The sequence below is a fragment of the Gopherus evgoodei genome, chromosome 8, assembly GCF_007399415.2.
Source record: "Gopherus evgoodei ecotype Sinaloan lineage chromosome 8, rGopEvg1_v1.p, whole genome shotgun sequence".
Classification (NCBI taxonomy): domain Eukaryota; kingdom Metazoa; phylum Chordata; order Testudines; family Testudinidae; genus Gopherus; species Gopherus evgoodei.
This window is the reverse complement of record NC_044329.1, coordinates 57226781-57298719: the sequence shown is the minus strand read 5'-3', so window position 1 is coordinate 57298719 and position 71939 is coordinate 57226781. Positions and strand designations below refer to the sequence as shown.

Below are 71939 nucleotides of genomic sequence, written 5' to 3'. Positions count from 1 at the left end.
GCCAAGAACCAAATACAAGACTTGTGAGTCCCAACCCTGTACTGTAGACTTCCTTCCCTGGTATCTCTGGGGCTGAGCTCTGGGTTCCCCCATACATTAGTAGCTGCAATTGTTGCCACTCACGTAACTTGTGACATTCCTAGCGTGTGAAGGGGAAGCCAGCCTTGAAGGTCTGGACTGAGACAAAGATGTTGTAACATAGTGTTAGTGTTCATCACAGAAAAAATAGCAAGAGAGGAGAGATGGGGAAAAGTTATATTGTCCTCAGGCTTTAGAGAATCCCAGGGAAAAGTCAGAGTGGGTTTCCCTAACTTTTCCCCTACAAGCATTTGTTTTCACCCTCATTAATTATAGCACTGCCTGTTTTTAATACGAACAGCTCCCTAGGATGGTAGTCTAGATTTTTTTGTTAATACTAACAGCCACCATATCCATCTCTGAAGAGGGACATTTGGTATGTGGTAAATCTCTGCCCCATCAGATTATTCATTTGGGATTTTCATCCCAAACTATGTTCCTAGGTTTTGCCCTGTAAGACGCTGCCTTATATTTACTGCCACCTGTCCCCTATCCTCCTCCAGCTCCACTTCCTTTGTCCTCTTGGTTCACTCTGCTAGCTGCTGACTCCAGCTCCCCTGAAGTATCCACCAGGCTCTTGGTGGTGAAGGTGGGGTGTCTTGTAGAAGCAGCATGTCTTTGGCAATGTACCAGACTGACAACTGGCCTCCCTTGATTTCAACAATTTCCATCCCACCATCAACCTCAGCCTAGACCAATCCACACAAGTGGTCCATTTCCTTGACACTACTGTGCTAATAAGCAATGGTCACATAAACATCACCCTATACTGGAAACCTACTGACGGCTATACTTACCTACATGCCTCCAGCTTCCATCCGGGACACACCACACGATCCATTTTCTACAGCCAAGCTCTAAGATACAACTGCATTTGCTCCAGTCCCTCAGACAGAGACAAACACCTACAAGATCTCTATCAAGCATTCTTAAAACTACAATACCCATCTGCTGAAGTGAAAAAACAGATTGACAGAACCAGAAGAGTACTCAGAAGTCACCTACTACAAGACAGGCCCAACAAAGAAAATAACAGAACGCCACTAGCTGTTACCTTCAGCCCCCAGCTAAAACCTCTCCAGCACATCATCAAAGATCTACAACCTGTCCTGAAAGATGATCCCCCACTCTCACTCTTGGGAGACAAGCCTGTCCTTGCTTACAGACAGCCCCCCAACCTGAAGAAAATACTCACCAGCAACCACACACCGCAGAACAAAAACACTAACACAGGAACCTATGCTTGCAACAAAGCCCGATGTCAACTCTGTCCACATATCTATTCAAGTGACACCATAATAGGACGTAATCACATCAGCCACACCATCAGCGGCTCGTTCACCTGCACATCTACCAAAGTAATATATGCCATCATGTGCCAGCACTGCCCCTCTGCCATGTACATTGGCCAAACCGGACAGTCTCTATACAAAAGAATAAATGGACACAAATCTGACATTAGGAATCATAACATTCAAAAACCAGTAGGAGAACACTTCAACCTCTCTGGCGATTCAGGCCTTGGCTACACTGGAGAGTTGCAGCACTGATGGGGTTACAGCACTGCAACTCACTCTGTGTCCACACTTGCAAAGCATAGCCAGCGCTGCAACTCCCTGGTTGCAGCGCTGGCTGTACACCTGGTCTGCCTGGGGTGTAGCGATTCCAGCGCTGGTGATGCAGTGCTGGTCATCAAGTGTGGACACCAACAGCGCTTTTATTGGCCTCCAGGGTATTAGGAAGTATCCCAGCATACCTTTTCAGCCACTCTGCTCATCATTTCACACTCCACTGCCCTGGGCTCAGGTGACCCGCACTTTAAATGCCCCGGGAATTTTAAAAATCCCCTTTCTGTTTGCTCAGCCAGGTGTGGAGTGCAATCAATCAATCAATCAATCAATCAATCAATCAGTGACCATGCCTCCATGCCCCAAACGAGCCCCAGCATGGAACACTTCCGAGCTGCAGGACCTCATCAGTGTTTGGGGTGAGGAAGCTGTGCAATCACAGCTGCGCTCCAGCCATAGAAACTATGATACCTATGGGCAGATATCAAAGTCCTTGCTGCTAAGGGGCCATGAACGGGACACGTTGCAGTGCAGGGTAAAAGTAAAGGAGCTGCGCAGTGCCTATTGCAAAGCCCGTGAGGGAAACCGCCGCTCAGGAGCTGCCCCCACAACCTGCCGTTTTTACAAGGAGCTGGATGCCATACTTGGGTGTGACCCCTCTGCCAATCCGAGGAGCACGATGGAGAATTCAGAGCAGGAAGAAGTGGGGGAGGGTGTAGAGGAAGCGGAGAGTGAGGCTACTGGGGTGGAGGGAGACACCCCGGAGTCCCAGGAGGCATGCAGCCAGGAGCTCTTCTCAAGCCAGGAGGAGGCTAGCCAGTCGCAGCAGCTGGAACTTGTTGGTGAAGAGGAAGCAGAGGAGCGTGTTCCTGGTAAGCAGATTTTATTTTTAGGATGGCAATGTTTTGTGAGAGGAGGGTGGGGGTTAAGGCTGCCTGCATGCATGCCTAAATGTGGAATAGTCCATTGATTTGCTCTATCACGTCTCTGTAATCGGCCTCGGTAATCTCTTCAAAAGTTGCAGCCAGAGCGTGGGCAATGTGCTTGCGCAAGTTTATAGGGAGAGCCACCGTGGTCCTTGTCCCGGTCAGGCTAACTCGTCCGCGCCACTGTGCCGCGAGGGGTGGGGGGACCATTGCTGCACACAGGCAAGCTGCATAGGGTCCAGGGCGGAATCCACATTGCTGTAGAAGACCCTCCCTCTCTTGCCAGGTAACACGCAGCAGTGATATATCTGGCAGTAGAAAATCCTGTTGAAAATGTAGTGATGATTGTTCAGTGCAGGTCCCAACTATCTGCAATCTGCTTTCCCCACTGCTGCTCCCCAACTGTCTACCCTCTGCTTTCCCCACTGCTGTTCCCCAACTGTCTGCCCTCTGCTTTCTGCACTGCTGCTCCCCAGCTGTCTGCCCTCTGCTTTCCCCAATGCACAGAAACCCCAGCCCTCTGGCAGTTCCCCTTCCCAGGTGAAGTCGCGGCAGAAACACTCACCCCATTGCTAGACATGCCTATGCCTTTGCTGCTGTGGCCTCTCTGTGATATGTTAGGTATGTGGGAATGATGCTACAAAAAGTCTACAAACTCCTTCACTGTGATAATAAACAATGTAGCCTCTGTATTAAATGTTTCTATTTATGTTTTTTTAAGTGACCTTGAATAATCCAGCCCTATCACCACCTGCCCGAAGGTTACAGAATTGGAGAAAAAATCCTAGAAAATCAAAAGAAGATTTGATCAAAGCAGTTATGAATCAGTACGCCAGAGACAGTAAAAGGCTGCAGGACTGGAGAGAGAAAATGCATGAGTGGAGACAAACACAGAGCAGGAGAAAGGAATTGGCTACCAAGAAAAGCATAAAGCAGCTGATAAGCCTCCTGGCTCGCCAAACTGACTGTATGCAGTCTCTCGTAGCCATGCAGGCAGATCAGTACCGTGGTAACCCCCACCCCTCCCAAAGCTCTCTCCCTTGTTCCCCAGTATTTGCACAAAACACCTATCTCCAGCAGCCTGGTTCTTACCAATACCAGCTGCCCCCAACACCTGTATGATCACCTACCAGCCCTGATAACTACAACCCTTACCATATGCACTCGACCCCCATCACGATGCAGCATATTAATCCTGAAGTGCAGCAGGCATTGAACAGCAATCCAAGCAGGACATATTCAAACCTCTGAATGTACAGTCCACCACCCTGCCCTTTTATGTACTGTATTTTGAATAAATGATTTCATGGCTTTTAAAACATTTTTTATTATTGCAGAAAGTGAGAAATACTGTACCCCAACCAGCCCTGATAACTGCAACCCTTACCCTATGCACTCAACCCCCATCACGATGCAGCATATTAATCCTGAAGTGCAGCAGGCATTGAACAGCAATCCAAGCAGGACATTTTCATACCTCTGAATGTACAGTCCACCACCCTACCCCCCTGCCCTTTTATGTACTGTATTTTGAATAAATGATTTCTTGTCTTATAAAACATTTTTTATTATTGAAGAAAGTGATAAATACTGTACCCCAAGGGAAAAACGGGCACAGCAAAGGCACCAAATATTACTGTTGGCTTTCAGCCTCAAATTGCTCCCTTAAGGCTTCCCTAATCCTTGAAGCTCTTTGCTGGGCCTCTCTAGTAGCCCTGCTCTCTGGCTGTGCAAATTCAGCCTCTAGGTGTCGAACCTCGGAGGTCCATTCCTCTCTGAATCTTTCACCCTTCCCTTCACAAATGTTATGGAGGGTACAGCACGCGGATATAACAGCGGAGATGCTGCTTTCCCCCAAATCTAGCTTCCCGTAGAGACACCTCCAGCGCGCCTTTAAACGGCCAAAAGCGCACTCCACAGTCATTCTGCACCGGCTCAGCCTTTAGTTGAACTGGTCCTTGCTCCTGTTAAGCTTCCCTGTATACGGTTTCATGAGCCATGGCATTAAGGGGTAAGCGGGGTCTCCAAGGATCACAATGGGCATTTCGACATCCCCTACTGTGATCTTGCAGTCTGGGAAAAAACTCCCGGCCATCAGCTTCCTGAACAGGGCACTGTTCCAAAAGATGCGTGCATCATGCACCTTTCCAGGCCATCCTGAGTTAATGTCAGTGAAATGCCCACAGTGATCCACAAGCGCTTGGAGAACCACAGAGAAATACCCCTTGCGATTAATGTACTCTGATGCCAGGTGGGGTGGTGCCAGAATAGGAATATGCGTCCCATCTATTGCCCCTCCACAGTTAGGGAAACCCATTTGTGCAAAGCCATCCAGAATGTCCTGCACGTTCCCCAGAGTCACGGTTCTTCTTAGCAGGGTGCGATTAATGGCGTGCAAACTTGCATCAACACTATTCCAACGACTGACTTTCCCACTCCAAACTGGTTCGCCACCAATCGGTAGCTGTCTGGAGTTGCCAGCTTCCAGATTGCAATAGCCACCCGCTTCTCCGCTGGCAGGGCAGCTCTCAATCTCGTGTCCCTGCGCCGCAGGGTAGGGGCGAGCTCAGCACACAGTCCCATGAAAGTGGCTTTTCTCATCCAAAAGTTCTGCAGCCACTGCTCGTCATCCCAGGCTTGCAGGACGATGTGATCCCACCACTCAGTGCTCGTTTCCCGAGCCCAAAGGCAGCGTTCCACGGTGCTGAGCACGTCCGTTACTGCCACAAGCAATTTATTGTCTTGCGCGTCAGGTGAATCAATATCATCGTCTGACTCCTCACTGTCACTTTGGAGCTGAAGGAATAGCTCCACTGCCATGCGTGATGTGCTGGCAACATTCATCAGCAAGGTCCTCAGCAGCTCGGCTCCATTTGTAACAGAAATCGCGCTGCAGACTCACAATGGCGCCAAACTGCTTGGAATATGTAGCAAAGCACCACGGGGTGTTGGAACAAGAAGCGGAAAGACCCGCACCCTTCCGTCCCCTTCCCACAAGCCACAGCGCCAAAATGGGAATAGGTGCTCTGTGGGATAGCTGCCCACAATGCACCACTCCCAACAGCGCTGCAAATGCTGCAAATGTGGCCACACTGCAGCGCTGGTAGCTGTCAGTGTGGCCACACTGCAGCGGTGGCCCTACACAGCTGTACGAACACAGCTGTAACTCCCAGCGCTGCACAAATGTAAGTGTAGCCATACCCTCAGTAACAGATTTAAAGGTGGCAATTTTGCAACAGAAAAGAAAAATAGACTCCAGCGAGAAACTGCTGAACTTGAATTGATATGCAAACTAGATACCATCAATTTAGGCTTAAATAGAGACTGGGAATGGCTGAGCCATTACGCACATTGAATCTATTTCCCCCACATTGAGTATCTTGTCAAACTGTCTTAAATGGGCTATCTTGATTATCAGTACAAAAGGTTTTTTTCTCCTGCTGACAATAGCACATCTTAATTAATTAGCCTCTTAGAGTTGGTTGGGCAACTCTCACCCTTTCATGTTCTCTGTATGTATATATATCTCCTCACTATATGTTTCATTCTATGCGTTTGATGAAGTGGGCTAAAGCCCACAAAAGCTTATGCGCAAATACATTTGTTAGTCTCTAAGGTGCCACAAGTACTCCTGTTCTTCTTACCTTCTGGTACGCTTGCCTCAGCTCCTTGATCTTGGCACGACACTGCTGCATGTCCCGCTTTTACCCCTTCAGCTCCATGCCATGAGCAATCTGCCCATAGTATCAAAGTTCCTACAGCTGGAGCAGAGCTGCGACTGCACAGTCTCCTGTCCCCACAGACTCAGCATATCCAACAACTCCGGTGTACTCCAGCCGGGAGTGTGTTTGCTGTGGTGAGCCGCCATGGTCAGCTGGGAATATCCTATGTGAGCTTTGTCCATGCTGAGCAAACAGGAAGAATTCTCCGTGCTTTAAAGGGGGAGGGGCACATGCCTGTGTACCTGACTGAAAGACAAGAGAGTTCAAAGTGGTGATCAGAGTGGTCACAATGGGCACTGTGGGACACCTCCTGGAGACCAGTTAGGGTGATATAAGCAACACAGTGTCTACACTGAGACTGTGTCATTCTAACTTTGTTCCAGAAAGCTCTATGCCCCTCCTCCAGGTGGTTTTATTATGTCGGCGTAGCAGGAGAGTTAAATCAGTGGGAGAAACATTGCAGTGTGTATACCTCCACTGTTTTGTCGTGGAAAGCTGACCTATGTTGACAAAAATGTGTCATGTAGGCAAGGCCTTAGTTACAGATATATACAATATAAATGTAATGTAACAGCAAACAACAATCTTTCATTAGTTTTCGTGAAGTCCACATATCAAACATCTTCTCATCGTAACACTAACACACACTTCATGTAGGGTTATCTAATTACAGGGACATACATAATGTAATGGGATAGCAACCAACAGGTTATAGATAAGTGAAAACAATACCATTAACATTTCCTTTGAACTATACTAACACACAAATAAATTGGCCTGATTACACTAAATTACCTTTTGATACTTCTTTGGTTTCTATTAGCATACAAGTAAATTAGTCTAAATGCACACCAATACACGTAACACTTCTTTGATATTAACATACAAATGAATTGATCTATGACCCTGGCCTGAGCTGGTCTGTCAGCATCACAGTCAGTTATTCTATTGTGCTAAAGTCTGGGCTCTTAAGATATAAATAGATGCACAATAAAAAGTGCTAATGAGTGCACTTGGAGCACTGTGCTGAAACAGGGCATGATGATATTTGAGACAGACTGAACCGAAATATGTTGTTTCTTTAGACCTTTGATTGTCTCTGTAGGATCCAGTGCTCATGGACATTAAGTTCCTCTCACCTTGGTTACCAAAACACAGGGGCAACACAAACAGGTTATTTCCTGGTGCACAGCATATGTAAAATCACAATGGCTTGTCTCCCAAACTGAACTGGTAGATGAGAAAACACCACATATGCTTTACACTCTACTCCATCAGATCCAAAGCCATTAATGAGCTAGGGCTCATTTAACTACCTAAAGGTCCTCTTCCTCCTTCCTCACCTCCCCAAGAATATTGTGATCAACAGAGACAACGTAGCTACTACACACAACTGTTTCAGCCCTCTGACCTGACCAAGCTGCACCCAGTGAAGGCTGCAAGGAAAAGGGACAGAATGTTGTTATCAGAGTGTATAAAAACCAAGATTTAAAAAAGAAAAAGAAAATCTGTTTTTTAATTTAATCAAATTTTAAAAATGTAAATTGGATTTTTTATTTAAATTAAATACATTTTTTATTTTAAATATAAACCTATTTAAAATTAAAATTGAAACTATGACAACCTATATCAAGGCCTAAATTATATGACTGGTGATGACCAGCACACAAGGCAGTCTATATCTCCTCCCACCCTTTATATGACCCAGCAAGCCAATCCTATGTCATTTAAGGTTTCCTCTCACTCCTAGAAGAATCTCCAGCAGGCTATTTAAGCCAGGTCCCCAAACCCTTCACAGCTGCTGGAACTGGGGTCAGAATCTGGCCCAAGTGCTCTTAATGAAGAGTGAGCAGCTATGGAATGTTCTGCCATAGGAGATCAGGTGATCTCATGATTTCCCTCCCATAGAGTACAATGTAAAATGCACCTGTTTATGCAAGTCTTTCCTCAACAGAAGCAGCGACATTCTGGTCTGGTGAACCCCCTCTCCCTCTTAAATACCTCCAGAACAAAACATATATACCTGTACCAAGATGTCACTACAGCTTATCGTTTCTAGTATTTGTCACCATGGCAGTTGGTACAGGAAAAGAAATTAGATAGACTGGTACAATGCCAATACATTCCTGGCCCAGAGTCAGGGCCATCCCTAGCTATTCTGGGGCCCTGTCCAGCCCCCACTCCCCACAAGAGGTGTGTGTGGGGCTCCAGGCCTCCATGGAGGCCTGGGGTTGGCTTGAGAGGCAGGGGTGAACCTCTCCCCAGCACTCACCGGTGGCATGGCTGGAGCTGGGCCACTGCACTTCCTGCTGCTGGTGAGTGCAGGCCTGGCCCTGCTGCAGTCCTCAGGGGTGGAGCAGGGGTGGGAAGGGGCAGGGCGGGGCCAGAGCAGAATGGAGGCTTTGGGGAAGGGGTGAAGTGGGGGCAGGGCTGGGATGGAGCAGGGTCAGGAAGAGGCAGTGTGGGGCGGAGCAGGGCCCTGGGGAAGAGGTGGGGGAGGGGCTGAAGCAGCATGCAGCTGTGCAGGGCACTAGAAAATTTGGTGCCCCAAATTTCCTGGTGCCCTACACAGCTTGTACTTTGAATATGGGTAGGGACAGGTCTGCCCAGAGTGCATGGGCAGGGCCAGCAGGCTCCTGGCACAGAATGCCGCTGAAATGCTGACAGGTTCCTGACACACCACAGGTGCTAGCAGTTCTTGACATGTAGCATGGATGCAATGCTGACAGCCTCCTGATGCCCAGTGCAGATTCCCCAACAATTTTCTGATGCACGCTACAGGTGCAACGCTAAGTGGTTCCTTATGCCCATTATTGTTACTTGTTTCCTGTTAAACAGCAGTAATGGTTGATTTAGGTCCTTTCTATGGGACAGTGCCGAGTTGTCTTTCTGAATGATTACACAGCATTGGCAGACAAAGGTGCTTCCTTGAACGCAAACTAGTTTGTGTTCTTGCTCATCTTTCAATCAGGGACACTAAGAGTCACTGCACAGAGCTCAGTACTGGGCCTTTCAGGTTCTGGGTTTGTTTTTTTTTAAATTCCTTCTATTGTGCCACCCACACAATCTTTCATCATGTCCTTTGAAGAAGTATTTGTTTTTCCTGTTCCTAGTTGCTTAGCGTTCTTCTGTCGTTACTTACATTGTACCGCAGGCGGATGTGTAATAATTAAGCATCATCTGAGCAAAATCCAGAGAGGGATCATTTCCTTTTAAAGGGAAGAGAGTTTACAGCTCATTTCTGCATCAGAGAACAGGCTGAGCATGGATGTTCTGCATCCCTTGTTTCCTGCTTTCACCCTGGCTTTGATTGCAACAATAGAAGTAAAGCTTGATGATCTTGTGGCAACCCAAGTTGCTGCCATAGGGTTAATAGAAAATTTATCTTGCCTTTCTCCCTCCATCCCAACTTTGGGCCAGGATCTGAACCCACAGACTGTAGATTTTGTAAAAACAAAACTTAGCCAAGAGTTTGCAAAATTCAAAACCACGCTTGGTTTTCCCTATCAACCTACATAACCTGCACAAACTGAAGGTGGACAGATCCAGGACTCAGCAGAGAACAGGCAGAACCCACAAGTTACCTTACAAACTGGGAGGGATTATGGGGGGTGAGATCAGAGTTTGACTGCCTGGCAGGGAATACTTTGTTCCTTGGTCAGTAGGGGTTGAAAGCGAACTCTAGAAAGATTTCCAGCCCATTTAGGAGGAGGAGAACCACCATCACCACCACCAGAGGGAGCTGGAGCCCTCTGTTGGAAGGACAGTCACTAGGACATGGGGTCTTTAAGTTGGGAGGAAAGAGAGGAAAAGGTGAGGAGGATTTTCCCTGGGAGCAGAGAGACATGTATTTTACAAACCAGACAATGGTTGTGGCCTGAAAGGTTTATATACAATGGAAAGTAGAAACAGACTGTCTTGTCCTCCTAAATCCACTCTGCTAACTAGCCAAACACTCTGCTCAAATCCTGAACTGACTTCTGCTGTCCCAGGATAGCATTTTCCCCTCAAAAATGCACCCAGGGAGTTTCCATTCAGTGAATGGAGTGGCAATCTCCCTTTTGCATACAGGTGCTAGCTAACCTCTCTCATACGCACATACACAAGGTTGGTTACATCTGTGCGATAGCCCTCTTCTTCCCACTGCCAGCTTTCTCCAGCTCAGCTGTAGCACGACACACATCCCCACTGAGATGACCTTCTTCGGAGAGTTGTCTTTGAGTTGCTTCACGCAGAACTATGTTGTTCAACAGCTACCAGTGATGGGATTTCTGTTGGGTGCATCCCTAGTGAAAAATACACACTGCTTCTGTCTTGACGTGAGTCAGCCCAGCAGCAGTACAGAGTGGCTGCATGAGTGACTGGATAAAATTAACCTGGGCTTATTTCATGAATACAGCGAGAAAGACAAACAAAAGCCTTGGGGTTTTATTCTCAGACTCCAGTGACTGTTTCAGCTTTGAATGTAAGCCATTATCTAACAGCAGAGGATTGACAGGGGCTGTTTTGCTGAAAACAGTGCTTACTCACAGCTATTGTGAGCTTGTGTGTCTCACACCTTTGTAACCCCCTCCTCCTACTTTATGTCCTTCTGGATGCTGTCAGGAGTGAGGGGAGACAAGGACATCTCTCCCAGGTGTTTAGCAGTGAGGAGACAGGGAAGCCTCCTGAAAAGAACATGGGCAGAACATAAGAATGGCCATACTGGGTCAGATCAAAGGTCCATCTAGATCAGTAATCACCAAGTGATCCATCCCCTGTTGCCCATTCCCAACTTCTGGCAAACAGAGGCTAGAGACACCATCCCTGTCCATCTTGATTAATAGCCATTGATGGACCTATCCTCCATGAACTTATCTAGTTCTTTTTTGAACCCTGTTATAGACTTGGCCTTCACAACATCCTCTGGCAAGGAGTTCCACAGGTTGACTGTGCATTGTGTGAAAAAAATACTTTCTTTTGTTTGTCTTAAACCTGCTGCCCATTAATTTCATTTCATTAATTTCATTCTTGTGTTATGAGGAATATATAACACTTCCTTATTTTTACTTTCTCTACACCAGTCATGATTTTATAGACTTCTATCATATCCCCCCTCAGTCGTTTATTTTCCAAGCTGAAAAGTCCCAGTCTTATTAATCTCTCCTCATACGGAAGCTGCTCCATACCTCTAATCACTTTTGTTGTCCTTTTCTGGACCTTTTCCAATTCCAATATAGTTTTTTGAGATAGGACTGCCACATCTGCATGTGGTATTCAAGATGTGGGCGTACCATGTATTTATATAGAAGCAACATGATATTTTCTGTCTTATTATCAATCCTTTTCTAAATGATGCCCAGCATTCTGTTCACTTTTTTGACTGCCGCTGCACATTGAGTGGATGGTTTCAGAGAACTATCCACAATGACGCCAAGATCTCTTTCCTGAATGGTAATAGACAATTTAGACCCCAGAGCATGAGGTCACTGGGATGTTCTCACGGTGGGGAGAGACAGGAGGTTGTCACAATTGATCATTATAATGAGGGATCCTCCCAGCACACTTTGCACCCTCTTTCTCCATTGAGAAAGTGTCATTTGATGATTAGAGTAGGGGCCCTGGGATGTGAGCCAGGTTTCCCAGTTTTGATTCCTGTCGCTGGCTGTATGAAGAAAGGCAGCTGAGCTGCACTGGTGAAATTAGCCAGTTGGGGCAGGCAGTATCTGCGAATGCTAGCACACTAAATAAAAGAGTCAGTGAGAGGTGAGTGATGGGCTTAGTTGGGCTGAGCAAGAGCAGGGAGAATGAATTAGTGACACTCTGAAGGGTCCTGGCCGCTCCCTCCACAGCTCTTGCTGACCATTTTGGAGGCTGCACTGGCCTATTCTGTGTACCTTGCTTGTACCTTGTGTCCCCATTGGGTGGATTTTCTACCAGCATGGGCCCACTCTCTGGATTTTGCTGGCTTCTGTTGACAGAAGCAGGGTGCAGCAAGCCCGAGATCTCTCAGTCAAACCCAGAACATGGTTTTCTAAGCATGCTAAATACAAGCCGGTTCTCAGGAGCTTATATCTATGGAAGAGGAGGAGACTGTCTCAGCCAATATTATAAAAGATATTCATTCTGCTTCTAAATCCAGTAGTTTGGACATTGGGACCAAACCGCTTGGCCTAGTGAGCCTCTTACTTATTGCTTGAACAGTTCCCAAATCACACTGTCTTTTAAATGCAGCAGAGACACACAAGTGCCAATGTTGAGTGCTGTACGCTTTTATTACAGAGTATAAGACATTCTGCCAGATGCTACTCAGTAACACAAGGCCTAAATACAGAAAACAACAACAGAGGGGGCTGTCCCATGTTCAGAACCATATGCTGCAAAACCAGCTCTTAAAAAAAGAGACCCCCAAAATAGATTTTTGAATCATAGCAGGAGGAGCAGGGAGAATGGCTAGGGAAGAGCGACCAGCTAAAAGAAAATAATAGTGCAACAAGATTTAGATTTATAAGGCTCTTATTAGCCCTAATTAAGGTGGAGTAATAGGTGGCTGTAGTTCACCTGTGGGCTCTGCTTGTCATGATAAAAGCCTTACTAGCTGAACTCAGGGAAGGTAAAGTCGACAGTGGTTTTCTCAAGAGAGGTATTCCCCAGAAGTGTTTTCCCCTGGGCATTTTACCTAAAGGTATTTTAGGGCTTGGATACACTTGCAAGTTAGAGCACATTAAATCTGCCTGGGGCACCCTAACTCCTGAGGTGTCCACATTGGAAAGGCCCTAGAGTGCCTGGACTCTGAGGCTGGAGCGCCCCTGGTAATCCACCTCCACAAGAAGCATAAAGTTTGCTGCACCCCAGCTGGAGCGCCGCAGTGCCAGTGTGGACGTCCTGGTCTATTAATGCGCTCTGATCAGCCTCCAGGAAGTGTCCCACAATGCCTGTTCCAGCCACTTTGGTCATCACTTTGAACTCTACTGCCCTGCCCTCAGGTGACCAACTGTCAGACCCACTCTTTAAATTCGCTGGGAATTCTGAAAGTCCCCTTCCTGTTTGCTCAGCAAGGCATGTAGTGCTCTCAGTGAATCTTTCCAGGTAACTATGTCTCCACATGCCAGGCAATCCCCAGCATGGAGTAATGGTGAGGTGCTGGACCTCATCATTGTTTGCGGGGAGGAAGCTGTCCAGTCCCAGCTGTGCTCCAGGCATTGGAATTATCAGGGCTGCGCAGAGGATTCAGGGGGCCTGAGGCAAAGCAATTTTGGGGGCTCCTTTCATACAAAAAGTTGCAATACTATAGAATATTATATTCTTGTGGAGGCCCCTGCTGGGCCTGGTGCCCCACCTCTGGGCGGCCCTGGGAATTATGATACCTATGGGCAGATATCAAGGACCATGATAGAAAGGGGCAGTGCAGGGTTAAATTGAAGGAGCTGTGGAATGCCTACCACAAAGTGTGGGAGGCAAACTGCCACTCCAGTGCTGCCCCTGCGACCTGCTATTTCTACACAGAGCTGGACGCGATACTTGGGGGTGACCCCACCTCCACTCTGAAGACCACTATGGACACTTCAGAGGCCGTGGCAGCCCCAGAGTGCAACAAGGCAGGAGGAGGAAAGCAGGAGCGAGGGTGCTGAGGGGGGCCCAGGGCCAGAGGACGGCACGGCATCCCTAGATACATGCAGCCAGGAGCTGTTTTCAAGCCAGGAGGAAAGTAGCCAGTTGCAGCAGACGGTGCTTGGGGAAGAACAAACAGCAGATGAGGTGCCCGGTAAGTGGCTTTTATTTTGGGGAGGTAGTTGTTCGGTGCAGGCTCTTGGGGCGAGGAGGGTTGCAGAAAGAAGGGTTAGGGCTGCATGCATGCCTAGATGTGGAAAAAGGCGTTGATGTGCTCTCTCACATCGTGGTAATCAGCCTCAGTGATCTCATCAAAGGTCTCATGCAGAAGGTGGACAATCTGCTTGCGCAGGTTCCTTGGCAGAGCTACTGTGCTCCTTGTCCCAGTAAAGCTAACATATCCAAGCCACTGTGCTGTGAGCGGCAGGGGGGACCATTGCTGCAAGCTTTATAAGGGCTAGGTCAGAAGTCGCATTGTTGCAGAAGACCCTCCCTTGCTTCCCAGGTCACCCTCAGCAGTGGTCCATCCTGTGGAAAATGTGGGGACAATGATGAGTATAGGGACCCTCTGCAGCTGTTGGTTCTCCCCAAGGCACAGAATTCCAGAGGACAGTACGGCCCTGGAACAATTAGACCCCACTGTCCCTGTGGTTACTCACCATTTCAGGGATCTTGTGGGTTACATGTGACAGGCATTTTCTGCTATTGTGTGCACTGTGCTTGTCTATAAATTTGGCCAAATCATTGCTCTATCTAATGTTAACAATGCTGCCTCTGTTAAATGTTGCATTTTGCCTTTACAGATGCAACCTTGAGATGCCTGTCGTCCTTGTTATCAATGGCCAAAAGGCTGAAAAGTATCAGAAAGTGTCTGCGAAGAAGCAAGGAGGACCTTCTGCATGAAGTCATACAACAGTCCCTTATGGAAAATAAAAAAGCACATAGGTGATGGGAGACCGAAGGGAGGGTCCGCCAGGAGAATGCGGATTGCTGGCAAGAAAACGTGGAGCGGCACCTAAGCATTATGGAGCACCAACTGAACTCGATGCAGGCTCTCATAGCACTCCAGACAGAGCAGATCTGCCCTCACCCCACCCTGCAGCCCTTGTCCCAAAACTCTTTCCCTTGCTCCCCCATGTCACCGCCAACCCACTTTCCCCAACATCTGGTTTCTTATAGCCACCAGCTGCCTCCAACACCTTTAGCTTCACCGCCTAGCCCTGCAAACTATGACACTTACCCACTGCACTCAGCCCCCATCACCATGCATTTTAGCCAGCCTGAAGTGCAGCATTCATTGGACAGCACTCCAAACAGGAAGTCTGAGTATGATAACAGGACATATGCAAATCTGTGACTGTTCTATTCCCTACCCCGCTCCCCTTCCTCCTTTCACACAGCACAGATGTGTCATGCCATGTATGTTTCTCCAGCAGTTGTGTTTCTTTTCAATAAATGATTTTTTTGGTTTTGGAAACATTCTTTACTGCATTAAGTAAAAGATAGCATAGCCCAGGAAATCAACAGGACCTGCAAACACAGATGCCTACTAGCATTGGAACCACCACACTTCACTCCCGTGCAGGGCACCAAACATTACTGGTGGCTTTCAGCATTGAATTGCTCCCTCAAGGCATCCCTAATCCTTACGGTCCCACGCTGGACCCCTCTAATAGCCCTGGTCTCTGGCTGTTCAAATTCAACCTCCAGGCATTCAAACTCAAAGGCCCATGCCTGAGTGAAGCTTTTACCCTTCCCTTCCCAAATGTTATGGAGGGTATAGCATGCAGCTATAACTGTAGGGATGTTGTCATCAGCCAGGTACAGCTTCCTATACAGACAGCACCAGCCAGTGGTTTCGCCAGGAATTGAAATTGGGGGAGGGGGGTGTTCGAATTTATAGGGGAGGGTGTCAGGACCGATGAGAAATAGAAAGTAAATGTTTTGTTAGGATAATGCAAATTTAACATAAGGATAATGCAAGTCACACCAAAACATATAACAGGTCTAGATTTCTAAAAACATATAATTTTTTTTAAATGTATTTAATTTAAATTGACTTTTGAAAAGTAAGCCATCATGGGATAAGAGGGAAGTCCTCTCATGGATCAGTAACTGGTTAAAAGATGGGAAACAAAGGGTAGGAATAAATTATCAGTTTTCAGAATGGAGAGAAATAAATAGTAGTATCCCTGAGGGGTACCCGGTACTGGGACCATTACTGTTCAATATACTCATAAATGATCTGGAAAAATGGGTAAACAGTGAGGTGGCAAAATCTGCAGATGGTACAAAACTATTCAAGATAGTTAAGTCCCAGGCAGACTGTGAAATGTTACAAAGGGATCTCACAAAACTGGGTGACTGGGCAACAAAAATGGCAGATGAAATTCAATGTTGATCAATGCAAAATAATGCATATTGGAAAACAATCTCAACTATACATACAAAAGGAAGGAGTCTGAGGCCATGTCTACATCTAAAATTTTGCAGCGCTGGTTGTTACAGCTGTATTAGTACAGCTGTATAGGGCCAGCGCTGCAGAGTGGCCACACTTACAGCAACCAGCGCTGCAAGTGGTGTTAGATGTGGCCACACTGCAGCGCTGTTGGGCGGCTTCAAGGGGGATTCCGGGACCGAGAGAGCAAACCGGGAAAGGAAACCAGCTTCGCCGCGGTTTGCTCTCTCGGTTCCGGAGCCAGCCAGCAAACCGCGGGGAAGGAGACCTGCTTGCTCGGGGTTCCGGGACCGAGAGAGCAAACCGCGGCGAAGCTGGTTTCCTTTCCCGGTTTGCTCTCTCGGTCCCGGAACCCCGAGCAAGCAGGTCTCCTTCCCCGCGGTTTGCTGGCTGGCTCCGGGACCGAGAGAGCAAACCGCGGCGTTCCCGGTTTGCTCTCTCGGTCCCGGAACCCCGAGCAAGCAGGTCTCCTTCCCCGCGGTTTGCTGGCTGGCTCCGGGACCGAGAGAGCAAACCGCGGCGTTCCCGGTTTGCTCTCTCGGTCCCGGAACCCCGAGCAAGCAGGTCTCCTTCCCTGCGGTTTGCTGGCTGGCTCCGGGACCGAGAGAGCAAACCGGGAAAGGAAACCAGCTTGATTACCAGAGGCTTCCTCCTTCCACGGAGGTCAAGAAAAGCGCTGGTGAGTGTCTACATTGCATTACCAGCGCTGGATCACCAGCGCTGGATCCTCTACACCCGAGACAAAACGGGAGTACGGCCAGCGCTGCAAACAAGGAGTTGCAGCGCTGGTGATGCCCTGCAGATGTGGACACTCTCAAAGTTGCAGCGCTGTAACTCCCTCACCAGCGCTGCAACTTTCTGATGTAGACAAGCCCTAAGTTAGCTGTTAACACTCAAGAAAGAGATCTTGGAGTCATTGTGGATAGTTCTCTGAAAACATCCACTCAATGTGCAGCGGCAGTCAATAATTCCCAACATTCTGTTTGCTTTTTTAAAAAGAACAGGGGTACTTGTGGCACCTTAGAGACTAACAAATTTATATGAGCATAAGCTTTTGTGGGATCCAGCCCACTTCATCGGATGTAACCCACAAAAACTTATGCTCAAATAAATTTGTTAGTCTCTAAGGTGCTGCAAGTACTCCTGTTCTTTTTGCAGATACAGACTAACACTAACACTGCTACTATGAAACCTTTGCTTTTTAAAGAAAGGGATAGATAATAAGACAGAAAATATCATATTGCCTCTATATAAATCCATGGTATGTATACACCTTGAATACTGTGTGCAGATCTGGTCACCCCATCCCCAAAAAGATATATTGGAAATGGAAAAGGTACAGAGATGGGCAACTAAAATGATTAGGGGTATGAAACAGGAGGAGAAATTAAAATGACTGGGAATTTTCAGCTTAGAAAAGAGACAACTAAAGGGGGATATGATAGAGGTCTATAAAATCTTGACTGATGTGAAGAAAGTGAATAAGGAAATGTTATTAAATCCTTCACATAACACAAGAACTAGCAGTCACCCAATGAAATTAATAGGCAGCAGGTTTTAAAAAAACAAAAGGAAGTACTTCTTCACACAACATACAGTCAACCCGTGGAACTCTTTGCCAGGGGATGCTGTGAAGACCAAAACTATAACAGGATTAAAAAAAGAACTAGATAAATTCCTGGAGAAGAGGTCCATCAGTGGCTATTAGCCAGGATGAGGAGGGATGCCACACCACGCTCTGAGTGTCCCTAGCCTGTTTGCCAGAAGCTGGGAATGGGCAACAGGGGATGGATCACTTGATGGTTACCTGTTCTGTTCATTCCCTCTGAAGCACCTGGCCTTGACCACTGTCAGAAGACAGGATACTGGGCTATAATGACCATTGGTCTGACCCAGTATGACCATTCTTATGTAAAATTTAATTATAATAATAAAAATATTTAGTACAAAAACTCCCCAACATAATAACCTCTCAAGATAGCAACGATGTGAGATAATAACCTTGGCAAATAATGCACTTTAAAAATCATGGCCTACTAGGACACATATTTATATACGTTTCTATTCCCAGTCACAAATCTAGCATTCTGGAGCAAAGTCACTAAAATACAGTCCAACAAACAAATGTTTATTTAATGTGCCCCTTATTTAAGCTGTCAGAGGTGCTTTCACGTGAGTACACCTCCCAGGTGGGGGACCTTACTCGTTCCTCCAGCTGCTCACTCTTCGCTCTGCCCACGGCTGTTCATTGTGCCACTGTTTACTCCACTACTCTGTTGTCAATGGCCCTGCGCAGTCACCTTCTGCTGCCACCTGCCACTGTGACCTCTGCGAGTTGGTCTCTTGAGGTTCCACCAGCTCTCAGTGATTTCAGCTGAGCTCTCGGTGCGGGAACCTCGCTTGCTGCTGGTGCAGTCTGGGCTGTCTCTTACACAAAAACACTGTATCCACAGGAACACTGTCTCCACAACAGGACTAAGTACTTAGACCTGATTGTCAGTGATTTCAGCTGCAGTGGTCACTTAACAGAACAAAAGACTATCTATGGAGCCTAATCAGCTCTGTCTTTAAACAGTGGAGAAGGACAGGTCCCCACCCTCTCTTTTGATGCTCTCAATCAGCACAGGCTAAGTACGGTTCTACTGCCCTTTACTCATACAATAAGAACAACAACACTTCATTCCCAACTCCCACCACACATTCAAGTGATTCGTAACCCAACCCCAGCCAAAATCTATCACTTGGGCAACACAGCTCTGTTTGCTGGATACCTAGGTAGATTAGGTGTGAATGTAAATATAATCTGGTCCTGATTATATGAAGCCTTTCCCTCCAGCCCTCAGCTCATCATTAGCTGTCAGGGAGAGCTCATTTAGACTTTGCTTCAGATCATTTGAAATTATTAGGTTGGCCAACATCACTGAAATGAATGCACTGACATAGTCATAAAAAACAACAGGTGTATCAGGAAGCTAGTCTTTGTTCATACTTTTCAAATCTATTATACTTTCAGATACACGTATTTGATCACACACTGTATATGCTTTTAAAGTATGTATTAATGTTTCAATTTCAATTCAAATTTCCAAACAGTCACTAAATTGGCATGTTTCAGAGTAGCAGCTGTGTTAGTCTGTATCCGAAAAAAGAAAAGGAGTACTTGTGGCACCTTAGAGACTAACAAATTTATTTGAGCATAGGCTTTTGTGGGCCCACTTCATCGGATGCATAGAATGGAACTTATAGTGAGGATATATATATACATACAGAGAACATGAAAAGGTGGGAGTTGCCCAACCAACTCTAAGAGGCTAATTAATTAAGATGCGCTATTGTCAGCAGGAGAAAAAATAACTTTTATAGTGATAATCAAGATAGCCCATTTAAGACAGTTTGACAAGGAGGTGTGAGGATACTTAACATGGGGAAATAGATTCAATGTGTGTAATGGTTCAGCCATTCCCAGTCTCTATTTAAGCCTAAGTTGATTGTATCTAGTTTGCATATCAATTCAAGTTCAGCAGTTTCTCATTGGAGTCTGTTTTTGAAGCTTTTCTGTTGCAAAATTGCCACCTTTAAATCTGTTACTGAATGGCCAGAGAGGTTGAAGTGTTCTCCTACTGGTTTTTGAATGTTATGATTCCTGAAGTCAGGTTTGTGTCCATTTATTCTTTTGCATAGAGACTGTCCGGTTTGGCCAATGTACATGGCAGAGGGACATTGCTGGTACATGATGGCATATATCACATTGGTAGATGTGCAGGTGAATGAGCCCATGATGGTGTGGCTGATGTCATTAGGTCCTATTATGGTGTCACTTGAATAGATATGTGGACAGAGTTGGCACTGGGCTTTGTTGCAAGGATAGATTCCTGTGTTAGTGTTTTTGTTCTGCGGTGTGTGGTTGCTGGTGAGTATTTGCTTCATGTTGTGGGGCTGTCTGTAAGCAAGGATAGGCCTGTCTCCCAAGATCTAGGAGAGTGAGAGATCATCTTTCAGGATAGGTTGTAGATCTTTGAGGATGTGCTGGAGAGGTTTTAGTTGGGGGATGAAGGTAATGGCTAGTGGCATTCTGTTATTTTCTATGTTGGGCCTGTCTTGTAGTAGGTGACTTCTGGGTACTCTTCTGGCTTTGTCAATCTGTTTTTTCACTTCAGCAGGTGGATATTGTAGTTTTAAGAATGCTTGATAGAGATCTTATAGGTGTTTGTCTCTGTCTGAGGGATTGGAGCAAATGCAGTTGTATCTTAGAGTTTGGCTGTAGACAATGGATCGTGTGGTATGTCCTGGATGAAAGCTGAAGGCATGTAGGTAAGTATAGCAGTCAGTAGGTTTCCAGTGTAGGGTGATGTTTATGTGACCATCGCTTATTAGCACAGTAGTGTCAAGGGAATGGACCGCTTGTGTGGATTGGTCTAGGCTGAGGTTGATGGTAGGATGGAAATTGTTGAAATCATGGTGGAATTCCTCAAGGGCTTCTTTTCCATGGGTCCTGATGATGATGTCATCAGTATAGTGCAAGTAGAGTAGGAGTGTTAGGGGATGACAGCTAAGGAAACGTTGTTCTAAATCAGCCATAAAAATGTTGGTATACTATGGGGCCATGCTGGTACCCATAGCAGTGCCGCTGACTTGAAGGTATATATTGTCCCCAAATGTGAAATAGTTGTGGGTGAGGACAAAGTCGCAAGGTTCAGCCACCAGGTTTGGCATGTAACTAGTTCACAACATTGGGAGGGGATGTTGGAGAAATTTGGGGGAGGGGGTGTAGGGAAATCACTGGCACCAGCTGTCCTTTAAACGGCCAAAAGCATACTCAACAGTCATTCTGCACCGACTCAGCCTGTTGTTGAACTGCTCCTTGCAGCTGTCAAGGCTCCCTGTATATGGTTTGATGAGCCACGGCATTAAGGGGTAGGCAGGGTCTCCAAGGATCACAATGTGCATTTCAGATCTTCTGGTCCGGGAAGAAAGTCCCGGCTAGCAGCTTCCTGAACAGGCCTGTGTTCCAAACGATGCGTGCGTCATGCACCTTTCCAGACCAGTCTGCGTTACTGTCTGTAAAAAGCTCACTGTGATCCGCAAGTTCCTGGAGAACCATTGAGAAATACCCCTTTCAATTTATATACTCGGTGGCTAGGTAGTCTGGTGCCAGAATTGGAATATGCGTGCCATCTATCGCCCCTCCACAGTTAGGGAAACCCATTTGTGCAAAGCCATCCACAATGTCATGCACGTTGTCCAGAGTCACAGTTCTTCTGAACAGGATGCGATTAATGACCCTGCAAACTTGCATCAATACGATTTCAACAGTAGACTTGCCCATTCTGAACTGGTTAGCGACCGATTGGTAGCTGTCTGGAGTAGCCAGCTTCCAGACTGCAATCGCCACACACTTCTCCACTGGCAGGGCAGCTCTCAATCTCGTGTCCTTGCGCCACAGGGTGGGAGCGAGCTCTGCACATAGTCCCATAAAAGTGGCTTTCCTCATTCAAAAGTTCTGCAGCCACTGCTCGTCATCCCAGACTTGCATGACGATGTGATCCCACTACTCGGTCAGTGCTTGTTTCCTGAGCTCAAATGCAGTGTTCCATGGTGATGAGCATGTCCATGAATGCCACAAGCAATCTCGTTTCTTATGCCTTATGTGCGTCGACATTATCGTTGGACTCCTCATTGTCACTTTGTGGCTTAAGGAGTAACTCGACTGCAATTCATGACGTGCTGGCGAGACCCATCAGCATATTCTTCAGTAGTTCAGGATCCAAAAGGGAAGACAGAGCGCACAGTACAAAAACCATTGAAAGATGGCACCAAATGTGAATGGAAGCACAGGGATTGCTGGGATGCGAACCGATGCATCATGGGGCATTGGGACAGGACCCAGGATGCTCTGCACCCCCCGCGCATCCCACAAGCCTCAGCACCAGAATGGGAAGAGGTGCTCTGTGGGATAGCTGCCCATAGTGCATTGCTCCAAATACCGTGGCAAGTGCTGCAAATGTGGCCACGCCACTGTGCTTGCAGCTGACAGTGTGAACACGTGGCAGCGCTTTCCCTGCTGCTGTCTCTGAGGGCGGGTTTAACTCCCAGCACTCTACATCTGCAAGTGTAGCCATAGCCTTAGTTAGAAGGGGTTTTGGCAAAAGAGGCCTTCCCCAAAAGGCTATTTTTCCTGAGAAGAATTATTTATATTATGGTATAAGATTTTCAGTGAGTTTCAAAGGTGTATTTACTTTTGTATGTTTTGTGACATCTCTTGCATGAAATAAACACTTAATTGCAGAATGGTTGCAGCCCCAGGACTGTCTGTTTTTCCCCATGCCTCAGCACTGCTCCCCACCTCCCACTCAACTCACCTAAACTCCTTTTTGGACTTTCAACCACAAAAAGTTACCATGTGAGTGAAGACCTGGCAATGCCTTTCTGGACTGCTCTGGCAAGAAATGCAACACTAGTGCAAATATTTACAAGAGTGGCCAGCAATCAGGGGCCTGCCCATTTCTTGGGTGTCCCTCTTGAAATACCTTAGACCTGATTTTCAGAGGAGCTCAGCACCCACATCTGCATCAGCTGGGTCTGTTGTTGCTCAGCACCTCTGAAAATCAGACTCAAGGTGTCTCAGGCTGGGCACTGAAAATCAGTAGCCACTTCTGAAAGTGTGGATGCTTGTCCCTCATGTATACAGCCCCTGTTGCTCTTGTGGTTACAACTGTAGCTGGCCAGCAACTCCCATTGGCACCAATTGGAGTCAGGGTGCTTGGTATTTTTGAAAAATCAGCCCAATCTGTCTCAAGACCGGCACCTAAAATCAATCACTGGTGGATGAAGTAAAGAGATGGTGGTGGACCAAGAGACCACACAAAATTCAGTTTTGTTTGTCTGAGACTTTCCATGTGAGGGAACAGCTGAGAGGTGGAACCTCGGTGCTGCAACATGGTTCTAAGCTTGTCCATTGCTTTGTATGTATCTCAGCTTCTCAAATTCCAGTTCAGGCAAATTGCCAGGTGCAGCACCATTTCAATCCAACCTGCATGTGTGATAGGCCTGCCATATGGCCCAAGTTTCCTGTTACCTCTTTTCAGTAGTATTTACAACTGATAAGACTAGTTAGCATTGGTCAAACATATATCAAAGACTATATCTGCAAGATTTATGTTGCTCAGGGATGTGAATATTCCACCCCCTGAGGGACATAAGTTATACCGACATAAGTGCTTGTGTGCACCGTGCTATGTTGGCAGAAGAGCTTCTCCCGCTGACATAGTTTCTGGTTTTTTTATGCTGGCAGGAGAGCATAGAGCAGTGGTAGACAACCTCAGCCCATGGCCCATCAGGGTAATCCACTGGCAGGCCACGAGACAGTTTGTTTACATTTGCACGGCTGCTTGCAGCTCTCAGTGGCTGAATGGTGAACCATGGCCACTGGGAGCTGCGGGCGGCTGTGCAAATGTAAACAAACTGTTTCATGGCCTATCAGTGGATTACCCTAACGGATCATATGGAGCCCGTGGGCTGCCCACCACTGGCATAGAGTGTCTTTGCCAGATGCACTGCAGCATTGCAGTTATAGCGGTACAGCTGCACTGCTGCTGCACTGCTACAGCATTGTATGTACAGATCAGGGGTCAGCAACCTTTCAGAGGTGGTGTGCTGAGTCTTCATTTATTCACTCTAATTTAAAGCTTTGCATGTGCCAGTAATACATTTTAACGTTTTTAGAAAGTCTCTTTCTATAAGTCTATAATATATAACTAAACTATTGTTGTATGTAAAGTAAATAAGGTTTTTAAAATGTTTAAGAAGCTTCATTTGAAATTAAATTAAAATGCAGAGCCCCTTGGACTGGTGGCCAGGACACGGGCAGTGTGAGTGCCACTGAAAATCAGCTCACATGCCGCCTTTGGAACACGTGCCATAGTTTGCCTACCCCTGGTATAGACCTGCCCTGAGTCACTGACTCTGCAGTTTACACTCCTCCAAGTCTGCGTATTTACAGATCAGTGACCCAATTCAAGTGGGAGGGAATCATTGTCATGTTTAGGTGGAAATTAGTGCAGCTGAATCTCCTTTCAAGGAGCAAGGCAATTGTGAGAACTTTCAGAGGCAAGAATCCAAACTAGAGAACTATGAAGTCAGGGAAGCTGCTAATCCTGTAAGGGCACTGCCCAGGTGTCTTACTTTGAATGAAGACTTTGCTTTTGTTTACACACAAGAGATTTACATGTTTAATGTACGCAACATCTACTGCTGAAGATGTCTTTGTCAGCAGACAAAGGCCCCAACAGCAAAGCCATTCTGCATGGCTTTGGATGTATTCACCCTTTATTCCAGCAGTATATACTCCTGCAGTGTTTAAAGCTCTACTCCTAATACAAAGACTCTGCCACTGGTAATACTCATTCAGCCAGGCTTCCACATTTCAGTTACTATAATCCCAGAAAAAATAAAGGCCCTGGAGACACTAACACAGAAGGCCTCTATCCTCAGCTCAAAGTGCCTCAGAGCCAATTCTCTATGGCACAGGGTGATGAACGTGCAGTTATTGGATCTATTAACAAAGTAGAGTGAATAAAAATGCTTCTGCCATTAGCCCAGAGCACATATTTCTCTCTCATCAGAGCTGTATCCTTTGCTGTGACTTTTCACAGTTACATAAATATGGCCTATTTTTTCCCCTGAATTAACATCTTGCTCTCTAAGTTTAGGCTTTCACACACACATAAAACAAACTGTCTGATTTCTCACACACAGCTGGAACCTTGGCTCACACAGGAGGAACTGTTCTGTTCCTGCAAATATAAAGCATTCACAGTTAGTGACTGACAGATGGGGCTAAGTCTGTCCTGTGAGTGCCCCCAATACCGTTACAGCCTGTAAAATTCTATGCACCATGGTGTGAACCTTTCAGAGAGGAACCATCCATCCCCATCTCCTCTGTTCTACTGAAAGCCAAAAACTGATCTTGTAACCATGCTCTGAGAGGAGGCAGATGGTCCTATGGTTATATGCTCCACAGAGTGGGTGGATGGTTACATGGCTTGGAACACAGAGCAGATGGTCATGCACTTCAGAAAGGAGAAGGCTGTGAGTGGTCTCTTTCAAAAGAAACTCAGTGTAACATGCAAGTGCTGAAATACCTGGAGAAAATGTGGATAGTGAATGTTGCTTAAAACCTTAGAGCTCTGGGGGAGAAATCTCAGACAGCACTATTATGGATTATTTGTAGTACTACAGAACCTACAGGCCCCAACTGGGATTGGGACCCTAATTAGTTAGACTTTTTAAAACAAAAAAAAAGGCAGTCACTACCTCAAATTGCTTATAATCTAAAATCCCAGAAAATCTTTCAATTTCTGGCCTAAGTGTGTGATTTTTGTGCACCACTCATCACTATGGTACCGGACACCTGGTTTCCAGTTTCATGTGAGGTCTATTCACAGGGGTGGGCAATGACTGACCCAGTCAGGTTTACATGGTGGTTCAGCTTCTGCTACCTGGGGATATTTGTGTGACCTTTTCCCCGGTCTAGTAATATTTAGGGCTGAGGAACCGAGATCAAATTAGGAACCAAACCCTGATTTTGAGTCAGTTTTGGGCAAACCTTTTGCACAGTCCTAATATTTATCCCAATATTCCTTCTGGGAGGAGCTACTTTCTACACGGTATCTCTAGTCCATTCTGAGCTCCTTCCATCTTGTTCAGGCTGGACTCAGCTCCATACCTCCCCCAGAGTGTTGGTTCTTGCCAAGGAGGCTGTCTTCATATTTCTTCTCACCTCTCCCAGTTAGGCTGCAAGGGGCTTGATCTGGATGACAGGGGATGGATCTTTGAAAATTGCCCTGTTCTGTTCATTCCCTCTGAAGCACCTGGCATTGGCCACTGTTGAAAGACAGGATACTGGGCTAGCTGGACAATTGGTCTGACCCAGTATGGCCATTCTTATAGGATAGCTATCTGCCCAGGTTTTCCCAGGATCATCCTTTTTTGGAGGTAGCTGTTCCAGGAAATCTGTACATTTCCCAAGGACATTTAAAATCCTGTTTTTTGTCATTTGCGTCGCAATAAACCACTCAACTCAAATTTGATCAAAGGTCTGCATGAAGGAGAGGAGTGGTAAGGAGCTCAGCCCGAAAGGGGAAGGCTCACATTGTGCCCAGTCCGGCAGCCATGCAATACAGCTGCCTTTCCTCAGCTCACCTGGCCCCACCACCCTGCTCCTCTGTGCCCAGTTGCCCTTGCTCTGCCCACCCCCATAGTGTGACCACAGCACCTTCAACTCGAGAACAGGCTTGGCCAGGCCAATAGGGGGTGAAGGAGCCTGCCTTACTGAGAAAGCAGAGACCAGCTCCGTATTTATCAACTACACCTTGATTCACCCTCACATCCCTGCTCCCCACACCTGTACAACGCACCACGCCACTAACTCTGGCTCCTCCTCTTAAAGGTCCTGAGTTTTTGTACTTCAGGTGGCAACCTTTACCACAGAGCTCCCTCTGTCTCTTGCAGGATGGGGTCTGACTCCTTAACTCCAACCCCTTGTTTCTTCTTTCATATTCTGTGGTTGCCCCCTCATTTCTCTAGTCCTACCCAAGTCTCTCTCTGACATCTTGAGATGGGGCTGTACTGAACTTCTCACTGCCATTCATTAATGGACATCTTGCCACTAGTTCACCTTTATTTCCAGTGGGCCAAATCCTTCCCCTAGAACCACATCTGAGCAGCTGGGCTTGTGCAGGAAGCTGCATGGGGCTGGAAAGGAGATATCTCCACCACCTCCCCCAATCATCAAGGGGCAGGGAAGCCACTCTGCAGCTGCTATGGCAGCCCCATGGTCTCTGGCCCTGCTTCTCATCTGCCCCACTCCTGTCCCCAAATTCTGCTGCCTGGAAATGAGGAAGGAGCCGCTGTGGAGCCTTGGATGGACTCCTAAAATCTTCACCTGAGGGCAACAGATCCACATTGCTTTTGCTGCAGGTAGGGCCCTCTCCCGCTGTGGATCAGGGGTCAGGAGCTGTCCAGTTTTTAAAACATTAATTATTGTTCCAGTGTTGTTTGCCTGCTGTGACTGAAATACAGACTGATGTCTCCCATACAGAGTGACCCATAAGGGAGCCATGTTCCTGTGGCTGAATATCTAGGGCCTAGGCCATGAAGCATGATGATAGCCTTGTGGTTAAGGCATATGACTGTGACCCAGGAGGGCCGAGAGACCTATTTTTTTCTCTGATATAGACTACCGAGTGACCTTAGTCAAGTCACAAAGACATATGAATGAATATGTATATAAATGACACTGGAAGTGGTGCGTGCTCTCAGTGTAACAGGTGGATTGTGCATTGACTGACACACGGGAGACCTTTCAAAGCTTGCAGTGAGTTTTTCATTGCACCACACCACTGATTTTTATTAATGGCTGCCAGAAAACTAAATCCCCAAGTGCCTCTATGAAAATTTATGGCGCAACCTGGCAGCTTGGCGCAGGAGGCTAACAGGATGAGGGGGGACCCTGCCAGGAGAGTATGTGATAACCTAACCATCTCACCCATTTCTTTTTATCATCATGAGTAAACCAAGTGTCCAAAGCCAGATCCAGCCCATCCAGGCAGTACACCATTAGATCTGAATAAAGAAGAATAAGGGTGGGATTTTCAAAAGTGCCTAAATGAGCTAGGAGCACAAGACCCACTCACTTGCAATGGGACTTTGAAAATCCCACCCTAAACGCTCGAGAGGTGGCAATCTGTGCCTTTCCCTGGGGAGGATTATGGCAGGATCCCTCGGATTTGGGGACCATTGTTGGAGGAGCATCGAGCCCAGGACCAGACAGATGGCATCACACACAGCTGATTGCTGATATCTGCTGCAGCAGCCGAAGAGGAGGAAATACATCCTGCTCCATGCTGCCCCACTCAATCCCTTTGGTCCCATTATGGCACGACCCAGGCAAAAGGGACCATAGGCAGCTGCTGAAAGCTATATGACCCGGGTTCAGCAGGTGTACACAGCACACTCTCCTGGTTGTCTCAGGATGCCCATATCTTTAGTGGCTCTGGGGCCAGAGTAGCCCTAACCGATCCCCTGTTCTTCAGCTGTGCACAGGCTTTCTGTTTGTTTTATCTCCAGGAGAATGTGAATCTAGAAGCATGAGCACAACCACCCACTGTTTCCTATAACAACAGTCTATTTCTCACCTCTAGCACAACCCTTTCCTTCCCAGGTTATTAAACCAAAAACCAGATAAGTCCTAACCCTCCTTTCTTCCCGTCCTCCAGTGATCTCCTGGGAATCATTCTCCCCTCCCCTCTCCCACCACCGTATGCAGAAACAAGTGAATTCTGGGGAGTGAGCCTTAGGCAGCAGCCAGTGCACTGGAATAATGAGAGCTAGACAGGCTGTGCCATCCTGCACAAGTCTCTGTGTGTCTCTATCCACTGTGTGTGTATGCATCTGTGAGAGCGTCCTCTCTCTCTCTCTTCTCCCCCTTCTCTCTCCTTCATAACCCCCTCCTCCTTCCACCAGCTCTTGTTCTTTTCATGAGATGCAGAGCTAGGAAGCTAGGAGAGTAGCACGGTGCTGCAGTTATTCTAGAGATAACTGTGGTCAGGCTGGCTGCCCTTCACGCTCCCCGATGTACCAGGAGGCGGTAGACCCTGTCATTCAGGGCCTCGACGAGCCATGCCCATCAAGTACCTGCCAAAACCACGTAGCCACCACCATGCTGACAGCTACAAGACAGGTAAGACCTAGGAGTTCATTATTATGTAGGAAAGCTTCCGGGAAAGGCATCTGTGTGACAGGGCTACAGGCCTCTTGGTGCTCAGCTCAGATGTAATCTCCTTGGTGTTGACTTTTTCTTTATTCTAGCACCAATTCCTGTGGTGAACAATGGGCCTGCAAAGGGGTAGGAAAGAGATCCGCTTTGATTGGCACCCCAATTAATGTCACCATACTGCTTCTGTTGGTATGTTAATCTTTCTGTGGCCTCTTATGAATGGCCTAAAAAGTCTAGCCACTGTTTCCAATTAGCAATTGCAGCAAGAGCTGTGTATTCCCTCTGATTAGCCCCCCTCCACACCTCACCAAACCTTGTCAGGGCCCATACTAGAAGCTGGGACTCTGGTTCTAGAGGTATCTATTTCAAGTGGAGTAGCTGTGGTCTTTTTACACTGCTAGAATAACAATAATTTATCCTGGTAGCTATAGTTACGAGGTCTTCACTATATTTTTAGTTTCATTCATTTTTTTTTTACAAGGATGGATCATACTCTGCATCCAAGTTATTCATGCCATTGTGACTAACACCAGTGATTAACACCACTGCTTAGTTAATTAAAAATAAAACTAATTTGAGTGAAAGGAGAATGTGTCGGAGGTGACAGAACTATGCCAAGCGCTTGATGTAGTGTAAACGTGCAGATGGTAAGAGAGTTGGGGGTGGGGAGCAGGCGAGAGCTAGTCCAGGAAGGCTGTCTTTACCCTCCATACTGGCTGTTGGATACCTACTACTGACAGTGCACTCTGTTGTAACAATTTCCATATTTTTATTTTATGTTCAGTGTTTGGGGTGAAATCTGGTAAATTAGAATGGTCGTGAAATAAGAGGGGCCAGTAGCACTGAAGTCTACACATCAAGTCTACACATCAGTTCACCTCACTTCTGTCCCATATTAATCTTGTTATTCTAGTGCCAGGTGCCCACACAGCTTTACTAATGCACCTCAGTTCTGATCAATATGAACCCTGCTGTTTTGGTACTGAAACCCCACGCCCCTCCCTCACTGCACCATGCCACCTCTCTGCAGCATGCTTCTTTTGCCACCACAAGGCCTCTGCTACACAGAAACCGATAACACTGGCTTATAGTCAGTGGGAATAGCCTGGGCAGTTACTTTGAAAGCTTTCTACACAGTGCTGTGGGTGCTTAATCATTAGGGTTGGAATAATGCATGTGAATCCTGAAAATCACAGCTCTGCCAGTGTACCTCAGTCCAGATCTGTGATACTCCCGCTATTCCAGTCCAGCCTCCTGAGCAGAGAATTGAGCTGAATGGTGTGGTATTTTTTATGAGGAAAAAGATCTCCTGGATAACACGGTGAGCCCATCTAGTACATTTCATTTATATCCTATTCCAGGTTTGAACAGCGACCTCCCCAGATGAAAGATGGCACATTAAGATCCCAATCTAGCAAAGCACTTAAGTATGTGCTTAAACTGAATAATGGGAGTCGCTCATTAAAGTTAAGCATGTGCTTAAATCCTTTGCTGGATTGGGAGCTAGTCTGCTGTACCACCTTGTACCTCTGAGGAGTGGCCAACAGCCCTAACCATTCTATAGATGGGGCTTGTGTGTCCTGTGGGTGACGAGTCTGATAAGAGCATGCGGACATAGCTGCCATCCCTATTAAATGGATTTCTAATTGCACATCACTTGGGCCTTTAATGGGATACAACTGCAACCTCCAGGTGTCAGCCTGAACATGGGTATTTGGTGAACCTGCTAGTTTATAATGTGTTCAGTGTAATTATACCCTTTTCTTGGAAACTCCAGGTCAGTTACAGACAATTCAAGGAGACTGTAAGTACCAAGTTAACTGCAGTGTCCAGCAAACCCCACTCTCTGATGTGTATCTGATGTCACAGCACATGTACAAATGTGCAGAATGTTTTGCTTCTGCTCCCTCATCTAGTAGGCTCTACCACATATAATTTGTACTTATAACTTGTACATTTCCAGCAAAGGTCTGTCAGAGTTTCCACAGTAGACCCCATTTTACAGGGGTCCGTGCCAGTTGCAGTTTAGATACTGCCATATTGACATCAGCAGCATCAGTGAGGCTGAAAGCTGGGAGGACTCCAAGGTGACAATGAACAGACCTATGTCAGGATAAATATTTTCAGCATCTCTGCTCCACACATACCAGCATCATCTCCAAAATGCGCACACATGTGCACACACTTGTATGTGTGTGTGCGTGTGTACAGACATCACATTTAAGGGGAATCTCAGCAGCTCTGTCCCAATGCAAATGCCATTACCACTCAGGGAGCCTTACTTGCTCCCTTGCTGTTGATTTTTCATTCTGCCTGCCTGGAGGAATCAGTGAGACTGAATCCTGAGCACACAGGCTGTGGTCAGAAGCCATCTAGCAGTTAGAAGGATTTGTTCTGCTGCATCAATCACAGCATGATGCCAGAGACAGTCCAGGAGATGCTTTTGTCATTGACACAGGGTAAGAATTTAAATAGCTGGCAGTCTCATGCTGAATACGGAAAGACAAATCTATGTATCATATTTTAAGTATCTCATATTTGTATTTTTAACGTTGTCTTTAATTTTCATGGAACTCTGTAGCCCTGTGCTCTCCTATCTTCCTTCCCAGCACAGGATGAGCCCCGATGCTTTCCTACCACACCTACCCAGTATGTGGTCCCAATGTCTGTCCTGCCTTCCCCAGCTCAATACCTGAGCTTCACGCTCTCTCCTAGGTCTAAATGGAGTAGAAGCATTACAAAGCTTTAAACTAGAGCCTCAGATGTTTTCTGACCATGTTAGTATTGTTGTGAGCTGGGTTAAACCTTGTCGTTATGGATTAGGTGAAAGTGCTGCCTTTCATTCAGAACAAAAATAAAGAAGTGTCTGAAAAAACAGACGTAGCACCCAGAATACAGGCACATGGGAAAGCTTAAGGAGAAGCAGAACCACATGGCCCTAAGGTTTTTTAAATGCAGGGGCTACGGCTTGGACTGGCACAATGTTTTTTGTTGCGTGTGAGAGAGCAGGAGCAGGGAGAGACAGAAGTGGCCGGAAAGCTAAGCAGACAGTAACAGAAGCACTGGTAATGTGGCCATATGAGAAATCTAAGAGACAAGGCTTTTTTGGGGTGCAGAGTGCTGGCTGGAAAAGGCAGGTTTGGAACAGCAAGCAAAGAAACTCTCCTACTGTTTGATTCCTGCTGTGTTCAGGGACTTTATGTATAACCTTAATAATATAATAATAATATATAATGGTATAACAATAAACAGAACTTTATGTATAATCTTTGTAAATAAACAAAATTGCACCAAAGAAAATACCTGGTGCTATCATCAGTTTCTCCTCCTAGTGAAAACAGGCTTCAGGGCTCCAAACTTTGGCTACCACCAGTCAAAAATATAGATCCCACCTGGTGGATTTCTCACAAGGCCCTTCTCACATATTATAAATCACCTTTTTATTTAGTGTTGTAATTCACTGTTCTGGAAATAGGAGGGTTAATTTCAGGCTGCAAGAGCGTGACCTTTGCTGCAATCCCAATGTGCTTCACTCTAATCCCAAAACAACATGGCACTGTCTGAACAGAGATCTCTAGGAGGACTTCTCATATTAGACATCAGATACTGAGAGCGATTGTAATGTTTAACACTAGAGATGTTCCTTGGGCCCTAATTCTGAACTGTGGCTGAGAAGAGCTCAGCACCACTCCAGAAGAGGGATTAAAGAGTGCACTAAACTACGTTTGCAGTCCCTTGATCCTGGGCCCACACAGGTGCCAATTTGGTTCCTGGGTATGTTTGAACAGCCTCATGTGGGAGGTGGGGTACCAGAGGAGCCATTATGGCATCTCTGCACCACCCAAGGTCCCCACTTACAGTGGGAGAATCCACGGCCGCCCGGGGGGGGCAAGTGGGGCAATTTGCCCCAGGCCCCGAGCTCCACAGGGGCCCCCAAGAGAACCGGCGAGGCTCCCGCCCTAGCCCGACCCTGCCTCTGCCCCTCACCCAGAGCCTCAACGGATCCAGTAGTGTCCCTGAACAGCAGTGCACTGTGGCTCCGGCGGGGCTCCTGAGCTCCCAGCCCCGCCCCCTTACCATGTGGTTCTGAGCGGGGCGGAGCTCAGAAGCCCCGCCGGAGCCATGCCGCAGCGCTGTTCAGGGACACTGCTGGATACGACGCGCTAAGGCTCCGGGTGAGCAGGGTGCCAGGGGTAAGGGGCCGGAACCGGGGGTTTTGGCTAAGGGGCAGGAAGTCTTGGGGACAGTCAGGACACAGGGAGGGGGCAGAGGTGGGGGGGCGGTCAGGGGACAGGGAATGGGGGGATTGGATTGTGGGCATTCCGGGGGTTTGTCAGGACTCAGTGGGGGGGTGCATAGGGGTCGGGGCAGTCAGGGGACAGGGAGCAGGGGTGTGGTCCCAGGGTGGTGGTGGTGGGTCTCTGGGGGATGGTGAGGGGGCAAGGAACACGATAGGTCAGGGATTCTGAGGGGGGTGGGCAGTTGGGGGACAGGAAGTAGGGGGGTCAGACAGGGGGCAGGGCCAAGCTGTTTGGGAGGCACAGCCTTCTCTACCCTAAAGCTCATTCAGCAGTTTGAGGCTTGCAGAAGAGCCAAGCTGTTAGCTTTTCCATTAGGGCTACCATCTGTTTTACTTCTCAAATGCCAAATTATAGTCTATATTTAATTTCAGTTCTATAGGGATATTCATGTCAGGGGAGAGTAGCTTCATTTAAAATTAGCCACTGGGGGAGGGATCACATGAGAAGAGCAATATCCTGCACCACCTACCTCCTTCCCGACCCTACCAAGGGAGACACTTCCCCCTCCTCCCCCCCCCCCCCGGCATTCCCTGAGGCTTCAGAGGATTTAATTCAGTGGTTCTCAAACTTTTTTGTCCTGGTGACCCCATTCACATAGCAAACCTCTGAGTGCAACCCCCCCTCCATACATTGAAAACACTTTTTTTTATATATTTAACACTATTATAAATGCTGGAGGCAAAGTGGGGTTTGAGGTGGAGGTTGACAGCTCGCGACCCCCAGTAATAACCTTGTGACCCCCTGAGGGGTCCCAACCCCCAGTTTGAGAACCCCTGGGTTAATTTAATTTTAGCACCCTGTGTCCACTCACATGCATGTGCTATTTTGAGCATGTCAGTTTTCACAATATAGACTCATCCCAGATTCTGGAACAAGCTCAAATGCTCAGTTCATGGAGTTTGTACATAAGCTATACTAAAGACAAACCCACAGTAACCATCTCCAGTTTGTGAGGGACCCCATGGAGCCAGTCTCTAGGAAACAGATAAATGCATGGAGGTTAAGTCCATTAATGGCTATTAGCCAGGATGAGTAACGAATGGTGTCCCTAGCCTCTGTCAGTCAGAGGGTGGAGATGGATGGCAGGGGAGAGATCACTTGATCATTACCTGTAGGTTCACTTCTTCTGGGGCACTTGGCATTGGCCATTGTCGGTGGACAGGATACTGGGCTGGATGGACCTTTGGTTTGACCCAGTATGGCCATTCTTATGTTCTAACCTAAATGAACCCAAAGTTATAGAGACAGATATGAGTCAAGGAAGCTAGCAGAGTATGAGAAACCTGGAAAAATCTCTGACTGGATGGGCTCAGATGTTTGGTCACAAGCTGAGGTGGTTCAAAAGTTTTGGATTTTTTTAAGCAGAATTTTTTAGTGTTTCTTTAAACAATCAAACACAGCAAGCAGCAAACATTTGGCCGCACACTTCTGAAACCCCAAACCATATTCAGGTTTTGGCAGACTAATTTCAGCTTTTTAATTAAAAAAAACCACAACAAATTTTGAAGGAAAGCAGACATTGTCTGTGATTTTTTTCTGCTTTTTAAAAACCCCTAGTTTTCGATCCAAAAAAAGTTTTGACTGAAAATATTTGTCCAGCCCTTTTAATGAGCTTTGGTGCCTTTTAGCACTAGTGGATGCTGAGAACCAGTGATACCTTGTAAAGAAGTTTTCTCAAAGCTGGATTTGTGCTGAGATGCGGAAGGTTTATTTTTCCCAGGGCTGCCCCTGGCAGGGAGCAAGTGGGGAAATTTGCCTGGGCCCTGCAGGGGCCCCCACGAGAATATAGTATTGCAATTTTTTTATGGAAGGGGCCCCCAAAATTGCTTTGCCCCAGGCCCCCTGAATCCTCTGGGCGGCCCTGGGAGAATCCCCCTGTGGCCAATTCAGATGGTTTTAGGACACCGATACAAAGCTGAAAATGGCAAGGCACTGAGTGAGAAGAGAGTGGCAAGGAGGCATAATAGGGAGCAAATGATGGGAAGAGAGAGAAAAGGAGGAAGAAAAGGTTGAGACAGCAAGAAAGAGAGACGAAGAAGGGAAAGCAAAATAAACAGAAGAGGCAGAGAAAAGGAAAAAAAAGTCAAAGCAAACATATCCAAACAGTGGCCTAGATTCAGAGGTGAGTCAAAATAAGAGTTTCTAAGAGAGTCTAAACTGATGTAACTTATCACTTCTGGCTACTCAACAACAAAATTACACCAATTTACACTTCCTCAGGGTATGTCTGTTCCAGAGCTTCAGCTCCAGGTCAAAACTATTTGTTCCTTTTAACCTGCCCTCCATCCAAGCACAAAGCTCTCAGTTGTATATTGCTCATGGCAGAAGTCAGCTTAGGACTCACAGCTGCAGCTTCACCTAGTTAGGCTGAATAGTCTGCAGCTAGCCCCAGTGAGGCAGCAGGGCAGTGTTGCGATGCAACAATCAATGCAACTTAGTCCTCCAGTGCAAGCCCTCCGGCTTTTGGGAGTTCTTCCCACAGAGATCAAAGAGGCAACAAAGACTAATTAAAATTTAATCATGGGGGACTTCAGCTTTCTGGATATAAGTTGGTCAAATGTCACCGTGGAACAAGGCTTATGGAAGCAATTTCTTGGCATCTTGAAAAAGTGCTTCTTGGAACAACTAGCTGTAGAGCACACAACAGGAAAAGCTACTTGCCACTTATTCCTAAACAATGCAGGGGACTGAGGAGTAATTATTCACTAGATAATAATGCCTACAGTCTAATTATGCTTAACTCCCTCTGGGGAGGGATTGTACAAAAATGTAGCATGGTGACACTACACTTTAGAAAGGGAGTTTTCAATAACATAAGCAAGCTAACCAAGCAGACCTTAAAATTAGAAGTGAGGTGAGGAATTTAAAATCTTTAGAATCAACAGGGAGGCTAGTTAACCATACCGTAACAGAGGCCATGTCTACATCTAAAACTTTACAGCGCTGGTTGTTATAGCTGTATTAGTACAGCTGTATAGGGCCAGCGCTGCAGAGTGGCCACACCTACTGCTAGCAGCGCTGCAAGTGCTGTTAGATGTGGCCACACTGCAGCGCTGTTGGGAGTGATGCATTGTGGGCGGCTATCCCACAGGGCACCTCGTCCCAAAGCGGCGCTGGGGCTTGTGGGAAGGGGAAGGAAGTGTGATTGTCCTTCTGCTTCCTGTTCCTGTTCCTGTTCCAACGGCCAGCGTTGCTTTGGTACACATGCGGAGCACTGTGGCAGCATTGTGACTCTAAAGCGGTTTTTCTGCATTATCTTTCAAGAATGGATCCTCAGGTACTGAATACCGTACTAATGACTATTGCCAGCACATCTCGCCTTACTGTTGATCTAATCCTTAGGCTGCTAAATGTGCGTGTGACTGACATTGAGGAGTGGGACGATGGTACTGAATCGCATCAATATGCAGACAGTACAGTGCTAGTGGCAATAACAGACATGCTCTGCTCCGTGGAGCGGCGCGTTTGGGCTCGGGAAACCAGCACTGAGTGGTGGGATCACATCGTCCTGCAGTCATGGGATGACGAGCAGTGGCTGCAGAACTTTCGTATGAGGAAAGCCACTTTCATGGCACTTTGTGATGATCTCGCCCCCAACCTGCGGCGCATGAACACGAGATTTAGAGATGCCCTTTCTGTGGAGAAGCGGGTGGCTATTGCAATCTGGAAGCTGGCAACTCCAGACTGTTTCCGATCGGTGGCGAACCAGTTCGGAGTGGGAAAGTCCACCGTTGGAATGGTGCTGATGCAAGTTTGCAGGGCCATTAATCGAACACTGACAAGAAAAACCGTGACTCTTGGGAACGTGCAGGACATTTTAGATGGCTTTGCAGAAATGGGCTTCCCTAACTGTGGAGGGGCAGTAGATGGGACGCATATTCCTATTATCTCTCCACCCCACCTGGCATCGGAGTATATTAATCGCAAGGGGTACTTCTCTGTGGTTCTGCAAGCGCTTGTGGATCACCGTGGGCATTTCACTGACATTTACTCTGGATGGCCTGGAAAGGTGCACGATGCACGCATATTTAGGAACAGTGCCCTGTTCAGGAGGCTTAGGGCCGGGACCTTTTTCCCAGATCACAAGATAACAGTAGGGGAAGTGGAAATGCCCATTGTGATTCTGGGAGACCCCGCTTACCCATTAATGCCATGGCTCATGAAACCATACACGGGGAAGCTTGACAGGAGCAAGGAACGGTTCAACTACAGGTTGAGCCGCTGTAGAATGACTGTGGAGCGTGCTTTTGGCCGTTTGAAAGCCCGCTGGCGCAGTCTGTTCGGGAAGCTAGATTTGATGGAAAGCAGCATTACCGCTGTTATATGCGCGTGCTGCACCCTCCATAATATTTGTGAAGGGAAGGGTGAAAGGTTCAGTGAGGAATGGACCTCCGAGGTTAGACGTTTGGAGAATGAGTTTGCTCAGCCAGAGAGCAGGGCTAACAGGGAGGCCCAGGAAAGGGCTTCAAGGATTAGGGATGCTATAAGGGAGCAATTTGATGCTGAGAGCCAGCAGTAATGATTGGTGCATGTGTTGTGCTTTGCTTTACATTGCTGTGTATAATTAACCATTTCTATCACCAATAAAACATAGGGAAAGAAATACAAACCAAATCCTTTTATTTGTCATACAGTAAAAAACAGGAAAGGGGGTATGGGTAGTTCACCGTACATTCAGATGTTTTAATATTTCCTATTTTACTCAATTGAAACCGCCTGATGCAAGTCACCGTTGCTTTGCTGCAGAATGATTGGGGTGGAGTGCACTGGGTAAGAATTAAACATATCTTGGTTACTAGGTGACCTAATAGGTGTTGGGGGCAGCTGATGATAATAAGGAACTGGGTGCTGCATAAAGCTATTTTGAGGATACACAGGGGGACAAGTAACAGTGCTTTGGGAAGGCTGTGGGATATCACGGTTTATATTTGTCTGCATGGCTACAAGAGACTCAAAAGACTTGGTTTGCCGAGACAGGAGTCTCATCATCTGCCTGGCTATTCTTTTGGCAGACAATTCCTGTCTCCTGCTTTCAGTCAGCCTCCATTCCTGTAAACTCTGCCTCCATTCCTGTTCACTTTTTCTCCACTCCTCAGTCTTCCTACTTTCCCTGTTGTAGTGGTTCAGAACGGTCTTGATCAGCTCCTCTTTTGATTTCCTAGGATTGCGCCTCAAATTCTGCAATCTACGTGAGGCTGGTGACACAGCTGCATTACTCGAGTTGCCTAGAAAAAATAGAGACAGAGACATGTAAAACACAGGGCATCATTGTTTATTATCAACTTTTGAAGGACACTGTAAACTGTAGGTAGCATCCCTCTCACATACCTCACATAACACTGTAGACTTCAAGAAAGCTGACATGTCTAGCAGTGGGGTGAGTACTTTTGCTTAAAATTCTCCCATGTTAGTGGGATGTCTTGGTTCCTGCTTGGAAGGGGGGATAGGCGAGGAAGAAGCACCCCGCAGGACACGTTTCCCGCTTGGAAGGGGGGGTGGTGGACGGACAGAGCACACAGCAGGGCAGGTTTCCCGCTTGGAAGGGGGGGTGGTGGACGGACAGAGCACACAGCAGGGCAGGTTTCCAGCTTGGAAGGGGGGATAGGCGAGGAAGAAGCACCCCGAAGGACACGTTTCCCGCTTGGAAGGGGGGGTGGTGGACGGACAGAGCACACAGCAGGGCAGGTTTCCAGCTTGGAAGGGGGGATAGGCGAGGAAGAAGCACCCCGCAGGACACGTTTCCCGCTTGGAAGGGGGGGTGGTGGACGGACAGAGCACACAGCAGGGCAGGTTTCCCGCTTGGAAGGGGGGGTGGTGGACGGACAGAGCACACAGCAGGGCAGGTTTCCAGCTTGGAAGGGGGGATAGGCGAGGAAGAAGCACCCCGCAGGACACGTTTCCCGCTTGGAAGGGGGGGTGGTGGACGGACAGAGCACCCCGCAGGACACGTTTCCCGCTTGGAAGGGGGGGGGGTGGACGGACAGAGCACACAGCAGGGCAGGTTTCCAGCTTGGAAGGGGGGATAGGCGAGGAAGAAGCACCCCGCAGGACACGTTTCCCGCTTGGAAGGGGGGGTGGTGGACGGACAGAGCACACAGCAGGGCAGGTTTCCAGCTTGGAAGGGGGGATAGGCGAGGAAGAAGCACCCCGCAGGACACGTTTCCCGCTTGGAAGGGGGGGTGGTGGACGGACAGAGCACACAGCAGGGCAGGTGAGGAAGAAGCACTCCGTCTGGATGCCTACGTGCTGGGAAGGGCGGGGGGGGGTTTGGTGGATTGGGGCAGAGGAAACAGAGCGCCTTGCGCTGGGGAGCCGTGCTTCTAGGTACCTGCCCTCAATTATCCCTAAACTATCCACAGGCTTTCATAATGCCAGACATATCACTGCTGCGTGTTACCAAGGAAGAGCGGGAGGGTCTTCTACAGGAATGCAGATACCGCCCTGGCCCCTATGCAGCTCGCCTGTGTGCGGCCATGGTCCCCCCACCCCTCGCTGCACAGTGGATCGGACGAGTTAGCCTGAACGGGACAGGGACCACGGTGGCTCTACCTATAAACTTGTTAAAGCACATTGCACAAGATCTAGCTGCAACTTTTCAAGAGATTACTCAGGCAGATTACACAGATGTCATAGATCAAATCAATAGGCTATTCCTCGTTTAGGCATGCATGCAGTCAGCCATAACGAGAATCCTGCTAGCACAAAGCATTGCAATCTACTTACCACGAGCACGATCCTCAGCTTCCTCATCAACGTCCGCTTCCAGCTGCTGGGACTGGCTAGTCTCCTCAGGGCTAGAGAAGAGCTCCTGGCTGCCTGTGTCCTGAGACTCCGGGGTGTCCCCCTCAACGCCAGTAGTATCACTGTATTCATCCTCTACACCATCCCCCACGTCTCCCTGCTCTGAACTCTCCATCGTGCTTCTAGGATTCACGGTGGGGTCACACCCAAGAATGGCATCCAGCTCCTTGTAAAACCTGCAGGTTGTGGGGGCTGCTCCTGAGCGTCGGTTTCCCTCACGGGCTTTGCAGTATGCACTCCTCAACTCCTTAATTTTTACTCTGCATTGCAAGGCGTCCCGTTCGTAGCCCCTTCTCATCATGGACTGCGATATCTGACCATAGGTATCGTAGTTTCTCCTTCTAGAGCGCAGCTGTGTTTGAACAGCCTCATCTCCCCACACACTAATTAGATCCTGCAGCTCTGCATTGGTCCATGCTGGGGCTCGTTTGTTGCGTGGAGGCATGGTCGCTGAATGATTGATTGATTAATTGCTCTCCACGCCTGACTGAGCAAACAGGAAGGTGATTTTTGAAATTTCCCGGGGCATTTAAAGGAGGGGTCAGGTGAGCACAGGGCAGAGGAGTTTTCTTGATTACCAGAGAGGTATCCTCAGGTATGCTGGGATACCTGCTTATTCCACGGAGGTCAAGAAAAGCGCTGGTGAGTGTCTACATTGCATTACCAGCGCTGGATCACCAGCGCTGGATCCTCTACACCCGAGACAAAACGGGAGTACGGCCAGCGCTGCAAACAGGGAGTTGCAGCGCTGGTGATGCCCTGCAGATGTGGACACTCTCAAAGTTGCAGCGCTGTAACTCCCTCACCAGCGCTGCAACTTTCTGATGTAGACAAGCCCAGAGACAAACAAAGGCCTATGGACCCTTAAGAAAAAAAAAATCACATGGACATGCACACATACTTCCAAACTGGAAGGGGGGAAAAAGCATGTTTAAATGACTAGGTGTAAGAGATTATTTGAGTCAAATAATGGACTGTAGCCCAAGTGAAGAAATTCATTAACCCAGGAACACCCTCCAAAATGCCCTTCCCTGTCTATGATTGGACCAGATGATATCCTTGAGGCCTTCTGCGATACCTCTGAATAGAGTACTACTCTGTCCTCACTCAGTGGGAGGAGGAAGGTGGGAGAGGCACAAGTTACATATCAGGCCCTGAGTGAGGATGCCACCACTGACTACAAGACCATCAAAGCTGCAATCCTGGGCCAGCTAGCGGTTTCAGAAACAAAGGCGGCTGTTCTGTAGGAAGCACGTTTCGTCATGACTGTGACTATTCACTTTCACTTGGCAGCTCAGTGGCTCAAGCCACAGTCTGGGACAACAGGAGAAGCAATGGACATAGTTGTTGTAGAAGAGTTTTCACATAGCAGGGCAAGCCAAAGGCATGCTGAGGGGATGACAACCAGTTGTATGTTCATAACCACAAATTTGGGGGATGTTGTCAGTTTGCCATGGGCAAAACATTAGTGACATAAAGGAAGCAGGGAGACATTTGAGTTTACAGAAAGTGCAGAGGGACCTGAAGGAAAGAGCTTGATGGTAGAGATTAGATTATTGATCCAAGAAATTACCTTCTGTCCTGTCCAGTGATCTTTGTGTCCATAAAGTCTTCCTGATAACCTCATCTCAATACCACACATTTATGTTTTGTGTATTTGCTGTTAGGTCATGAGGAAATTGCTGTTAAAGATTTCTTAAAGAGATTTAAAATGCTGGACGGTATTCAAATTTAATATTTAAATGGCTGTTTTATTAAAAGCTTTTAAATAGAAGCCAGCATAGTACGTCTGCTAAAATAAAAATACAAGAGCTATTATAGAAGGAATTTGCTATAAACCCTTCTCTTACCTCACAAAGGCTTTCTAAAATATTACACTGCAAAATATAATTCTCTTTATCTTCAATTTAATTACATTTGCCATGGTGCATCTATCAACTCAGCACATTTAGTTTGTTTCCGATTAACTCAACCCTGACCCAGGAAAATAATGGAGAGAAATATCAGTCTCCACGGTTATTCTGGGGCTGCCCAATAACCCACTTTGCCCCAAGAAATAGATGCATTAACAACCCTAATCTGGAGAATCAATAAGGTAAATTATAGGCTTGATTCTCCACTCTGTTACACTGTTGATGTCAATGGACTTCACTGATGTAAAACCTAATGTAACAGAGGGAAGACTCACACCATAATCTCCAGATTCACTATCCATCCAGGACAGGCGGCTCAGAGATTTGGTTTGATTCAGATCAAAGCAAAGTCAGAAAGTCTGGATGCTAGAGCTGAACTTTCCAAAATGGGTCTTTTTGTTGGCCTAGAAGTTGTGTGGAAGAGCCCTCAAGATCTGACTTTTTTGTTATTGCAAAAATAACACATCTCATGACATTGCAATAGCCCTGAGAGAAGTAGGAAGAAGCACAGAGTAGTGAAAATGACACGCTAAAGGTTCCCTGAGCTCTTTGCAACTTTTTTGTCAATTTGGTTTGTATTTGGGGAAAGGCACGTGCTGATTCTTATCTGGTTTGAACAAATTCACTCACCTTATCAACACCATTCGCACACTATGAGCCTCAGCCTCTCACACTGGATGACAAAAGTCCTATGTCAGCCCCCACGTTTGTTCAGTTTCTGGCTCCTGACAAACTGAGGCCTGATCAGTCAGCCTGGAGTATTGTGTCCCTATCTGAGAACAGATAAATGTCTTCCCTGAGAACTCCAGGTTATAAAGGAATAATTCCAAGATGAAAAGCTAGTACTGCTCTTACTTTTGCTTCAATAATTTTGTATCAGTCATAAATCTTTTCTCAGTAGATACTGCCCATATAACCACATGTGGTCTCAGGATATGCTTCAAGCTGGGGCCACAAAGAACACAAAAGCCAGAAGTCTTTACTAAAGAAAGAGGGGCTGGTGAGGCTTTAGAATGAATACCAGTTCCAGACAGTGGCGGGAGGGTGCAGTAAAACAGTGGTAACTGTATGTTTGTGTGGCCAAGGGAGACATTTTGCATCTTTTCTGAGAATGCTGGTTAGGATCCGTATTAAAGGGCTGGCATGTGGTATAGAAGGAAGTGGGATAATAACAGGTCGTCATAGCCTCACAGAAGTTAGAGAGGCAAAAAGACCTGTTAAGTCACCTCACATAAGATTTTAAAAAGTGACTTAGGAGGACACGTGCCACTGAGTTTCAAGTCACTTCATTGCTTTTGAAAATGCTTCCCCTTATCTATCCCCTCTGCCAGTTCAGGCCTGAGGGCACAAGGATGGCAGAGTCCATAGGTCTGTATATGCAGAGAGAGGGGAATTTGGATCTGTAACAAAGGAAGAGGTGAGAGAAGACAGATAGTGAGACACTGGTGGCTCTGTGTGGGAGGGCAGGGAATTTGGGTTGTTAGTAAAAGTCAGCTGAGAAGTGGTATGAGAGAATGTGAGATAACAGCAGGTCTTCATGGGATAGAGAGGAAATTCACATCTGTAACCTGTCAGGGGGGATTTTTTACTGGCTCTGCATTTATCACATTACATCCAATAAGGAGCCTTCCTTGCCTCTTAATAGATTTGATTTGGTTCTGATGACAACAGGACTCTTTAATTATACTCTCCAGCTCCTTTTCTGTCAGCAGCTGTCTGTGGAAAGAGCTCTGTGACCTATGATCTGAAAGCAATAACCTATCCCAATCTCAGAGGAGTTTTTTTTTTACAACAATGCAGGTTGATGCTTTATTCCAACTTAATCAGGGTAACAACAGAGAATGTTTGCAGGGAAATCCCATCTGAATTCTCCCTGTGAACGTTTCTCATATACAGAATATGCCAAGCGGTGGATTATTTTAATTTAATAGAAGCTAAGGGATTTGTGATCAGGTTAACAAGGAGGAGGAGGATGAAGGATGCAACAAAGTGTTCTGATCAGGTGGGCAATTCTGAAATCCCACCAATGAGATGTGTGAGCCGGCTCTGCAGTGTTAGTGTAGCCAAGCCTCAATCTGCTGGATTAGGCTGCTTTAGTGTTTACTGGATGTGACACAGATAGGAGAGCTGCTGTCAGCTGTGCTGCTGCTCGGAGAAAGTGGGGAGAGGGAGGTGTGTCTGAGTGTGACTTTCTGCCTCTTAAGAGACTGCTCTATTCTCTCCATAGAGCCTCTCCGATCACACAATTGGCAAAGATCCACAGGCCGTGAGGACAGGTCAAAGGCAGTGAGTATCTTTTCTCTGTCTCTGTCTATCTGTCTGTCTGGAATGCCTTATCCATGTTCAATTCATCTGGCTTTCTACGTATATTGATGGATGTTCTTAATCTCTTGCAGTCTCTTTGAAAATCTCTGCTCTTCCTTTTTAAACCTCAGTATTATTAGTTTTCTCCCCTGGGATGGCTTCATTGTGTTTGTCCTAGGGTGACTCTACAATGTCATCTTGCTGAAGTTGGGTGCCACGATCAGAACAAACTCCCCCTCCTCTGCCCCCAAACTGCATCCTCAAAAGATGCACCGGAAGATGCTGGCAATTCCTCTCTGCATTGGAGTTCTATTATAGGGCGGGAAAAGAGATGGGGTGCATGGTGAGAGTGTGGGGGAAAGATCCATGGATGGATTCCTACTGGGACCAGTTTCACAGAATCACAGATTGGATTTATCAAGGTGTAACCAATTGGCTGTACCTGCAGCAGACAGAATTACTGTTGGGTTTAAAAGACTGGGGAAGAGACAGATCACTAGAGCCTCAGGTTTGCCCTCATTAGCAATCTTGGGTCACTGCAGCAATGAAGAGAGAAATACGTTGGTCAGAGAGAAGTTCACCAGTAGTCAGCTGTGGCATCAGCAGGAAGGGTGGCTGTGATAGAACGAAGGGAACTTTGTGGATGATGGCGAGGGACAGTGGAGATGGGGTGGAACTGTCATAAATCAGGAGCCCAGAAGAGTGCAGAGCATTTTTATGGTAGAACTCAAGTGCATGAATGTGTGGGGTTGTGTGGGAGAGGAGCACCAGCAGCTGCCAAGCTCGGCCCTGAATGACCAATGCCAGCATGGCAATGGGGAAGAAAAATCCTGGCTACTGGAATCCAGGAGACCACGTGCTTTGGTTTCACATGCGACTGAGGTTGTGTTAATAAGGAAATTCGAAGGGGCTTAGGGAATTATAGGGATTGGTTTCAGCTAAAATACAGTGGAGGGCAGACGGTCAGGGTGGGGATTAAGGAAATGCACTCACTGGCATGTAATGCAATCCCTGCTCCATTAGTTTAGTGGGGAAGAGGCTTTGTACATTTTTAACGTAATCAGGTCTTAAAATGGACGCTGCATTTGGCAGCAGTAGCCAGGGCTGGCTCCAGGCACCAGCGAAGGAAACAGGTACTTGAGGCGGCCAATGGAAAGAGGCAGCACGTCTGGGTCTTTGGTGGCAATTCAGCGGTGGGTCCCTTGGTGCCTCTCGGAGCGAAGGACCCGCTGCCAAATTGCTGCCGAAGAATAAAGCGGCGTAGTAGAGCTGCCGCTGAAGTGCCTCCGATCGCGGCTTTATCTTTTTTTTTCCTGCTTCACCGCTTGGGGCGGCAAAAAAGCTGGAGCCTGCCCTGGCAGTAGCCTTGGGAATTCCTCAGGCCCAAAGAAGGCGGGCACTCAGGGCTGGCGCAACCCATTAGTGGCCTAAGCGGTTGCCTAGGGCGCTAACATTTGGGGGGCAGCGACCACGGCAGCCAGATCTTCGGCCGCCCCAGTCGTCGTCGGTATTTCGGGGGACGGACCTTCCGCCACCTCTGTCGGGGGTGGTATTTCGGTGGAGGGATCTTCTGCTGCCTAGGGCACCAAAAAAGCTGGTGGCGCTGCTGTGAACATCCCCCTCCTTCCCAGACAATCTCCTTTCTCTTCTGCTCCTTTGTCTTCTGCTTGGGTGCCTTCTTGGGTAAGAGGATAGGGAGGTTATCAGATGCTTCTCCTCTGCCATGATCACTAGGAAGGAATTATACAGTGTGCACCAGGGAGACAGTATCTACCTGTTCTGTGTCCTGTCAGCTTCCTGTCTGGTGGAACCTGGCCTTTCTCCCTGGAATGAGATTCAGTCACAAGGCAGAGGGAAAAAGCTGGCCCTGTGCCAAAGGTTGTCCATTTCCTTGGTTCTTTTCTCCTTCTCCTCAGCCATTCACAGACTGCACAGGCTCCAAGAGTCCAAATGATTAGCTGCATCAGGAATTATGCTTTTATATTGTGTGTGAATGTTTCAGCCTGTGGTGGTTAAAGGACCAGCCCCTACAGAAGCATGAAGTCCTCATGTTATTTTATTTACAGGTTAGTTGCAGTGCCAGCTTTTCCATGATGCCTGGTCAGTAACATCAACCATGACCTGGATGGATGACAGGGGCAAGAAGTAGTTTGGCCTTAGCTAGTTCAGTCCTGTGCTGAGCCCATTGAGCAAAGACTACCAATTGTGTTGAATGACAATGTACTGTTATGTCAACTCCTGCCACTCAGTGGTGAGCTGAGACCACTAAACTCACTTCACTTAGACCCGAAGCTGGACTTGAACCTTGGTTCTGGGGATTAAAGGAGAGGTGGAAATTCCTGCTATGACCAACCCTCAACTCTGAATGGTTTTCACTGAAAATCCAACATTCCCTTCTAGGAGGCAAGAGAAGTAAATGGGTTGAGAACAGCTGTCCCTCCTTTTACAGAGGATTTTTTAATTTTAAGGGAGAGGACATGAAACAGTAAACCCCTCCTCCCTGCAGCATTGACCGCCCTACAAGCCAGCCAATTAAAGGGTTAACTGTAACCGGATGCCTGCATGGATGCCTTACTGATTCCATGGAGGTAACTGAAAAGAAATGATTCATTCTTCACCCCTTCCCACCCTGTTACCCTCTCCCTTGTCTGATAAGCCTTTAAACTCATTCCAATGTACCGCTTCCCTTTCTGCCCTTCCTTTGCCTCTCCATTTCCTATGGATTCCATTTCCTTGTTTCCCCTCCTGTGTCCTTCCTTGGAAGTCAAAACCTTAGGCTCAATATTCCATCAAAAATGAGATCCTCCTTTTGCAGCAGCATCTCTGCCTTTCATGTACTGTTATTCCCTGCTGCAGTCCCTTGATCTCAGACATCAGAGAAATTTAACCAGCATTGCAGTAATGCGTGTCGCACCTCTGCTGAGCAATTCATGAGCCTTTCACAGAGTCTGCTGGAACAGGCATTGCAGGAAGGATGAAGGTTGGGGGTATCTGGTGAAAAAAGCATCAAAAAGCTCATAGATTAGACTCAACAAGAAGGTCTGAATGAAATAGCATCGGAGTCCTTAACATAGTTGAGTGATGGCATTTTACAGGGAATGTTTCTGCACCAACGTTTAGAGTCCTTGTGGAATTTTGTCCTGAGATCTTTGGTCACATGTCCATGTTTTGATGTCGTCCAACAATGCCTGTAACTAAGGATCTCAATATTTTGCAATAGCTAATGCTACCAGCTGTCCATATTATACCAGGGAGATAACATTGCATTCAATTAATATTAATTTGCTCTAAAACTCCTTTAAAACATGCATAATAGGAACTATCTCAGAGTGATAAAGAAAGAAAAAAAATAGCACGATGCAAATTGACTCTGGGACTAGCACCAATGTATTCAGAAAAAATATTATATGTGGAATGGAAGAATGTTGTACTTCCCTCTGCAGTCACGGAAAGCTTTATCAATCTGTTCTGCAGAAGAGTTAAAAGAAGAGGGTCTTTCCAGGTCAGCGTTGGGTCCAAGAGTAGAAGATTATGGGCTGAATTTTTGAATTCTCCAATTCTCATCCACAGGAGAAGGTGCTCTTATTCAGTGCTGAGAGAATCCATTAGCCGATATGCTTTTCAGGTTGGAGAGGGGAGTAATGGATTATGCATTTCTTGCTCTTTCAAACCCTGTTGTAAAACTATTAACCAATATTTATTTGTTTGAGAGGGGACAGTGCCAAAATAGTACTGTTCCTGTACAGTAGCAATTGCTCTCACCTTCCTGTTTGATATCTTTGCACCCAAGTTTTCCCAGTCAGATTGTTATGTAATAATTGTGTGCTGTGCACGTGTCTTCTACCCCACTGGATGGATGGGAATGGTTATGAGGTGCGAAGGGGTGAAATCTGTGGAACATGTTTTAGAGAGCAAATGATAGAGTGAATCCTTGCACAGATAAATCAATAGTGGATGAAATTTATCTCTAGTCCGCTAGTCCTGGTCACTCTGAATTTACAGATTCCATCCAGAATCCTGCCAGGCTTTTATGATTCTGTATTAGAGGGTCATTTGCAGAGCCCACCTGCTCCCTCTGATCCTTTATGCCCCCCTAATTGCAAGTGCTCATGGTATTTGTGCCATCCTTGCACTGGTGAAAAATGGAGACTGATTTCTGGCACAGCTGCCCAGTTCCCCCTTCTATCATCCAGAGAAGAGCACCACAAAAAACCATTCCAAGCCTGTGGCCTTTCACACCGATTCACCATTCTGACCTCCTACTGACTTGTGAGCTACAAAGTAAGGGCTTTAATTACTGGAGACTCTGTTCTGATATTTTAGGCCTATCTGCCCAAACAAAAAACCATCCTAGATCTCTCTCAGCCTTCATTGAAGATGTTTGGCTAAACCCTCAGAACCCCTGCATGGGGGCCTCATTAGATACGAAGTCACTGAGATCTTGCATTGTACAACTGTGGTTAATCTTGTAATTGTCACCTTCTCTGGTTCTCCCCTGCCTGCACCCCTACCCCCTATTGATTACAGGAACAGAGGGATGAGAACTCGCCTTGGCTGCCTGTCTCACAAATCAGACTCATATAATGATTTCACAGCCATTCTTCCAGATAAGCCCAACCGGGCTTTGAAGTGAGTATAGGTGCACCATTCTCCTTCCCTTTCTACTTGTATTTCCTTCCTTTCATTGTACTTTGTAAGCTTTGAACCCCAATCCCGGCAACTGGAGTTGGTTTTAGCACTGAACATCCCTGAAAAATAATTAATTTAATCTTTTGAGAGCAAGCAATGAAAAATCCCCAAATTTTTGGAGATCTGCTTGTCCCAAAAGGAAGACAGAAACCCAAGGAACTTGAAACAGCAACAGCTCTGTTAGAAAATACTTGCATCATGGATACATTGGGGCAAATTCTCAGATAGAACATGCATACCACCTCCCTGATACAAATGGGAGTTGTGTGCATTTATCTGAGGACAGAATTTGGCCCATTGTTATTACAAGTCTAAATATGAGCAGTCACCTCCGCATAACAGGTGATCAGCTTCTTCAGTCCATAGCACTATTATGCTCTACAATACGGGAAGCATTTAACTGATATGCTAAGTCTCATGATTAAAGTCAAGAACAAACAGCTTTTTTGAATGCATCCAGCTTGCGTTAAGGTCTAGCTGAAAGAACTAAACCCCCACACCCCAAAGGGTCCTGTATCAGCATGCGCTAGGACTTGTGTAAAACTTGGGATTAATTCATCAGTGATTATCTTTACTTCGGTTGATACAAAGACCTGGTCTAAAAGATCTAGTGTCTTGTCCAGCCCTTCCCAGGCAAGTTCACCAGATGGGTGTCTGTCATAGACTCCTTTGACTGTCATTTCCTTTCTTTTAGAAGATTATCAACAGAAGAAGCCACAAGATGGGCAGATTCTTTTGACCGTCTTTTGTCCCATAAATGTGAGTAGAAATCACATTCTACCTGCATCCTCTTTCACAAATATTTACTGTAGTTCAAATGTGAAGAATCATATTAGATGGCACAAGGACCCTCAGTGGATCGCCACATAACTGTCTATCTTAACCATCCATAATTAGGGCAATATCACAAGAACGTGCTGGGAGGGAGTGTGTACTATAACGCTAACATACACTGTGGCTGAAATTTTCAAACCTGCCTGGGGGATCTGGCTGCCCAATTCCTATTAATGTTAATGGAAAATCCAATGGGCATTCAAATCCCCTATGTGATATTGAACATTCCAGCATATAGCTTTGCTCACTACAAAAATGACATACACCTCTACCCCGTTATAACGCCACCCGATATAACACAAATTCGGATATGACGCGGTAAAGCAGTGCTCTGAGGGGGCGGGGCTGCATGCTCCGGTGGATCAAATCAAGTTCGATATAACACGGTTTCACCTATAATGCGGTAAGATTTTTTGGCTCCCGTGGACAGCGTTACATAGAGGTAGAGGTGTATTTTAGTTGTTACAGGGTATAAGCTATAGTTAAACATACACGTCTGAATGTTCTACAAACACGAACTATACAAAACCATGTAATCATCACACTTCATACCATTAAAGAGATCAACCATTCCAATTTTCTTTATAAAAGTATTATTCTGCTCCACAACGCATCCTACTGGGAAGCTATGGAAGTCTGATATCATGGAATGTAACCTGGGACTGCATCCTTTCAAAATCTTTTTTACACCTTTCACAAACAGATTAAAATAAGCAGTGTATGTCCAATAGCATATTTCCATTACAGAATGAAACAAGGGGGCAAACTGAGATTGTGTGGGGGTGAGTGTGTGGTGAAGGCTTATATTTCAGGAGGGAACGCGCTGGACTCCTTAAGTGTTTACACTGACTTTTTTTTCCCCCTGAGCCCCATTGAAACCCCAGTGTTTTCAGTTGGGAAAGAATTGGTGACTGTAAACTGCTTTGACATCCATGGATGAAAAGATGCTGTATTATTTCACCAACAATAATTCACTGAGAATATTGTTTTTGCAGCTAGGGGGAAAATATTCAACGTTTAAAAAACTCTTTGGTCAAAATACAAAATATCATGGAAAACTTTTGTCAATATCTAATTTTTTTTGCCCATCTCTAATTTGGTCAGAGTCCCATGTTACCCTGAGCATAAGTTAGGACATTAAGAAAGGTGAGGCATGTAGCATACAAGAGTAAGCTTCTATTACAAAAGCTAAATAGATAAGGTTAGATGTGGTGAAATTATAGAAATAGTTTCCTTTTTAGCAGGTTGATGTGACTCCAGCCTTAGAACATCATAGAGTGGCCACCACAAAAATGTCAGCATTTATTAGCAGCTACCACACAGGTAGCTGAGACATCGGCTTTCTCCCAGATCTAGAATAGGAAGTCATTGTGGTAACTATATGGGGTGTGATGACAAAAGCTGAGTTTCTAATAATGGCCCCTGTAGAGTTACCCAGTGAATAGTGAAATATCAGTATTTTAATAACCCTCTTTTCCAGGGAATACTCTACGTTCTGTTTTGTACCTGAAGCCTCTGGAATTGCTAGTGTGAGGGTCAAAACCTGCTCTCGGTTAAACTGATACAAATCTGAAGAAACTCCATTGAAGGCAACTGTGTTACTCTAGAGTTACACCAATGTAAACAAGAGCTGTGCTTGGCCCACAGACTTTTGAGTGAAAGGGATTATCTTGTGGTAGTCATTGTAGGTATTTTCATTTTCATAACTGCATTAAAAAGGCAATGGAATTTCCTAGGGGTATGTCTACACTACGAAATTAGGTCGAATTTATAGAAGTCGTTTTTTTAGAAATCATTTTTATACAGTCGATTGTGCGTGTCCCCACACAAAATGCTCTAAGTGCATTAAGTTGACGGACTGCGTCCACAGTACTGAGGCTAGCGTTCACTTCTGGAGCATTGAACTGTGGGTAGCTATCCCACAGTTCCTGCAATCTCTGCTGCCCATTGGAATTCTGGGTTAAGATCCCAATGCCTGATGGGGCAAAAACAGTGTCGCGGGTGGTTCTGGGTACATGTCGCCAGGCCCCCCTCTGCTTCTCTCTCTCTCCCTCCCTCCATGAAAGCAGCGGCAGACAATAGATTCGTGCCTTTTTTCCTGGGTTACCTGAGCTGACACCATACCACAGCAAGCATGGAGTCTGCTTGGCTCACCATCACCGTACATCTCCTGGGTGCTGGCAGACGTGGGACTGCATTGCTACACAGCAGCAGCTCATTGCCTTTTGGCAGCAAACGGTGCATTACGATTGGTAGACAATCGTATGGGCTGGGTCAAACAGGAAATGAAATTCAAAAGTTTGTGGGCCTTTTCCTGTCTACCTGGCCAGTGCATCTGAGTTGAGAGTGCTGTCCAGAGTGGTCACAATGGAGCACTCTGGGATAGCTCCCAGAGGCCAATACCATTGAATTGCATCCACACGACCCCAAATTCGACCCGGCAAGGCCGATTTCAGCACTAATCCCCTTGTCAGAGGTGGAGTAAAGAAATCAATTTAAAGAGCCCTTTAAGTAAAAAAAAAAGGGCTTTGTCATGTGGACGGGTCCCAGCTTAAATCAAAGTAACGCTGCTAAATTCGACCTAAAATCATAGCATAGACCAGGCCTCAGGCTGATCAGCGAGCTGATCACACAGGTGACCATGCAGAGCACATCAGCATGATGTGCACATTACTGGGGCACATTGCCCGGCCTGTACTATGTTCATGTCTATGTCCTCATCACTCTCGTCACCATGCTGCCATCGCCTCCTCGCTTGGTTTTGCTTTTGCAGCTTCTGGTTCTGCGCTGAAAAAAGGCACGAAACAATTGTCTGCCATTTGTCTGATGGATGGAGGGGCCACTGACGACATGGCTTACAGGGAATGAAAATCAATAAAAGGGTGTGGCTTTGCATCAAGGAGAAACACAAACAGCTGTCACACAGAATGGCCCCCTCAAGGATTGAACTCAAACCTCTGGGTTTAGCAGGCCATTGATTTCACAAAACAAATTGGGTCAATTTCTTGTTCTGATCCACTCCATCTATCTTTTACATCTTAGGCTGGCAGCAGACGGTGCAGTACAACTGCTAGCCACCGTCATCTCCTGGGTGCTCGGCAGAAGATGCCGCATTACTATTGCTAGCCATCGTCATCTCCTGGGTGCTCGGCAGAAAATGGGAATGACCTGGTTGAGTCACTCTCATGTCTGCCCAGGAGCCCCTGACCGACCTCACGGAGGTCGGTTAAAAGAGCACCCAGGAATACAATGACAATGGCTACCAATCATAATGCACCATCTGCTGCCAAAAGGCAATGAGCTGCTGCTATACAGCAATGCAGTCCACTCTGCCAACACCCAGGAGACGTACAGTGACGGTGAGCTGAGCGGGCTCCATGCTTGCCATGGTATGGCATCTGCTCAGGTAACCCAGGAAAAAAGGTGCGAAACCGTTGTCTGCCATTGCTTTCATGGAGGGAGAGAGGGAAAGGGGGGCCTGGCGACATGTACCCAGAACCACCCGCGACACTCTTTTTGCCCCATCAGGCATTGGGCTGTCAACCCAGAATTCCAATGGGCAGCGGAGACTGCAGGAATTGTGGGATAGCTACCCATGGCTACTGTCATAACTTTAGTCCCAGATTTGGACCTTAGCGTCCAAAATATGGGGGTTAGCATGAAAACCTCCAAGCTTAGTTACCAGCTTGGACCTGGTACTTGCTGCCACCACCCAAAAAATTAGAGTGTTTTGGGGCACTCTGGTCCCCCTGAAAAACCTTCCCTGGGGACCCCAAGACCCAACCCCCTTGAGTCTCACAACAAAGGGAAATAATCCTTTTTCCCTTCCCCCCTCCAGGTGCTCCTGGAGAGATACACAGACACAAGCTCTGTGAAACTACACAGAGTGACTCCCCCTCTCTGTTCCCAATCCTGGAAACAAAAAGAACTTTCCTATTCCCCCAGAGGGAATGCAAAATCAGGCTAGCCAATTCAACACACACCGATCTCCCCTGATTTCTTCCACCAACTCCCTGGTGAGCACAGACTCAATTTCCCTGAAGTAAAGAAAAACTCCAACAGGTCTTAAAAGAAAGCTTTATAAAAAAAGAAAGAAAAATACATACAAATGTTCTCTCTGTATTAAGGTGACACAACACAGGGTCGATTGCTTAAAAGAATATTGAATAAACAGCCTTATTCAAAAAGAATACAAATCAAAGCACTCCAGCACTTATATTCATGCAAATACCAAAGAAAAGAAACCATATAACTTACTATCTGATCTCTTTGTCCTTACACTTTGAAACAAAAGATTAGAAAACAGAACTACTTCTCCAAAGCTCAGAGAAAGCAGGCAGCCAGAAAACAAAGACCTCGGACACAAAATTCCCTCCACCCAAAGTTGAAAAAATCCGGTTTCCTGATTGGTCCTCTGGTCAGGTGCTTCAGGTGAAAGAGACATTAACCCTTAGCTATCTGTTTATGACAGCTACCCACAGTTCAACGCTCCAGAAGTCAATGCTAGCCTCGGTACTGTGGATGCAGTCCGCCGACTTAATGCACTTAGAGCATTTTGTGTGGGGACATGCACAATCGACTATACAAAAACGATTTCTAAAAAAACAACTTTTATAAATTCAACCTAATTTTGTAGTGTAGACATACCCTAAGATTCATTGTGGAAGCAGAACAAAGCTTCAGTTATCTGCATTTTCCCCCCTGTTAAGTAGCACACATGAACAAACATTGTGCTAATGTCAGACAGATAAAGACGTCCTGAGTCTACTCCAGCATTTCTGTGTGACTGTCCCCAGTGAATATTTTCAGCTAAGCACCTACAGCTAGTGACAAAAAAGGAGAGAACTATATCAGTCAAATTTCTTTATGACTGCCTGTATGAACAGTGTTTGCTAGTGTAATATCAGCTCATGCTCTGGGGCATAAGCTGATCACCAGCTGGGCTCAGAAAGAAAATTTCCCTTTGCTTTATAGTGTTATGCAGGTATCACATTTTTTCTGAAGCATCTGGCATAGATCATTGTTTCACTAGATAGACCACTGGTCTGCTCTGGAATGGAAACTCCTATGTAAATTTCAGAGGGATTAAAAATTAGTTATGGTTTGCTAATTCACTTGGAATAGCACTGTTGGCTCACAATTTTCACCTGCCACTGTCAAAGATAAACCTGGAATGAGGTTTTGGGCCTCTTCAGACCAAACAATTCCATGATGTAATGGTGTGTTATGGCATAGACAGTACTCAGGAATTGAATGACAGAGGAGAGCCAACTCAAAAGCTGTCCCTCCAGGGATATACTGGTGGGAATGGAAGGAAACAGGGAGATATTTCTCAGATCAAAAGGCGGAATTAAATGTTACTAAAGTGATACAATCTTGAGACCCTTATAACAATTCAGTGGGTATTGCCAAGGTAAGGAGGTTGACACTGTACCTAGAGAGTCAGGATTCTTTTTTGGAACTTCTGAAGCTCTTGTTGCTACATACGAGACTACAAAGAGGCTGCAGGTGGAGATATTCCAAAAAGGCCTCTAACAGAGCATCATGCAATCTCTATGTGTAATATCAAGTCATTTACCTTTGTAAAATATCCACTGAAGTATGAGAGGCTGCTGCCTGCATCGCTTTAGTGAACTTTATAGTAACATTTAATCTCAACATGATACTTTCAGGCAGAGGGTCTCTTGAGTGGAGTCTAGGAGCACCTTAGATAAAAGGTGTTATGTTTCCAATAAAATCTGGTTCTGGAATGATACCAGAATTTAAGGAGATCCATTGCTCTTACTCTCTCCTACCCCTCCCCCACAATCTCTATTCAGAACCCTTCTCTTTGGAGGTCTCTCTGATTGCAATCTTGACCAGGAATCATGTTATTTTCTTAAATAATATGCAGCGTTCTCATTCTGGACATGATTCATCTCTGCACCAGCATGGAGGGTAACACAGGGACTAAGGGGAAGCTGGCTTGTGCTTTTCCTATCCTGGGTTGCTGCCATGCAGCCTCCCAGTGCAGGTTAGGGCAGCCCTACAGGGTATCTTACCTTGTGATCTGGCCACCGTGGCCCCTTTGGGACTGGCAGCATCTTAGGAAAAGCCATGGCATTGAAACACTGAGCCATACCCCCTCCTGCCCTGTATTCCTGCATCAGGGGCTCTTGTGGCGACATGGGGTTGTAGAACCAGTGGTGTCACCTTTGCGCATGCTGGGGAGTTCGATTGCACCACCAGGGGTATTCCTGGCAGTGAAGAGAACTTCTGGCTGCTCGGAAGCCCTTTTAGGCCAGCTATGCTGTTACAAAGGTGTCATAGGTCACCAATGAATTAGTCCCATGTCTCTAGGGACTCCCAGGATGGGCAATGCCCTACTGGATAAAGGAAATGGAATGATTCCAATTGTCTAGTCTGCAGAAAATATAAAAATACATCAGCATCGACACTGGTAAGTGATCAGGAATAAGGGAGGCAGCACAACTCATGTGCTTCCAATCACACACAGCTCTGCAGCAGGCATCTGGGGATACAGTGTGCATCTCCCCCTCTGCCATTCTAACACTGCTTTCAAGGAACTAATGCCAACTGGTTAAGAGTGGCTGAAGTCTTAATTTTGTTGATACTTTCACGTAAACAACTTAATGCCGCGTATCTACCTGCTGGAGATGCAGAGCAGTTCAGAAGCACAGGATCAGCCAGCTAGCGCCCCTTTTGCAGCAAGAGTTTTCTCTCCCCATCACAAAAAAACCTCAAAACATAATGTACAAATATTCCCTGGGCTTGGGGCTGCACTGGCCCAGGGAACAACCTTCTCCCAGGCAGTCTCTACCTTCTCAAGCCAGGAGCAACTGCTCCCATGGCCCCTCCCTGGAGCACCTGAGTTGCTATTAACTGCTTATTTGCCAGGGACAGGACAGAAAGCTCTGCATAGTGTACAATAATGTCAAATTTTCATTTTCTAAAAGCAAGTTGTGAGGGAAAAACCTCAGGGAAGTGTGGTAGCATGAGAAGGGGATTCTGTAATCTATGGGACATGCTTCTAGTACATTTACTAGGAAGTGACTTTAATGTGCTGTTTTTGAACATCTTTTCCCAGTTCATGCCATTAAGGTTAATGATGACTCCCACGAGATGGGAGCTCGGTCTGGCCTGGAGAGTGTGTGTGCAGTGACAGGAGAGTAGCCTCTCTCTGTATCTCATGCCCAGGAGACATGGTCTGGCCAGCCAGATGGAGATTCCTTTTGACAGTATGCCGGCAGAGATGCAAGCAATGGCGCATCTTGTTCTGCATCTCTCACGGGGCTGGACACGTGGCTTGTCATTTGTCCAATATCCAGCAGGACAAACTGTCCTTAAACCCTCAATCTGTTTTCAACAGAGACATGGAAAAATCTTCATGTATGTTTCCTTTTTAGTTTTGTGATGGTTATATTTTCCTCCTCCGTATTGTGTGATCTCTGTGCTCTTCTGACATATATTGTCCTTCTTCTGCCTTTTCCTGATCACTCTTTGCCCTTCTTCCCACAGATTCCCATCTCCTTCTGGCTCTTTTTGAGCCAGGACAGCACTGTGCCAGCATTGTGCTATTGACACGAGCCTAAAATTCATCAAAACGATACTAGGATTAGAAATGTTCCTGTACTCCCACCTCATTCAGCATCAACAGGGCAGTATTTAGACCCCTAAGTGTCTAAATTCCTTTTGAAAATGAAACGTAGGCATTGCAATGCTAAGTGCAGCAACACCTAAATATCTTTAAAAATCTCAGCCTATGTCTTTGTTTCCTAGGTTAAGTGCCAATGACATCTATGGCATGAAATACAAACATTACATAGATAATCATTAACCTTCGCGGTCCAGCATTGGTTAGATTCCTGGGGATTAAACTGTCTGCCTGAATGACTGAAGCCTTTAATCTTGCATCTTCTCAAGATGTTGAGGCCTTCCTTAGTTGCCACTCATCATTCACTAGCCTGCAAAGCGCCTTCTTTTCAACCCTTCTTGCTCTAGCCAATCTACTCTCCATGTTCTAAGGGAAAGAACACAACCTTGGTTGTGAGGAACTCTTTGAGTTCTAACTACAGCTCTGTTACTGACCTTGGGAAAATCCATTAACCTGCCTGCTTTACTGCCCCCATCTATCCAAGCAAAGTAATAATACTTACCTAGTTCACAGATGAACAGTGGGGATGCATTAAGGTTTGTACAGCACTGTAAATCAGTGACACACTACACATAAGTGCCAAATAGGATAATTACTTAAAGCATACAGGGCTAGATTATACTTTTAGGCACATCCCTGTGTTGGGAGCACAGGGGGAGCCTTAGCACCCCAGGAGGATCTCGGAAAAAGATAATTATCTGGAAAATAAGTGTACTTAGCATAATCTCTCCCCAAGATCCCCAGTGCACCTTACTGCTCTAGGGATCAGCATGAAGGTGGAGCAGGGACATAGTGACATAAACTGAAGTCCTTAGTGAGGCTGAGGCTGAACTCTCACTGAAGTTAATGGGAATCATGGCCAAACACAGAAGTGAGTAAAACCCAAGTAATGACTTTAGGACCTGCCTTGTGTTCACAGGGCACAAGTGAAAGGAGAATGGACTGGCCTTTTGTTGCTCTGCTCCAGGGCTGTTCTTAGGATTTATGGGGCCCTACACAGTACTATTAAACTGGTTTCCTTACGCCAGCGCATTCAGCTCTGTGAATAGTGGTGCCTCTATGATACCCCTATGCCGGCACAACTGGTGCCCCTATGCTGGGGCATTCGGCTCTGTGATTACGGCCCCTGCCTTCTGCCTAGTAAGGAGACTGCAGTGCATGCTGAGTGTGCGGGAGCCGACCTGCTCCTACCTGCTATCCCGGTCATAGGTGGGTGGGTGCTCTGGGGCTGGAGCATCCATGGGGAAAATCTGGTGGGTGCAGAGCACCCACCGGCACCAAGCTCCCCTCTTCCCCCCTCCCCCTTTGCCTCTCGTGTGCCAGCAGCCCCACGCTTACCAACTCCTCCCCACCCTCCAAGCACTTCCAGAGTGCTGCAAACAGCTGATTCGCAGTGTTCAAGCTCCAGGAGGGAGGGGGAGGAGTGGGGACGGGGCACGCTTGGGGGAGGAGGTGGGGAAGAGGTGGGGCAGGGGTGGAGCAGGGGCAGGAAGAGGCAGGGCAGGGGTAGAGGCTTGGGGAAAGGGCTGAAGTAGGGGCGGGGCCAGGAACAGAAGGGTGGTGTTGAGCACCCCCCGGCAAGATGAGAAGTTGGTGCCTATGGTCCCGGTGGTGCCCCAAATTTTCAGGTGCTCTATGCAGCCGCATATGCTGTATATGCCTAAGGACAGCCCTGTTCTGCTCTCATAGACTTGCAAATTCCTTCCAGATCTGCTCCTCTTATGGGCTTTGATGCTCTCCCCCTATTAGAGGAATTCTTTGCAGCGTCTTCGTTAGATCTGCTCCAACAGTAATTGCTTCCCCGTTTGGTTTCAGGTGATCCCTACATCCAAAGCTCCTTTTTTGGGGTCAGATGCCTGAATAAATATAACTAGATTTTATATATATATAAAATCTATATATATAAAATAGACCTATTTTAAAGGATCACGCCCCTAAATAAATACACCTATACCTTCTTAAAGTGCCATGACCTTGAAGACTGTGGTCTATATATTCTAAGGATGCGCTGTGCTGTGCCATCTGAAGACTCTCAGTGCTGCTCTTTTTTCTGCACTTTCTCTATGTTATGTAGTTTATATATCACACGTTGTAGCTGTTGCGTGCTTCTGAATTTGATACTTCAGTAGGTGATTCAGTAGATGATGGTTTTCTGTTCAAGTCAGTACTGAACCTGACATAGTCCTGGCCGTACTGTGCTGCCAGAGTCCCTTCATTTGGGTGAGCAGTGCTTTGAAACAAAGATATTGACCCTCTGTGGTAAGTAACACTTCCCGATTCTCTTCATGAGTGTGCAGGTCTTAAACTCAGCATCCAGGACAAATTACAACTCAGGGAACAACATTCTAGAGACCTAAAACCACCCTTGCACTTCAGTTAGTTCCAGTACTCTTCTCCAATTCCCTTCTTCCCTCCTACCCTATGCTGCAGGGCAGCATTACAATGTGGAAGCTATCTTACAGTGCACCATAATTTGTTGTTCACTCTCACAGGCTGTGCCCTCAATGCCAACTGGCAAAGGGTTCAGTGTTCTGTAACAGCAACTCCTATCAGACCTGACACACTCACTACATGTAATAAAACTGCTGCCACAGTATTTATCAATGAAGACTGTTGTGTGAGGTATCCAATTAAAGCTTAAATCATAGCGGTCATCATAAGCATTGAGAGATGTACGTAGAGTGGCCGTGCCAGGAGTGACGTGTACCTTCTAAAATATGTTTTAAACTCTGTAACCAGGAAGAGCTGACAAATAGTTATTTTCCAGAGAGGAGATAAGATGTGTATCTCTCTGTCACATGTAAATTAAGCCAACACACTGGAAACCCTATTTGCATGTGAAATCAACAGGAAAGACAGGTTGATGGAGGAGATATGAAACAAACAGGGGGAGCACACCAGCAACAGGGGAGGAGAGTCTTATATGGGGGTGCACTTCAAAGGTTGACTGGACTAAAAGAGGAGGGGGAAGGACGCCTTTCTTATCCTTCACTGAGGAAGCTAAAAGGACAGCACTTTTTGTATTCATAACATCTTGGAACTTGGCCATGTTGGGCTATTGATGCTGGGAGGCCTTAGCTGAGAAATTAAGTAGACAAGAATTTTAGCCTGTTAGTGTTAAGTTTAGACTCTAAGAAGCATGTTTTATACCTGTTTTTATTATCCTTGCTCACTCTCTCTTCAATCTTAATCTTTGTAAAGAAAGATTTGTGTTTTCACTATCAATAGATTACAGGGCTGAGCTGTTCTAAAGAATCTGATCCTGAGTGGTTCCAGTCAAGCTGCGCGTGAGCTGTCCCTCCAGGGACAGCTCACCTGGCGATTTCTGAGAGTGCCCAGTGACAGGAGTTAGATACTGCACAGGGGAGTGCTGGCCGAGGGGCTCAAGAGCTGGTGTGCGTCTGTCGCTAGCCTGCATAGAGAGGGCAGATCTGTGGAAACCTAGAAGTTGGTGCTGTTGGTTTCAAGGAGCTGAGCTATAGCAGGCTTCACGCTAAGAGCAGGTGATAGTGAGGTGCCTCACAACTCTGAGTACCCATGGGGAGAGTGACAGAGGCATATCTTATATCGGGCAAACACTGAGAGAATGTAAGTGGTGGAAATCAGCCAGAGGCTGAAGGAAAAATGGAGATGGAGCAGGGCAGCCCTAGGTTTTGAAGTCCCTCCCAAGAAAGTCCTCTGATGCTCCCTCTTCCATTACCTCCAGCCTTCCAAACAACTCAGAATGATCCTAGCTGTTTGATCTAAAAAGCAGGGCTTTCTCCACATACAGAGAGCTCATGCATGGAGGAGACAGAAGCATGTGGGAAGCCAGGAGGGGATCAGCCTCTTATGAGTGAGTGCAAGTTAGCAGTGGGACTCCATGCAGCAAGGGGGCCCCTTAGTTTGAAGTCTGTCCTGCATAAGGCCATGAGAGAGAGAGAGAGAGAGAGAGAGAGAGAGAGAGAGAGAGAGAGGATGGCAACACAGAGAGAAGGAGGAATAGGCAGAAGAGAGAGGGAGTGTGGGGAGGAGAGCAGAAGGAAAGGCGGGGAGAGAGGTGAAAAGAAGGAAAGTGAAGAGGGTGAGACATAATGAAGAAAGGGGGCTAAGCAAGAGACCTGAAGGAGAGGGAGGGTCAGAAAAAGGAAGGGAAGAGAGAAAGTTTATGGAGAGGAGAGAAAAGGGGGGAGAGGAAGTAGAAGGGAAAGAGACAGAGTAAAAACAGGAAGAGAAAAATGTCTACTACTCATATCCAACCCCTTTCTATATTTATTTAGAAATGAAAAGCCACTGACTAAAGTCAGAGCAGGAACAAAGGGAGAGAACTGTGCAGAGACTTTCTGGTTCCAGCTGCTGCCCCAGCTCCCTAGCTGCTCCAGGCTGCTCTCTGGGGCAGAGTTGAAGCAAAGGTCTGTCTTGCTACATCAATCATGAGAAAGCCTTTCCTTTGACCAGATATTATGCTCTGTTCATCACGTCCCCTGGCAAGGCTTCTGTTTTTGGAGCGTGACCCCTGTGTCAGTGCTAAGGATGACAAAAAGCAGAGGGAGAATCAAAACCGAGAAAGAGAGGCAGGGTGTCTAGAAGCATATCGCAAAGCTTTTTATCGTCATTGTAAAAGGCTTCAGCAGGGAATCCACTAACCAGCTATGGAGTGTTTAAGGGCAAACACTACAGGAACCAGCTACATACAAAGAGCCTTATGGCATCAGGATCTGCTGTTCTTTTCCCTTCAAATTTCTGTTCCCTCCAAGCTCTCTGCTATCCCACACTGACAGATCCCTGCAGCATAGACTCCCCAGTCTGCTCCTGAGTTTTCACCTTCCCACTGAGACTCTCTCCCCCCAGGAAAGACACTGAGTACTAGATTCTGGAGAGGGCACAAGTTGTGTGCCACCTTCTTGCCTCCTGCATTTTGGGGTCAGCCGGGGAGCGGAGCAGGCCCTGGTGTAAGCTAGAGCAGCCTCAGCAGCATCTCTGTCTCAAGGTGCCTACAACATCACATTATGAAGCCACTGAGCAGCTCACAGTAGCCCGAGTGCAGTGCGTTCCTGCTACACCTCCTGCCCCAGCCATATTTCTGGCTTGTCCCTGCACCACTGGCTTGGAGAGGGGCTAATTTCTCCTTCAGGCACACGGGGCTGTAGCTGTACAGTCCATTGGATCCAAATCACAATATTCAGTTTCAGCAGCACTGCTGTACGCACAACAAAAGCCCTCGTTTTGCTGCTGGCACAGCACCTTGCTGAGACCACATTTCCTCCTCTCTGTGGACAGTACGGAGACTAAAAAAACCACACTCCAAAGAGTTGATGTAATACAGCTGTAGCTGAGCATCTCATCTCTATGTCCCCTTTCTGTCCATAATCTCACATTAGCTATTTAAAAGCAATCAGGAAGAGGCACTTTCACCCCAGTTCTCATAAAACCATTCCCAGTTGCTTGTGGGGAGCGTATGTGAGGTTACAGGAAGATGTAAGGCATCAGATGAGACATTCAAGAGCGAAGAGGGAGCTGACAGAACCATTCTGTGTCCCGGTGGTGGCTATGGTTGCCAGCTGGTGGGTTTTTAACCAACCTGGCCAGTTTTTGTACTGCCTTGCTGGTGAAAAGATTTAATGTGTGCGTTTTCACTTGGGACCAAGCTTCCCTGTAAGCTGTGCACATGTGTGTCCACACAGTGATTTTGTAACTACCATGCATGCCAAGTAGCTGGGAGAGTGGCTGACATCCGAGTGTGTGCCAGGCCCTCAACCTGCTGAAACCACAGTGGCTTCTCCCAGCATCGGGGGCTGGGAAGGGGGACAGAACATAAGAACAGCCATACTGGATCAGACCATTGGTCCATCTGACCCAGTATCCTGTCTTCTGCCAATGCCAAATGCAAGTTGCCACAAAAAGACCCAAGACCCAAGCCTCGTCCGGAGTGGAGTGGTTGAGGCAGGGGCTCCTGGTAGGGGACAGCAGGAGGGCTCCCTTAAGGGCTGAGGTGGGGGTGGGGTTCTGCATCTCAGAGATGGCAACCCTAGTATCTCCTGGATTCTGGCTAGGGGAGGGGAAGATGGGGGCAGGGTTTCTCTTTTCCCCAGGGTGCGGGGGGGGGGGGGAGAGCTGGAGGCAGCAGACTCTGTCATTTTCCATCTCTGCCTTGGGGAGGAAGCAGCAAGGGGTGGATCTTTCTGGGAAAGAAAAGAGTCAGAAAGGGAGCTCCCGTCTGGTACTAGTGCAGGAAAGATTAGAGCCCCATCAACTCCCCAACCAGGCACCAGCCCCTGCTGCTGCTCCCGCTTTAGATTATTGTGCTGGAGAAGTTCTTATTTCACCAGCTCAGGGAGAGGCAGGGGAGCTTAGCTCCCAAACTCAGGGCAGAGAGAGTAGGAACCTTCAGTGATTTTCCCTAAGACCACTTCTTTCACTTCACTGACTGCATTCCCTGCCCCATAAATGTTTTTAGAGACAAACTTGGAATGGGGTAATGCTGGCCAAGTAGGATTCTTGTCATGAACTCTTAAACAGCCCTACCTTATAGGAAAGGTCTGAAAGGGCAAAATTCAGCTCTGCCATAAGTGGGTGGAAAACTTATTGATTTCAATTCTGCTTATTCCAGAGCTGAATTGGTTGGATCGCATACATGCAGAGAAAGTAAATACAGTGGCTGCGTCCACATGTGCCTCTTTTTATAAATCTATCTACACACAGAAATCAGAACGTTCCAATTTCCAAATCTTTGTAATCATAACTTGTAACCTGAGCTAGCCAGAAACATTATCGAAATCTCACAATTGCTAAGCCCTAAAAGTGATAAGAGCACTTCAACCACCTCGCTAGCGAGGTGGTAACCACTCAGTGTTCCTTCTTTTTCCTTTTTATTGTAGATGTTATGATTAGAAATTCTAAGATACTTCCTATGTACAAATAAGAGTTAAAAATGTGTCAAGATAATAAACCAAAGTAACGAAAAGCCCAGCTGTAAAAGGAGACAAGTTCACAAATTATATTTATAAACAGTTTTACCTAGTGACAAATGTCTTTTACAAAGTGAGGCTTTAACAACTATATGGCAAGCAGAATGTATAACTTGAGCCTGGGAATATCAAAGGACCCTACAGGAGTCAGGCTCTCAAATCCCTTTGAAATTCTGCCTACATTCCTAGCAAAACACGGATTAAAAAACAACACAGGAGGCGGTTCCTTTAACCACATGAGAGCCTCATGTAACTGTAATCTGTGGAGGACAGTAATTGAGCCTGCTGTAGAAAAACCACATGATCAGCAGTTAAGTCTTTTTGTGCCAATGGCAGAGATTTTGAAATGAATAGGGGTTGTATTTGTTGGGGATGAGTGAACAGTGGCATATACCGTAAAGAGGCCTTACCTGGTCTGAAGTTGCTTCCTTTCTTCCATAAATCCAATGTTTCCCCCTTGTAGATGGGGTGGCTGCATTCCGCGCCTTCCTGAAGACAGAGTTCAGCGAGGAGAATCTGGAGTTCTGGCTGGCCTGCGAGGAGTTCAAAAAGACCCGGTCAACAACCAAACTGGCATCTAAGGCCCACAGGATCTTTGAAGAATTCATTGATGTGCAAGCTCCTCGAGAGGTTGGTAGGCATACACACTCTGGTGGGATTAATTTGAGTGAAAGGTATTGCAGGGAAACGCACTTGGCAAGGGGAAGGAAAGGGGAGTTGTTTGCCACATCCATGGGCAGCTCCATGTTTTTTACTGCCCCAAGCATGGCAGTCAGGCGGCATTCGGCGACGTTTCTGCGGGTGATCTGCCAGTCTAGTGCCTTTGGCGTACCTGCCACCGAATTGCCGCCAAAGCCTGCCTGACTGCTGCCTTCACAGCGACTGGCAGGCCACCCCCTGCGGCTTGCCGCCCCAGGCTTGCTGCGCTGGTGCCTGGAGAGGCCTCTGGCCACATCTCTCTCCACTATCAGTGACTCACATCCCCAGTGCTGGGATTTTGTACTCTTCAGGGGACCACTGCAGATGTAAAGAGCTGATCAATGATTTCACTAGCTACTTTTGGCCAGTGTATCTGGATATCTGAGTTACTGCAGCCTGCATCCCAAAGCCTCCAGTGGGGAACCTCTGAGAATCAATGGCTTGATAGAGACATCACTCCTTCATTCCTTCATAAATATCAAAATTGATTATTTATAGGCCCCCAAAACGGCCTTCAACAACACTCCCAGCAACTGCTCTAACCTGTTGAATCTCCAAGAGTTAGAGTGTATGTGTCAATCTAGGCCCTATAGCCCTCTGAATTTGTAGAATTCAGCTTTGTTAGAATTTCTGAAAGTTACGAGCAATAGCACACGGTGCTGAATAGAAAGCGTAGCCACAACTTCGAGCCTGGACTTGTGAATTCTCCTTTAACATAATCACAGTTTATGATGTTATATCCTGCATTGTGATGTCACGTTGTGATGTCATATTGATTATTCAGCAAGGGCCTGCTCACAGATTCTTCTAGTGAATGTGTACCCAATTTCCAACAGAGCTTCCAGCAGGGAAAACTCAGATTTTAACCACAACTTGTGACCTACTAATATTGTTAATTTGGGCCTCTGATGAGGCACACACTCATCCCTCTGGTGGAAAGGCTAATGAGCATTCCTGCAATCAGGCAGTGTCAATTACATGCACCTGCAGAACATGCTACACGTGGAGAAGTGGGTCTTAAAAGGGTGATCCTGGCCATGAGGGGAGTTTTTCCAGGAATAAGGAGGCTTCTAAGGCATGCTGGTAAGCTCCAGCAACAAGGGAAATTGAGCCTGAGGCAGCTGCTAACATTTTCCTTCAAACCTCACCCCATTTGAGGCAGATAGACACTACAATCTTGGTATAAGCAAAAGCCCTGGAGGGCTGATTCCAGCCAGTGAACTGTGGTAGGTCCTGGGGAGTGCTCCCAGGGGCTAGAGACAAGGAGACTATAAATTGGGTGCTGAAAAGACCCTGGGAGTGAGCTGAACTCCTGCTGGGAACAGTAAGATTGCCCAGGAGTGGGGGACCCAGGGGCAAGAGACTCAAAGCCCAAGCTGAAGGTTGGTCAACTACAGAGCCAAATTGAACTCCCACTGAAATCAATGGCAGTCTTTCTCATTATGTCAGCTGTAGTGGGAGGAGATCCAGTGTCTTGTGGCACTGAATGCATTCCAGCTGGGATTAGACACTTGGTTTTAGGTTAGATTAGGAGATGTTGATCTCTATGATAGCTAAAGGGTGATATCTAAAATCGGATCCCACAGTCATGACCTTTGGTGTATCAAAATTTGAAATGACCCACCAGCATAATGCACAGCCAACTAATGCTGTAACCATCTTAGGGGAGGCGCAGATAAAGGTTCCCTTTTTTGACTGCATTATATTTGGGTACCACGGAAGCCTCCCTATTCAAAAGATGAATAATAGCAAACTCTCTCACACAGGAATATCTTTTCACTATCTTTCTCATAACAACCACAGTTAAGACTGGTTGGTTTTTAGGACAAAAATCTGGGAAAATTCAGGAATTTGTCACAGCAAAAATGCTAAAGTCATAAGTTTAGGGAGTTTAAAATGGAAAAGTCCAGGCACAATATATTTTAGTAAGTAGTTTGTCATGGGAAATTATGAGAAAAGTCAAACAGTTTATTGTAAAACAAAAAATAACAAAGCTATTTGATAAGATTTTAGTAATAGTTTAAAATTACTAACAATTCATTATCCAACACACTAAATGAAGAGAGAGCCAAACTTGTAAAAATTCATAAGCGTCTTGATGAGTGATGGGATAGCTGGGGTGACAAAGACTCTGAGTCAACATGTTCAGACTTGCAGTAGGTACCTAAAGTTAAGCACCTAAATTCACACCTATGCACCTAAATAAAAATGGTCTGATTTTCAGAGGTGCTGAGCACACACAGCTAATATTGAAATCAATATGGATTGAAGTGCTTAACTTAAGCCACCTAAGTTAGAAAATTTGGGCAGTGACTTATTATGAATCCCTCCCTCTCCTGCTCCAAAAGGTTATGTTGTTGTGTTATTAACTATATATACCAGAGTTACTCTATATAATCCTTCATGTTGTCTCTCTCCCTAGGTGAACATAGACTTCCAGACACGGGAGGTGACAAGAAATAATGTGCAGGAGCCCTCACTATCTTGCTTTGACCAGGCCCAGGGGAAAGTGCACAGCCTCATGGAGAAAGACTCTTACCCCAGGTTCCTGAGATCCAAAATTTACACAGACCTGCTGACCCAAACCCAGAGGAGGCTCAGCTAGAGCAGGGATGGGACCCTCAGAAACCATAAGCTTCCCATGGCAGTCAAAACCATTTCCAAATTTGAAACTTCATTGGTGTTAAAAAAGCAGGGGTAAAGGAGGAACAGGAGAGATAAAGGGGGAGCCCATTTCAGAGTGTGACTCAAATGCAGTTCTAGGACTCTTTGGAGAGTCTCTCTGTGTGTTTGGTTAGTGGTAGCACCTAGCAGTTTCTGGCCTATTCAGGATCAGAAATATGTCCTCCGTAGTGCACTGGGTCATCTATCAAGAAGGCAGGTTTCCCAAAACTTACTACACTGGTTAATTGGTAAATAATGCCAATATGAACTTCCATCCTTCCAGACCTCTTCCCCATTCTCACCTATCCCACATAGTTGGAGGGGACACTAAGGGCAGTCATGAAATTAGTGTAACTGAATACAATCCAAAGCACTGCTGTCACTCATGTGGGGGCGTGGGACTCCAAGCTAGAGACCATGGAGTTCCTAAAGCTACAGGCCTTGGGATGTCTCCCAGGGTAGAATGGATCAACTGAGTCAGCTCTTTCTTCCATTTTTGTGCTCACATTGTGATGTCAGCCATGACCTTCCTGCACCCCCTTTCTATCTGATGATGCTCCCCTAACCCTAAAGCCCTTTTCTTTAGGGGAGGGAAACGGAATGTTATTTTCATGTGCATTGTCAAGGAGCCAAAGTTTCCTCCCCAGGAGGCCAAACCAAAAGTCCTTACTAGAAATGATTCTAGTAAAAAATTATAATTATTATTTGAGAGGAGCCCCAGGCACGGAGCAGGGCTCCATTGTGCTAGGCTCTGTACCAAAACCATAACAAAAAGATGCTTCTTGCCCCATAAGAGCTTTGTAGTTGGGAGGCAACAAGTGATGCCCCATCATGCTAATTGCTAACAAGGGAGGGGAATGCAAGACCCGCCTGTTGTGTGACACCACACGTTTCATGCATTGCTTGACTGGGCATGACAGAGAGAGGTAAAAGTAAAGGGATTTGTGTGCAATGTAGCACACCGCACACAACACTTAAAAATAGCCTCTGTTCTGGTCTCGTGCAGCAGCTGATAACATTGATACTGAAGTTATTTTTATTTGTTGTCCATGGACTGCTTTTATTTATTGATTGCTAACGGTGTGTTCAGTGCTGTACAAACAACTATGGAGATGTGGTCCCTACTATGCAGACAGATAAGACAGTGGAAACATGTTCTGCACGGGATGAGAGTCCAGTCTTGAAGCAGTATATAAGACACTTATTTGCTATTGTATTTTCCATATTTTTGTTGCATAGCTTAAGAAAAGATTATGCACAGACATCAACGGTGTCACACAACCACCAAGTTATGCATAAATAAATTTACAATAGGCTCCAATTTCTATGTTTAGGGTGGTCCGTGGGTTTGCTATCCCAAAAAGTTTGGATTAAAACTTTGATTCAACATTGAGTAAACAGGATGGACTAGAGTCTAAAGCTACACACATCAAATAGGAAAAAGCTGCATGGATCTCAAAAGGTATTGCACATCCATGCATTAGGTAGGACAGCTTTCAAGCAATGTTTTGAGGGATGCTGTGCTGGGGGAGCTGATGGATGTATAGCCTCTGTTCAGTAGTCATTATGAGGTTTCTCTCATTGGGATGGAGGGTTTTTTTTAAATAAATTTCTTTCACGTCCTATCTCTATAATGTGAACACTGGATGGAATTGACACTTGGGCTGAATGGGAAGAGGAGAGGAGAAAAAGCTGGTGCGTGGTTAGGTACAGAGTGGCTTAGCTTTGCTGAACAGGAGTTCACTCATATGCCATTGTGTTGACCAATAGCCAAAGTTTTGCATGGTGGTGACACTGGGCTCCAGGTGACTGGGTATTTGTGGTTTGGGATCACAATGAGGGTGGGGAGCATGGTTGTCTCATTTCAGAGTCATGTGCAGCAGGTCAGAGTTCTCAGGCACCAGAGGCTATATGCTATATGTATAGGCAAAATGTGTTTTCTAAGGGAAGATTATCTTACAGCATCTGACAGCACTGATATTCTAAAACTGATTCTCTACTTCTCATTCTGCAAACCACTTTGTTAGAGAGAGACCCTCTCATGGGTCAATTGTCATTCTATTAGCGGGACTATTGGAAAGGGCATTGAGCCCTGTGATCTGAGAACCATTGTTTACAGATGTCCTTTGCAACTGGATTGTAAAATAAGTGGCAGGGACTGGAATGCAGGTTTGCAAGTTGTGTGGAACTGAGTCTGTGTAACGCTGACAGACCTCGGTCGTCAACAGGTGGGATCGAAGCTGGGGCCTCTGGAGCTGAGTGCATGAGCCTCTACCACATGAGCTAAAAGCCAACTAGCTGTTAGCTAAGGCTGTAGAGCAGCAGACTCATTTTCTCTCTCTCTCTAAGTGATCTCGGTGTCACTAGATGGGACAGAACACCACACCCAGGAGGTGTGTGGGTTACATCTGCACCCAAATGCAGGCCCTACAGTACAACCTCTCTATTTATTTTCTTTAAAAGTACCTCTAGAATCTATCATGAATTCCCTTAGCCTATACATTTTGTCAACCTAGCAAATGAGATTGCAGAGATAACTGTCTCAGGAACCTTGTGCAATGCACTAGAAGGAATCAAAGACTGATGAAATTATTCTTTGATCATTCCTGGGCTATATTTTTTGTCCTACTAAACAGAATGAAACCACATATAGATCCCCATTGTGCTGCAGATGTAAGATAAAAAGTGCAAGGGGCGAAGAGAGATCACTGAGAGACACTGGGAAAAATTTACTTACATCACTCCACAGGGTTCATGGAACATTCTGAATATGTTTTCTGTGTAGTTGTGAGGCAGACACCAAGAGAGAGCTACTGAGGAATTGAGGTGAACTCTTCTCCCTAGGACACAAGCTGTGGCACCCTCATTTAGGGCTGTGCTCTATCTTTAGATGTGGGGAGCTCCTGCTGAGTTAAGATGAAGTCAATGGGAGCTGAATGCACAGAATTTGCTCCTTAATGCAGAAGTGTCTAGGTGACTCCTTGCATGAAAGTGAACTGGTGCATGAAACCAAGGACTCTACAGCTTTTGGAATGGTGAGAACACTCTTCAGTGTGACAGGATGGGCATGCCTATATGGTGGCTTTCAGGGAGTGGTTGAAAGGTCTTAGCTGCCTTTTATGACACTATGATCTGGGAGAGACCACCACCAGTGACAACACTGAAAGTGCTGAGATTGTGAAGGCAGGGGAGGGCTATGTATATTTTATCTCTTTTATATGAATCCACACACTGTGACTGTGAATGCTAAGCGTGCATATATGCACAACTCTGTCCTTTTTTCTAAGTGAAGAATCACTGAAACATAGAAATATAGGAGTGGAAGGGACCTTGGTAGGTCATCTAGTCCAGTCCCCTGCACTGAGGCAGGATTAAATATTATCTAGACCAGAATCTCAGTGAAAGTGCTAGTGGGGATGCATAGTCGGTGCTTTTAAAAGAGAATAAAGATCATTTTTAAAGAAAAGAAAGTTGGTCATTTTTATTTCTTCTTTATAAGGCACCCAAAAAGGCTCCATTCACAGAACATTAAGGACTCCGGGGATAGTCCAACAGATGGTATCCTCTGTGCCTGCTAATACTTCCCAGCCCTTTGGGAGGCCATCCTATTCAGCAGAGAGCTCAGCCTACTATAAGAGCACTGTGAGAAAATATCATTGCACAGGTTGACTCAGCCAATTGGCATAAAAAACCCAGTAAAGTGAGAGTTCCTGCATGACTGGGAATGAAGGGCAAATACAGCTGGACAGCTGAGGGCTGGATAGAAAGTATATGGGATGGGGAGGAGAAGGGAGGTTTCTCCCACCAACAATAGGAGGTCAGACTGTTGATTGTCCATTTAAAAAGACTTCCCCTGGCTGAGTGATTTTACCCAGGGCCAGCTCCAGGCGCCAGCAAAGGAAGCACTTCGGCGGCAACTCAGTCGCTTTGCTTCAGTCTTTGGTGGCACTTCTGCAGCAGCTCAATCGCTCTGCTTCAGTCTTCAGCAGCACTTCGGTTGAAGCTCAGTCAGGTTT

General features: G+C 46.5%; 1 protein-coding gene across 4 annotated transcripts; it reads left to right on the top strand.

The window, feature by feature from the left end:
• Nucleotides 1–28903: 28903 nt before the first annotated feature.
• RGS8 (regulator of G protein signaling 8) lies at nt 28904–68884 on the top strand. Of its 4 annotated transcripts, none has more exons than XM_030573996.1 (6): nt 28904–29081; nt 44360–44418; nt 48964–49065; nt 49823–49884; nt 65024–65190; nt 67682–68884. In XM_030573996.1, exons 1-6 carry the CDS (start codon nt 28974–28976, stop codon nt 67862–67864), a joined length of 681 nt encoding a protein of 226 aa, XP_030429856.1. In that variant the 5' UTR covers nt 28904–28973; the 3' UTR covers nt 67865–68884. The 4 variants fall into 4 exon arrangements, with proteins under 4 accessions (XP_030429856.1, XP_030429855.1, XP_030429859.1 ...); XM_030573995.1 differs by having other exon boundaries at nt 49820–49884; XM_030573999.1 differs by lacking the exon at nt 28904–29081 and adding an exon at nt 43849–43932 and having other exon boundaries at nt 49820–49884.
• Nucleotides 68885–71939: the final 3055 nt, after the last annotated feature.

Coding starts and splice junctions, on each gene's coding strand:
- RGS8 (XM_030573995.1), top strand. CDS start 28,974: ATGTACCAGGAGGCGGTAGACCCTGTCATTCAGGGCCTCGACGAGCCA. Junction 49,066..49,819: donor AAGCCCAACCGGGCTTTGAA/GTGAGTATAGGT, acceptor CCTTTCTTTTAG/AAGATTATCAACAGAAGAAG. Junction 65,191..67,681: donor ATGTGCAAGCTCCTCGAGAG/GTTGGTAGGCAT, acceptor CTCTCTCCCTAG/GTGAACATAGACTTCCAGAC.